Source organism: Paramormyrops kingsleyae, chromosome 7, assembly GCF_048594095.1.
Source record: "Paramormyrops kingsleyae isolate MSU_618 chromosome 7, PKINGS_0.4, whole genome shotgun sequence".
Taxonomy (NCBI): Eukaryota; Metazoa; Chordata; class Actinopteri; order Osteoglossiformes; family Mormyridae; genus Paramormyrops; species Paramormyrops kingsleyae.
In genome coordinates, this window is record NC_132803.1 from 26463381 (window position 1) to 26534821 (window position 71441).

The 71441-nt window shown below is 40.5% G+C and overlaps 5 protein-coding genes across 13 annotated transcripts in view; 2 read left to right on the forward strand and 3 right to left on the reverse strand.

Moving 5' to 3' along the window:
• The first annotated feature begins 3506 nt into the window (after positions 1-3506).
• Positions 3507-8253, forward strand: stbd1 (starch binding domain 1). The gene is made up of 2 exons (XM_023828734.2): positions 3507-3796; positions 5584-8253. Exons 1-2 carry the CDS (start codon positions 3535-3537, stop codon positions 7050-7052), a joined length of 1731 nt encoding a protein of 576 aa, XP_023684502.1. The 5' UTR covers positions 3507-3534; the 3' UTR covers positions 7053-8253.
• A 1509-nt stretch (positions 8254-9762) lies between these two features.
• Positions 9763-50613, forward strand: shroom3 (shroom family member 3). Of its 7 annotated transcripts, none has more exons than XM_023828681.2 (11): positions 9763-10574; positions 15105-15259; positions 32440-32568; positions 38884-39015; positions 40767-43809; positions 45785-45861; positions 46426-47151; positions 47275-47667; positions 48361-48481; positions 48919-49200; positions 49928-50613. In XM_023828681.2, the coding sequence occupies exons 1-11, from the start codon at positions 10413-10415 to the stop codon at positions 50264-50266; spliced, it is 5559 nt and encodes a 1852-aa protein (XP_023684449.1). In that variant the 5' UTR covers positions 9763-10412; the 3' UTR covers positions 50267-50613. The 7 variants fall into 7 exon arrangements, with proteins under 7 accessions (XP_023684449.1, XP_023684450.1, XP_023684452.1 ...); XM_023828682.2 differs by having other exon boundaries at positions 48391-48481; XM_023828684.2 differs by lacking the exon at positions 32440-32568.
• Positions 50614-52060: 1447 nt separating this feature from the next.
• LOC111852592 (ankyrin repeat domain-containing protein SOWAHB) lies at positions 52061-55864 on the reverse strand. Its single transcript, XM_023828690.2, has one exon. It carries the CDS (start codon positions 55284-55286, stop codon positions 53040-53042), a length of 2247 nt encoding a protein of 748 aa, XP_023684458.1. The 5' UTR covers positions 55287-55864; the 3' UTR covers positions 52061-53039.
• Positions 55865-55992: 128 nt separating this feature from the next.
• On the reverse strand, positions 55993-63879 carry ccni (cyclin I). Its single transcript, XM_023828692.2, has 7 exons — positions 63626-63879; positions 62583-62739; positions 61360-61494; positions 60926-61000; positions 58893-59033; positions 57690-57920; positions 55993-57185 (listed from the first exon to the last, which is right to left on the reverse strand). The coding sequence occupies exons 2-7, from the start codon at positions 62694-62696 to the stop codon at positions 56712-56714; spliced, it is 1170 nt and encodes a 389-aa protein (XP_023684460.1). The 5' UTR covers positions 62697-62739; positions 63626-63879; the 3' UTR covers positions 55993-56711.
• An 853-nt stretch (positions 63880-64732) lies between these two features.
• Positions 64733-71441, reverse strand: part of taf1c (TATA-box binding protein associated factor, RNA polymerase I subunit C) — an 11629-nt gene continuing 4920 nt past the window's right edge. The window contains exons 12-16 of one of the 3 annotated variants that reach the window (XR_002840268.2): positions 71192-71366; positions 70962-71099; positions 69324-70724; positions 65110-65174; positions 64733-64822 (exon numbers count right to left, since the gene is read on the reverse strand). Coding sequence is in view for 1 of the 3 variants with exons in the window: in XM_023828689.2 (XP_023684457.2) it covers positions 69403-70724; positions 70962-71099; positions 71192-71366 (1635 nt within the window). In the remaining 2 variants the exon portion in view is untranslated. Of the gene's footprint in view, positions 64823-65109; positions 65175-66932; positions 70725-70961; positions 71100-71191; positions 71367-71441 lie in introns of those variants that run through there. The other 2 variants (XR_002840269.2, XM_023828689.2) reach the window with 2 other exon arrangements.

A 71441-nucleotide genomic window follows, 5' to 3' on the forward strand; every position in this document is an offset into this window, starting at 1 on the left:
GTCTGGATGCTGTTCAGCCAAATGACTATTTCAATATTAGTCTGAATACTAGAACTCGTGGCCATAAGTGGAAATTAGCGGGAGAACATTTTAAAACAAATTTGAGGAAGCACTTCTTTACACAGCGTGTAGTTAGAGTATGGAATAGTCTTCCTGCTAGTGTAGTGGAAGCTAAAACCATGGGTTCCTTTAAATCAGAGCTAGATAAGATTTTAAGAACTCTGAGCTATTAGTTAAGTTCTCCCCAAACGAGCTTGATGGGCCGAATGGCCTCCTCTCGTTTGTAAATTTCTTATGTTCTTATGTTCTTGAGTTTATTTAGGAGCTGGATAGCTATGGGGACGTTCTGTCAGATGGGTGATGTTGGGCTTCTTGAGTTGCCATAGGAAGAGTAATCATTTCTGGGTTTTTTTGGTGATGGAAGTAAATTGCATGTCCCACTTTAATGTCCTGGTTATGGTGGTCCCCAGGAATTTGAAAGATTCAACCATAGAAATGGCCTGGCCATTAATTTCCAGGGGGAAGCAAGCAGAGGGTTGATGGCAAAAATCGACTCTCATTTCCGCTATCTTGACCACATTGAGTTTCAGGTTGTTGCTGGTGCCCAATGCGGCAAGACGGCCCATTTCTTTGCAATAGGAGGTCTCATCATTCTTAGAAATGAGTCCCACCACGGAGTCAGCCTGCCGTGGAAAAGTGTCATTTCCTACACCCTCCAATCCCCATTTTTAAAAATAGAAACAAACACTCCTGTTTGCTATTACAGAGGCACTGTACCCACTGTATTGCAGATTTTTATTCACCAGAAGTTTCCAGTACTTCCTCCTGGTGAAAGGGCATATCTATGAGCGTAAGGTCTTCGTCATTGTGTTTCTTGCACTGTATGAGAATATTCGATTTTGGTCAACATTTCCACTCTTGCTTAAGACTCCTAAGGCACTGAATGATTGAGTCTTCAGAACATATGACCTTTAAGAACAAGATTAAGTTTAGATGAGACAACTACAATGTCAATCATTGATATTTAGCCTTGGGTTCACTGATAACATGGATGCTAATGAGCATCACTGTGTTCAAACACAGTATTTGCTACAGACAATCCATGGCTAACACAGTAGTTTACCGCTCAAGTTTTTACCCTTCAAACTATTTCCAGTGTTCCCCATGTGTGTGTGGAAGTCACTGAAGAAGACCTCTGAGTCAATTGAACATAGCCATTTGAGCACCTCACCTGCTTTCTCTAAAACTTGGAATACACCAGACTGATTTTTGGCCATCAAAAACCATCAGGGAATCAGTGAGAGTCAGTGGACACTCTGAGCTCTGGACACTCTGAGCGGCACTGTTTGGACTCATTTATCTAATTGAATTGCCCTTGGAGCTAGTCGGTGACACCACTCTCTGATTAACTGTATGTCAACTGTCACCTATGGTCGTGATGGTGTGTTCCAGTGCAAATTTTCACAATCAATGAGAGCCAATGGGAGCCAACCATTCATCGGTCCTGGCTGCTGCTAGTCTTTTGCCATGTGCTGGGTGTTCCAGGTTTAAGAGACATAGCATTCCAAGGTCAGTGTCCATTACCAAGGTCATTCTATTCTTATTGGATGCCCTGGATGAAAGGCAGTAGCTGGTAAACAGCACTGCCAAACCTGGCTCAAGCAAGGGTCCCAGCAGACAACATCGCTCCATGGATATGGATATATGTCTGTGTGTGTGTCTGTGTCAGTCTGTGTCTGTGTGTGTGTGTGTGTGTGTGTGTGTGCCAGTCTGTGTGTATGTGTGTGTGTGTGTGTGTGTGTGTGCCAATCTGTGTGTATGTGTGTGTGTGTGTCTGTCTGTCTGTCTGTCTGCATGTGTATGTGTCTGTCTGTGTGCGTATGTGTGTGTGTGTGCGTATGTGCGTGTGTGTGTGTGTGTGTGTGCGTATGTGTACACATACACTAAGTCCACCTTTGCCACTACTGTTGACTCAGTAGTTTACTTGTCACACCAGACTTTTGCCTTCCTTGAACTGAACCAGTTCCATTTCCCAGCAGGCTAAGCCTCTGTGCCAGTTCAAGCCAGGCTTCGGCAGAACAGTCACAGTCAACATTCACCCTTAACTCTTAAGACCCTTAACCCCCAGCTCCATGGGCGCCTCTGCAGGCGGCTGCCCTTTGCTGACAAACTTGCTCTCACCTACATATCTTCTTTTGTGAGATGAAGAGCAAGATGGGCTAGAAGGAAGGAGAATTTTCCCATGGGGATCAATGAAGTCATTAAATTAAATAAACAGTTCTGTTGGTTACAAAAACTATGCATGTTTTTTCAAATAACCTAATGTCTTTGCCTCAGTGACTGAAAAAAAATACGCCACAAAATTCAAAATAGGGTTATGTGATGAATTCCATTTCAGCCTTGGGAAAGGGGCAGTCAGATTGTCTCAGGCAGGTCAGAGTTCTGTTTCATGAGTTGATACCATGAGCTGATTCCCCTGCAGTGTTTTAGACTCAAAATGCTATATTGCATTGTGACTTTTGTTAAAAGTGGCCCCACAATCACATATAAAAGCCTTTCATTTCACTGTGAATAGAACTGAGTGAAAGGACATGTTTACATTCATCCAGTGAGTCAATGACCAAGTTGGCCAAGGGTTCAGCAGTCAGCACCACTGTTGAATTAATCAGTATCCATTGTCAACACAGCATTTGATTAGATTAGCCTCATGCAGGATTGTTGTTATAGAAACAGGGAGCATTAAGGTTTGAGCTGCATAAAACAAAATTCAGAGAAGCCTAAATATTTTTACTTTAGAGGGCTTTCATTTGTATTTTAAAGACATTTATTAGAAGTAGTTAATTGATGTCATTAGTGGACTAAAGTAGTTACAAGAAAATCATGCAACTAAAATTAAGATAGAATAAGAATTATACATTTCATGTCCTGTAATATTTATCTGTCATTCATAATTCATAATTATTCATAGTTCTTAAAACCGAATGCTAAGGTCCAAAGCACTTTGATCACTGTATACCCTGTTCTAGGATGTAAGAAAATTTCAAATATTTTACCCAAGATTTTTGGTGGTTTCAGTACAATGATTCTTTAATTAATTAAGCATTACAAGGTTTGAACAGTTATGTCCATCTAGTTTTATATGGTATGCAATTAAATAATTCTGTCAATATGCAGAAAACTGAATAAGGTAATTATTAAAATGAAAACAAAGGTTGGTTCTACATATTAACATACATATCAAAATGCTTAAAATTAAATTACAGTTACAGGATTACAAAACAAAGATTTTTCAGTAATGATGTCTTTAGATTCGGTAGCAGTTGCTGATATAATTACTTCCCTTGTTTTGTACGACTCAGTAAAGAGTTACTGATCAACTATGTTGTGGTCAGCCAATGGTTAGTTTGTCTGTTTTGCCACATCAAAGGGCACTTCTACACCAGAGGAAAACCCTGCATGTAAACCCAGTATCTGCTATAAATACACCAAGAGCAGGAGCCATTAGACGAGTGAAATTCAGACAAAACAATAGCAATGAAGGATAGGCAAAATAAACAAGTCATATTTAATGGAAAAGAGCTTAATTCTCTGCTCTTGGTGGCTGAAAGTTATAAAATACCTATAGCTGTGGGATGTTTGGTCATCTTCACGGTGTTTGCTGCATTTTTCATATTAAGGATTCTGAGAATTCAAAGAGTTAAACAGAACACAAGTGCTGGGATAGAATCAAGCTTGACAGAGAAGACAAAGAAGGTGGTGCGTCAGAAGAAGAACAGACGCAACGCAAAGTCAAAAGGTACGCATTACAAAACAATATTCCTGCTGCGTCTTAATTTTCCAAATCTAAGTCACATTTGAAGGAGAGGAATTACCCCTTATAACAGTACTTAATTCATTATTTATTTATTTACGACACATTAAATATAGAGATATATTTCTTGGAAAATATATCCATAAGTGAATAAATGAATTTGTTTAATAGGCTGAGGCTCATTTAACATTTTGACATAATTTGATTGTCATATTAAAAGAAAAAAAAATGATTATGTATGCTGTGACAAATGCTAAGACCTGTAAGCTGGACACCAGTAGGGGTAGGAGAGACAGTCAATGACATGTGGCAGGATGGATGATGGATGGATGTAGTTTCATACATTGGCACTAAGGCTCAGACATAGGCGATTTTAACTGGGGTGCAATTGCACCCCCTACTGGTTAGACGAAAATTTCATTTGAATACAGTACATTACGGTAAATTGAATTAAATTAAATTATATTGGAAAGTTATATCTGAAAATACATTAGTCATATCAATGTGTAATAATAATGTATTGTAAATGTATTTACTTTTTTTAATAGAAATGTATATATTTGGATAAACTTTGGCATAGCCTCACCTTGCACCCTCCGGCAGAAAAGAACTGAATTGCCTATGAGTCCAGGGAGGCAAGGAAGCAGGCAAATACTCCCTGACAGGCAAAGTAAATGGGGAAATATATAACAGGGTCAGTCAGAAGGTAGCAGTTCTTTAAGGTCAGCCTCCCATATTCGCCTGTGCAGAAAGTACATGCATAGCAGGCCTGCCCTCCCCTTCTCTCTCGTTCTCCCAGCATGGGCCTTAAGTCTGTCTTGCCCCCTGGTTGGGACAATCGTCGACTGCCAGCTATGTTTGTTTTCGGATTTTAGTTTTTGGATTTTTGTTATAGAAACTGGCAGCCGTAAGTATTGTACATTAACATTGTAAGGTAGTTTTAAGCTGGGTTAAAAAAATAAAAAATAAAGCTTAAACAAGATTCAAAGCAGCCCAAAATAGTTTTACTACAGAGGACTTCAATCATCCCTACTAATCTCTAGCAGTCTTTAGAAATCCGCAGTGGTCAAAAATGAGGTAGCAATGGTTACTGTTGGCCTGTGTGGTGTTGGTCGCCCCCTGCTGGTGCACAGTGGATTCTCGGCGGGTTGTCAGACCCCAACACTCCTGTATATTATATTTTTTACTCAAAATATATTTTGAGTGAAACTGTAGTTAGTGGCTATTTCCTACCAGACATATATTTATTCATTTGATTAAAAAAACCATATTACAAAAAAAGGAAGAAAGACTTGTCGATGGATTATCTTATGTTCACGGAATCTTTGATATTGTTATAAAGCTTTGCATGACTGCACTTGCTCACTTGCACAAATAAAGTGGAGAACATCTTGAGGCGTTACATTAATGTTGAAGGTCATTCGCATTTCAATGCATGTAGCAGGTATGCCACTTTATTTTGATCCTAATTTAATTAAGGTTTCAGGGTATTTGGGGTATTTAATCTTTTTTTGAGAATGTTTGTATAGTACACCCCTAAGATAAAAATCATGAAGCAGACTACAATCGACTAGAACAGAGTACATTCCTAAAAGAAAAAAATTATCTTAATAAAAGTGTCATGTTGATAGATTAAATGGCTTGCAAGGAACCCAGAGAGAGTAATCTAGGCCTATTTGCATGTCATTTATGGGTCAACTTAACTGAATAAGTAGAAAATAGATGGATGTAATGATGGAAGTGTTTAAATTAGCTTACTTTTTTTTTTTTAGGGAAACGAAGGGAGCCAGTGTCAAAAATACCAAACTTTGAAGAAGGCAGTTCTCTAGATGTCAGTCCAGGATCACAGCATGAAGATGGTCGGCCCACTGCTGAATCTAAAGCAGACTCTCTGCTCGAGTTTAATAAAAATATTGATTGTGACGGCAGCCATGAGCAAGTTAGCGGCAACCAAAATGAAAATCTGAATGACGGTTCTCTTACTTTGGATGACCAGCTTGAGCTTAACAGCTATAGAGAATCAATGCATGCAAAAGTTTCTAAGGACAACGTCAATGAATTTGTAGAATCCCAAATGGACATTCAAGGATGCTGTGTCGACTGTTATGAACATAAGAGCCAGGAAGATGAGGATAATGTAGAATTTATTTATAAGAAAAGTTTGAAGGATGAGAATCCTCGAAACAATCAGGAACACATTGCTGACGGTTCTCAGTCTGACATGAAAAAAGAGCAAGAGATGGAACCCCTGAAAGCAGATATGACCTGTGCAGAGGTGACCTACAAGAAGATGAAGATATGTGCCATGGGATTAGCTATGAAAGACTGTCATGAAGGCCTGTCCAATGGTTGCCAAGGACCATCCATCAGTGAGCAGCAATGTAGTGATCTGCCCAATGGTATGCATGTCAAAAGACATTACGAAGAAGAGATGGTCATTCAGAGAGAGAGAAAGTGTGATAAGGAGAAGAATGGTCAGGCAATAATAGAAACAGAAATAAAGAATGATACAACCATTAACAGTCAGGAGAATGCTTCAGTTTGCCATCCAAGCAAGAATTCTCAAAATCTGAGTGATTTTCTTAATGATATGCATAGAGACAAAGGTGAAGATGACCACTATGAAACAGAAAATAATACACCAAATCTGAAATGTGCAAAAGTGATTTGTGAGAACTCAGCTGAAAAATATGTGGAAACACAGATGACAAACCATTCCACGACAGACATGAAGAGCACCGAGGAAACCACAAATAACCACAAGCGGACAGATCTCAGCAATGCGGAGAATAAGACTGATGTCCTCAGATCGAGTCTGAATGATTTGCCTGGTGGAGCATATCAAGAGTTTGAGAAGAAACCGTTAAACAATTCTCGATCTAGTCTGATCCAATTTGAAAGCCTTCTTAAAAGTAAAAGTGTCGGCACAGTGCAGCCGATGTCCCACACTGTCAAAGTGAGCTTTTGTGTTCACTATGTCACCCACTCACCTTCTGAGGGCCTCGCTGTCACTGGAAATAAGAATGAATTAGGAAGCTGGAAGAGTTTTATCCAACTACAGCAGGAAAAGGGGGGATATTGGTCCAACACCATTGTACTCCCAGTGGACAGTCACGTGGAATGGAAGTTTGTGCTTGTGGAGAATGGCAAGATTAGTCTGTGGGAAGAGTGTGGAAACCGATCATTCTTCACTGGTCAAGATGAAGAAATACATCTTCACAAATGTTGGGGTCACGTCTAAAATCATTACGGGTAAAATAAACTAAACTGATTTTTCATTGTATAAGGCAATGAAATCAAGTCAATGTCAGTCTGCAATGTATAAATACATTATTAAATGCATTATTCAGTGGTAGCTAATCATATAGTTAATGCAAAGTTGTTTTGATAGAGAAAATAATGCTAAACATATAAATAAATACAATAAGAAGTCTATTAAAAGCACTAACTGAAATTCGAACACGGAGGTGGGGGTGGGACAGTGGTACAGTGGTCAGCACTGTCGCCTCACACCTCTGGGAATAGGGTTCTGAGCTCCATGTGTGTGGAGTTTGCATGTTCTCCCTGTACCATTGTGGGGTTTCCACTGGGTGCTCTGCCCTCCCACAGCCCAAAAACATGCTGTGGTTAACTGGAGTTACCAAAATTGCCTGCAGGTGTGCATGTGTGAGTGACTGGTGTGTGAATGAATGGTGTGTGAGTGACTGGTGTGTGAGTGAATGGTGTGTGAGTGAATGGTGTGTGAGTGACTGGTGTGTGAGTGACTGGTGCGTGACTGTGCCCTGCAATGGGTTGGAGCCCCATCCTGGGTTGTTCCCATCCTTGGGCCCAGAGCCTCCAGGATAGGCTACAGACACCCCCCCCCCCCAACCAACCCTGAATAGTAGTGGTTACAGAAGATGGATGGATGGATAGATGGGTAACAGAAGATGGATGGATAGATGGGTAACAGATGATGGATGGATAGATGGGTTACAGAAGATGGATGGATAGATGGGTAACAGATGATGGATGGATAGATGGGTAACAGATGATGGATGGATAGATGGGTAACAGATGATGGATGGATAGATGGGTAACAGATGATGGATGGATAGATGGGTAACAGATGATGGATGGATAAACGAAGGTGAGAAGCAGAAGCTAAAAACAGCCCTGAGATACTTTTTGAGGCTTTTATACTTATTTTGATAGTTAGTTCTATTTTATACCTGATTTTTCCTAACTATCTCAGTTTGTCATAAAATTGTATTTTGGAACTTTGAAAATATTTTTTAAATTTACTTTATTTTTAAACTCAACAGTCAATGATTGAGTCATTGATCTGGTTGCTACATACAGTAATGTCAAACAATCTTTCTTTGTAACATTGTAAAAATTGTGCTTTTATTATTTTCTTGCAATCCAAACTGAAGAAATAATAAAAACATTTACATAAAAATTATTTCCCCATTGTGAAGAGCTTCCTTTCAAGCAGCTAGTAATAAACCTCTGCAGAGCCATACTGAAATGACCGGTTGTTTCCCTTGTATTCTTCTTTCTGTTTGTTCATCTTCTAGCACACATTTAAGAACAAACTTATGACTTCACAATTCAACAGGGCAATGAGCAAACAAATAAGCGATAAGTGACTCTCCAAAACACTAGGTCATGGGCTCTTTTTTTGACTAAGTAACTACAAAAATTATGCAACTGCTTGCCAAAATTGTGCCAATTAAAATGTACTCTCAATCACATCATTTCATGTCATCATAATCAATTCAGATTACTTTCATGGTTTTTTCAAATTTTAGTTCTGAATAAATATCTACCTGCAAGGAAATCATACTAGCAAAGTCTATGTGCGCAACCAGCTTTAAATAAAATAATTTACTATGTATTTTTTGAATGAATAACATTTAGAAAACAATGAATAGCATGAATAAATACATACACAAATTCAATGCACTGCATAATAAAATGAATACTGTATTTTAATTAGATTTTCATACATTACAAAATAACATTGTTGCAAGAACATTACCAGAATTCAGATTTTAAATCAGAAAATATTTCATTCTGAAGACCACTGTGAAGAAATTTAAATCTGAATAATAATAGAAATTAGATTATTATTGTTATTATTATAATATTATAGATTTTCTTGTGATACACCATAATAAGTTATAAACTGTTATAAACTGCATCATCATCACTAGCCTCACTGACTGATTGCATTTGTGACATCAAACATTGGATGACAGTTAACTTTTTACGACTTAACCCTGAGGAAACAGAAATCCTAATGGTTGGTACTAAACCTGTCCACTCTATCCTTCGTGGGATAAAAATTGATGTTGACGGGATCCTGGTGGAACCTTCAGCATCAGTCCATAATTTGGGCGTCGTCTTCGATCAGCTTCTTTCTTTCCAACCACACGTCACTAGTACACACAGCACTTTCTCATCCCTAACTTACTCACTGTAACTATGGGTGGCAGAACATTTAGTGTAATAGCCCCTAAAATCTGGAATGCTCTTCCTCTCAGTCTTTGTGAGGAAAATATATTATTCATTTCAAGCTTCTGGTATAAAAACACATATCTTAAATATTATTCGTCTTGTTGTATGTAACTATTACGGTCTTGTTAATGGTGTTTTTGTTGAATTGTATTTGAAAAAGTATTTGAAAGGCACTATATAAATAAAACGTATTATTAGTGTATAATATTTGAATAGCTTGTGGAACGTTCATACATCCTTCCCACTTCCCATGGGAAATCCTGAATGGAATGCCGGTTAATCACAGGGCACAAGTAAATTTGAGAATGCAATTATGTTGACGTGATTTTCTCTTTATCGTCAGGGAAGTGATTAACATACAATTAGATTTAAATTGAAAAGAGTCTGGAAAAGACACTGCCATTCGCTTCCTGCACGGTCCCTACTTAGTATGAAGCGGCAGATTAGTTCACGCATGCGTCGCCTGAGACCCTCAGAGGAGGCGGAGGCAGATCCCTGCATCCGTGAGTCTATTTGCTGAATTTGTGCATCAAGTCAGCGTAGAGCATCGAACTTTTCTTCGCAATATGTTCTTGAAGATATTGCTTGAAAACGTGACAAAACTGAAGTGAAAGGCGAAGTAAAAGTGAGTAAGCGCGTTGCTAACTGTGCGCAACTTTTTGTTGCAAGTTAACTGAACTAATCCCGAAGAAGGCAACTAGCTGGCTGGCAAGAGGGGTCGCTTTTCTTTCAATGCAATGAATTGTAGCAAATTCTATTGTGATGGTAAAATAGACTCGGAAGGGGAGAAAAGCCTGACAAACGATCAAAAGTCCTTGCACCGGATCCCAATCACTGAACTCCGAGAGGCTGTTTTTGCATCTGTCCCCAAATTCTCCTACCAGATTTGTCTTCTCAACATCAATTTTTGATGACTGAAGGTGGCAGGGAGTGCACAAAAGAAAACACAGTTTTATTTTTAATGAAGTGTGTGTTTTACCAAGTATGGTAATTGGGCACGTTCACTTGAGAGTGGGCAGACGTCATTTTGCCCATTTAGAAACCACAAGACTGTTGTGCTACTTTTTGAGGGCGGTGGTGTCGTAAAAATACGTAGTTTATGACCCCACTAGAGACTATGAAGAGCCACTCGTATAGCTCCAGATCAATATTGCACAGAGGAAAATTGCTGTATGTGGAGGCTGTTCTCCAAGGAGGAGCCCCCTGGGGCTTTACTCTCAAAGGTGGCATTGAACATGGGGAAAAATTAATCATCTCTAAGGTAAGGGTTATGGACATTCATACCACAGACTGTTTTGCAGTGATGTTGTCAAGGATGCAAGTAGTACTATGGCTGTAACTTTGATGGAGGAAACATGCATCATTCTAATGAATCAATAATGCATATCCCTTTTTAAAAAAAAAATAAATGAATGCAAAAAACTATGTATTGTGTAAGAGCATTTGGAAGATTGGTTGTTTCTGAAATCTACAGGCTGCAAATCTATTGTACGAAGTAATATGCTGTATGGCTTTAAGGGAACAATACCAAGTTGAAATACATATGTGTTTAGTTCCATCCATCTTCCACAATAACTTATGCAATGTAAGTGTGTGCTGAAAGCTTGGAAGAACCCAGCACAGAGCACACACTCACACACACCATAGTCTGTAAGCAGCTTACAGTTCACCTGGACCACACGCGTTTGGACTGTAAGAGGAAACATGGGCAGAGTGAGCAAACCCCCCCCCCGACACGCACAGAGGTGTCAGGGAGCCGCACTGCCCTCTGAGTCAACTCCATCCGTGCTTTATTTGGCACAAGGTCATGGGGGGAGCAGGACTGGAAACTGTCCCAGGCAGCATAAGTATGAGACGGGGGTACATCCAGGGGCCAAGCAACAGACAACAGACCCCCCCCCCCCCCCCGAAAAAGATGAGCATGAACAGATATCTATATAGGGTTGATCGATATTGGAAAAATTGCAGTATTTTTGGGTTTTGCAGTCGCCTTTTGCTATGAGTTAAGAGGGCGTTCTTTATCATTTATCATCATCATCTGCGTGTTACTGAGGCCAATCCGCTGCTCATGCAGAGTACAGGGGCGATACATGTACCTAACAAAGACTGTAGTCCTGTATCAGACAAACTCATTTTATCACACGAATGACTTTTTTAGTTATGTTTAGTTGTGAATCTGTACCCTAAACAGTGTTAGTCTTATTTCAAATGACAAAATCTTGATTATTTAATAATTATTTTAAAATCTTTCTTACATTGCATCCTTTCACCATGTGATTATTGCATGTGTGTCCATTGCAATGCCACGATAGAGATAACCCCCCCACCCCTGCCAGGGCAAATTCCATTCTCCCCAACTCCTTCCGACGCCACTGGGGACACCTAAACGGCATTCACCCAGAAAGTCTGGCATTCCGTCTGGGTCTTCATGCTGCCAATTGCCATGTTCATTGTTTTTGTGACTGAGCCTGTTCACCATAAGATTTTTTTCTTTTTTACCTTAGATTTTTCCAATCAGTTATGATCTTCTCCCCAAGATGGTAGTCTCTAATATCTTGCTTCTTCATCTTCCAGCTTTGACATTCACAAATAGTAACAGAAAAATACAATATTCTGAGCAATTCTGACCTTTATTTGCTGTTAGAGATATTCTGGTATTTTTTAGATCCTTCACAGCTCTGCCAACTGCAGTCTGTGACGTATTTCTTGACTGTTGGATTGTTTCAAGGAGGTGATGGTTATCTATGACCTCCATATCTATGAACATCAGCACTAAACTTAGCTTCTGTTTGACATGGTCAGCATCTTCAAAGGTTTGTTGCAGTCTGGAAGGGCACATGTTCACACCCTTCTGGTTTTTCCAGTTGATATTTTCTCTTTATTGTTTCAAAACTAAAACTTTTAATTCTTCTTGTAGAGATATGTTTGATATATCATGTTAATGACACACTGAGTGCAGGTATCATCAACCTAGGCCTTAGCACCTGAATCCAGATCCGCTGAAAAAAATAACATATGTATGTTCCTCTATTTGGAATCTTGAAACCTGAATAATTAGCATCCAACTTTTCTATGTCTAAATCGTGATGGAAACAAGACAAGCACATAAAGTAAACATGAAAAACACAGATCTTGTCATAAAGGACTGGGGGGGGGGGGTACGGGAAGCAAAGTAGTGTGGGTAGGGTGACCGGAAGCCATGTTGGGGGGACACTTTGAGCTACTTCAGGTTTTACAAACTTTCAAACTGAAAGGCTCCTTGCTCGGCTAAATAGATCAGCTCTTCTTAAGCTTTGACCATTTTGTTTCCTTGATTGAAAGACTCGTCCAGCTGTTTCACATTAACATTAGTGACACATGCATAACTGTACAAGACTGACCAATCAGCAAACAGCAGGTCCTTTTAATTGAAATGGTAGTTTACAAATCCTGTCCTAGTTGGTATTGAGACTGTGCTCCAGGTTACTGGAGGGCATAAGAAAATAGAGCAGTTATATTTTTTCAGGAATGAAAGCATGCAGACTTGATTGTCGACAGCCGTCTCCCACCTGAGATGGATAGTAACTATATTCTCAACTCCACACTCAGTCACACGTGGTACGATAAGGAGGAGGCTGTGTGTGGAAAGCTAAAGTGCATCTCGGAGTTTGGCACAATCATATCTGAAGGCATGAGTGGCAAGGCATGACATCCCCAAGAGGTCTGAAGGGTTCATTGTTTGTGGTGAAAATGTCATAGATCCTTTCTGCATGCTGTAAACTAATCTGCTCTCCTGTAAGGAAATCAGAGGCTAAGCCCAGAGGCAGAGCATATTGAAACCTGTTTCTGTGCTCTGTCTGTCACTGTCCTGACCTTTACAAACAGCACAGTCATTCGAAACATGAGAAAAACCGGTTAAAATGAGACTAAATGGCGTTGAGAGGGAGAAATTGTGAAGTTTATGATAAAGGAATCTGAGATGGTACTTTATCTGGTCAGTGGATCCTGACAGGACAGGGAGACGGGCAGTAATCCAAGATTGCGGCAGACTCCTGTTTTTCTCTGCCCCCTCTTAAAAAGCTAATAGCGCGGTGAGGAATGTGGCCCAGGGTTCTGGAATGATTCCAGGGGAGAGAGAGCAAGTAAGACAGTGAAAAAGAAGAATGTCAGTAACCAAATTGGCAAATGCCTGGCGAGTCTGAAAAGAAAACGGGAAAAGTAAATTAAAAAAAATATATATGAATGGCATAGCTTATGTTTTAGGTCCTTTCCGATCTTTAATTTTGTTTTAAAGCTGGTGTGTGTTTATTGGAGTTCTCATGGAAACTGATCAGCAGTTCTCTGCCCAGAAAGCTCTCAGTTAATGAAACTGACTGATTGGGATTATTATTCAGGGTCGGCTGGGTGAACCGGACGATCGTTTTGGAGCAGATCCCCTCCAAATGTTCATTGTGTCTGTAGTCTCGGTAGCATGGTGCTAAGTGTTTTTAAACTTTTAGTTTGTGTACTTAAAGGTGCCTTTTGAAAACCTGGTACCTCTGCCCCGTCTTGTGTCTGATCTTTGCTCCACAACTTGGCACAATAACAGTTCTTTGATAGAGTGTTGTTTTGATGTAATGTATAACTTGCAGGAACATGAGGAAAGGTTAAAATAGTTGGAGTCTGTGTTAATAGGGTCACTGCCTGGATTTTGGTGGTTCATCTGAAATTAAAGAGTCAATTTAAGGTCGTTGGGCAGCTAAGTAAAGTATGTGTTTTTGGAGAAGGTCTCCCACTATTTCTGGGAAAGAAACTGCTTATCACTAAAAATATGAAGAGATTTGCCAGCCTAAGTAATTTGAAATCATTAAAGTCCTGAACAAGATGTCTGAGTAATAGATGGTCTACCAGGAATGTCATCTGCTTTATGGGAAACCCTTATATTACTAGTTCTATACTTTGAAATGTGATGTTATTTTAAGAATGTAGTGACACTCCTGCAGCTTGTTAACAGGATGGGATGTAAGTGATCTTTTGCTCGTGTGGAGGAGGAGAGTCATAGGTTAGAGGAGAGGTGCTTTTAATTATCTAGACAATGTCATGTACAGATTTTTTTGCAGTTGGTGGAGGTGTATGAATACTTTATTGCATTGCATAAATAATGGTACTTCTATCTCAGCATAATGAACAAAATATGATTGTGTACTTCAGGGTTCCCCAGATCCGGTCCTGGAGGGGCAGTCTGTGACACAGTTTGCAGATTTCTCCGCTGAAACACACCTAAATCTGGTAAATAGCTGGTGAGCTGAATGAGGTATGACCGAGCAGGGAAATCTGCAAACTGTGTTGCAGACTGGCCCTGCAGGACCGGAGCTGGGGAACCCTGATCTGCTTTCTTTTGATGTGTAAATGGTTTAAACCAGTATTTCCCAGCACGGTCCTCAGGCACCCCCCCGTTTTAGCTCCCTCCCAACTCCTGGTACAGGAATGTGGACTGTCTGGCAGGGAGCTGGGGGGGGGGCAAAAGCATGCATCTTGGGGTCCCCAAGGACTGGGTTGAGAAATACTGGTTTAAATGATACTTCTGTGTTGTGACCTATTAAAAGGAGCCCCTCTGTTCCTTTCTATTTTCAGCAACAGGAGGAGGTGTAGATAATGTCAGAATTGTCATTGGGAATGAAATGATAAACCAGTCCCCCGAGCTTATTGCCAAATGGCATTAAAAAGTATATAGTTTTTTGTACCACTTATTTTTATTACGTTTCATTGCTTTAATTGCAGCATAGTATATTCTGAAGGTGCTACTGGATGTTGTTTTGAACTCTTTCTACAGGTCGAAGAAGGTGGGAAGGCAGGTCTCTTACAGCATCCTCTGGAACCAGGAGACCAGGTGGTCACTATCAACCATGTTGAACTCAGTGGATCCAGACAGGAGGCAATTTCACTTGTTAAGGGCTCCTACAAGACACTTCGCCTCATTGTTTCCAGGTAAACACGATAGTCTCCTTTTTTAACAGTTCTCTGATACCATAAAATTCTGTTTCATATGTTTAAGGAATGTGTATGTTTAAGTGGCTTAATTGGATAAGAAAGGAAAAAGTCACGGACGTGCTAATGACATTTTTCTGCAATTTGTCTTTGCCAGATTATCTGGACATATAATATTGATATTTATCGGTGGAATGGAACCCTGCAGTTATCGTATCTCCCATCTTACTCTCCTATGAGACCAATTCAAGTAGGAGTAAAGCTTGGGGTCCAAGCACAGGCTCAGCCCAGTATCTTGGGGGATTAAGGCCCTTTCGCAAAAGGTCCAGTGGTGTCGCTCTGTCAGATTTGGGATTTGAACCTGTGACATTATGATTTTGGGTGCAGAGTCCTAACTTACAGAGCTGGCTCTAGCTGTAAGCAGAATAGGTGGCTGCCTAGGGGCCCTGAATTACTTGTGCTGTGGAAGAAGTGAGATGATCATTAATTGGGGGGGGGGGGGGTTAAAGTTTTGCCCAGGGAGCCTGAAAAGGTGGAGCTGCCCCTTCTTACATCAGATTTTTAAAAAAATTCTAATTTTTGAGGATTCACCACAGACATAATCCCTATGAAAATATGTATGCATTTCAAGTAGTTTATTTCTTTTCAAGAGGGCAAACTGACCCAGGTCATTTACACTGAATGAAGACTCACAACTTCTCCAGACTCGAAGGGTGAAGGAGGCCTGCATACCTACAGTCAGTGTGGAGATCCTCCTCCAGCGGACCAAAGCAGAAAGTGTTCCTCGCTGATTGATGGGCATATCTGATTCTAGCAGATCAATTAGCAGTAGGCGCCTCAGATTCTAGCAAGAGAGCTTGCGGCTGTGTATCGTCACTATTTAGCTATGATTTGTAAGCCTTCATATGTAATCTTACAGATTTGGTCTTGTTATTCAGTTCTCAGCTTGGTCTCGCAGTTTTTTCCCTTATTCTGCAGAGTCCAGTTCAAAATGCAAAAATAAAATCTCAAGGCAAAACTGAGATTATGCCTGTTGCACCCTAGTATGTTAACATTAATAAATTATTCCATGCCCTGTTGCATCGTTACACCCTTCATGTTACACCCTTTACGATGCGTATTGTCATGTTTTTTAATTGTGACATACAGTGACATACGTGCCACATGCACGTGGAAAATTGTCGTCTGCTGTTGCTGAACAGGGACCCGTGCGTGGCGATCGCTAACAGCACTTGCTGATGTTCTCCAAAGCTGGGGCTCAGATACTGGAGCGTGTAACGATCTCATCAAGAACAGCATTCTTTGGCAGACTATGCAGTGGAGCTCCTGCCAGTAATTGCAGAGAATGGATATAATGAAGCCTTCCTCATAACTGCATCACTGCATACCGGCAGATTAGTAGTCTGTGCCCTCATATTGATTAGCTGGACTTAATGGCTGTTACAGTTACCCTCATTTCAGCCACCGTAGAGCCGGTTCATCCTGCTAAGATATTCATTAAATTTGGCCACTGCAGCATGGTGTCTGAATATAGGGCGGGATGAGTTGCACGCTACCGCTGGGCATTACAGATACCCAGTTATGCCTTTTGCACTGGTCAGTGCTCCAGCTGTGCTCCAGGAATTCACAGATGATGTCTAGACAACATCCTGATCCATTCCCCAGAAGAGGAAAACCCTGCCCAGTAGGTGCGTCACACTTGAGGATGGATTGTTTGTGAAACTAAGTGTGAACACCGTGTCATGAAAGTCTCAGTTCATTGAATACATCCTTTCCACTCAGGGGTGCAGATGGATACTAAGATGATCTAAGTCATTAAGGAATGGTCATCCCTTGCTTCGCTGAAAGAGCTATAACATTTTTTCACTGGACTTCACTGGACTTATTTGGCGTCACACTGTCTGCTCTCCGGCATCACGCAAATTTTGATTGACCTTTCGTCATGTAGGTTGAAGCCTTGAAGGCTCCAGTAACAGCTGTTCTGTCCAATTTGGCCAGGCTGAGAAGCTCTACCCCTTTAGCCCCTTCTTACACAGGTTGAGCCCCACAGCAACTAATTATGATCTGGTCAACTGTGGGCGGTAAAGTTGGCCAGTGAGGCAAAAGAACACTAGTTTAAGGGTGACAATCATCCTTTCCTGGTAACCATTTGAATTCTCGTCAGGCCTTTTGGGTCTCATTTTTCTACCGCGTGTCAAGGCCTAAGAATAATAACACAGCATATCTCATATACACTGTAAGGGCAAAAGTATTGGGACACCTGGCCATTACACCTACAGGAATGACAAAGCATTCTAATCAATAGGCATCAATATGAAGTTGCCCCCCTTTGCAGCTATAACAGCTGCCACTCTTCTGGGAAGGCTTTCCACAAGAGTTTGGAGTGTGTCTGTGGGAATTGTTGCCCATTCATTCAGAAGAAATGGTAGTTTACAAACCCTATCCTAGCTCATTGTGTCCCCCTGACATGGATTGAGTCATCACCTAAAATTCTGTAGGTTAATATTTCATAGCATGAGTTGAATGGCTTATAATTTGGGACAGAGAGGCTACCAGCTAGCAGGAATCTTCTTCAGCCCTGATTCCAGGGCAAGGCTGGTCTTTCTCCAGCCACTCTGAGCTGAACTACACCCTGTTTGTTGTAGCAGGCTGGTGTTGGTGGTCACTTTGGAGGGTGGAGGCCACCTCATTTGTCAAGACATGCAAAACACCTTGAGGTCAGGGACTGCCTCAGCCACTGTCCATAACACATCAACCCTGGTCGCACATAGAGGTGGACTCCCCCCCCCCCCCCCTCCTGGGCGAACATCATGATCTTCCATCCAGGAGGTGGCAGAGCCCCTCCTCCACCATGTCTTTTATTTGTTCCACATGTCGCTCCTGAAACCCACTGTCGCCACCTCCAGTCTCCCCAGCTATTCCAGTGGCTCCCCACATTGTCGACACTTTCCTTGATTCTCCTCTTAGCCTGTTAGGTTTTGTGTTAGGATGTCGCTTCTGCTGACTCGCAGCATCACCTTGGATTTTGATTATCACTGCTTGGTGGCAGATAAGTCCACACACTTACAAGTGAGCTTGGGGTGTTGTCTACAAGTGTGACCAAGATGAATACATTATCACTATTCATTTTTTTCCACTTGAAATAGATCTGATGTGTATGGACAGAATAAATCTGGGAGCAGTTTCCCTATATATTACTGTAAATGTGTATATTACTCAGTTGGTTTAGATTTATTTGGATAATGTGTTTTTTTATCTAATGGATGGGTATGGGGCCTTAGGTGGGCTAACGCAGTAACACATAAACACAAAACCCAGAACCTGTGGGAAAATATAACCTTTGGCCTGGTGCTTTAGGGATGAACAGAGAATCAAATAAGTTGTAATTATGGGTTGTGAGACTGGTGCCAGCACTAGAGGGTGCAAGCAAAGCAGAAAGCACTGATAATGAAAATGTGAGAAGGACGGACAAGTGGATGAAATCTCTGTATGTAATCCCTGTCATCTGACTCCTAAAATAGCTGTTGGCCATCTAATTTTTAGGTCCATAATGCATGTATGGAGGGGTAATAAATTACCGTGACAGATACATTGAGTGAGAGCAGGGGAAAAAATGTAATGTCTGAAATATGTGCATATTATGTGCCTGTTTCCGCCACATAAAATAGTTGAGATGCCGAGTCATAATTATGAGATATTAAGTCAAAATTAGGAGACACTAAGTCGAAATTATGAGATAACCTAGACCAGTCACATTATTTCATATTAACAGCTCGCACCTCAGATTCCATATCTTTTCTGGCTGTCATGTCTTTTTAACCAAAGCAAGCCAGGCGTTTTTAACCACGGACTTTTAATGTCCAATACACAGGTAAGAATGATCAGTCTGCATGGCTGCCTGTGTACTGTACGTCAAACATTCTGTGGTAAACACCCATCTGACTTGCTTCTGTTAAAAAGATACTACAGCCGGTAAACTGAATATCAGATGGAATTACAGTCTGAAAATCAAGGTGCATACTCCACTGCACACTTTAATAGATGCATCTGTCTCATTTAGTTTGAGTTATTACAGCCTTCATTTATGTACTCCATTGCACATTAATAATTACAGTATAATTATTAATACAGTAAATATGTATAGACATACGTGTATGGACAATTTATTCTACAAAATGTCCTATAAATGGAAACCCTGGGCACCAGTGACTGCAGGAGAACGTGAAACCCAAGGAGTGTGCAAGAGTCACCACCAACTAAAAATGCTGAACCAGCAGCCTATCTCAATACAGCTGAAATCGCCTGTTTTCATAGCTGTTAACAAGATTAAGCACAGATAGGGAAAGGGCTCGAACCGCAAAAATGATCGCGTGCATGGCTCTCTGCCTACTGGACATTAAAAGCAGCCACCCAGCTTGCTTTCGTTAAAAAGATATGACAGCCGGAAAACTGAATATCACATATGAGGTGCGAACTGTGAATTTGAAGCGATGTGATTGGTCTAAGTTATCTCATAATTATGACTTAGTATATTTTAATTATGACTTAGTATCTTTTTTATTTTATGTGGTGGAAATGGGCTTCCATACACATGTGTACACATTGTGAAACAGTTGAAGAAGTGGATGCTCATAATTTTTTTTTTCATATTTTATTATTTTATTTTACCTGAGAAAACTCATCCAGTTATGCATTTATTTTTTATTTATTTATTTGCATGTTTTATTTCTTTCACAAAATAGAATTTATTTTCTCAGATTTTATAGTTTTACCATTATGTAGAAACTGATTTGTTCATTCAGCATTCTTCCCTATATCCAGTAGAAAATATCCATGCAGTCGGTCTGTCCATCCATCCATCCATGTTTATCTTTACCAAGCTCCTAAAACAGAAATTAACCAGAAATGTGTGGAAGCTAATGTGCATAAAATGTTCTGTTGAAATCCTCCAAGCAATTTTTAAACAATCTAATGTTAACTTAGAACATATGTACAGCGAGCCAAATACCATTAAACAGTATTCATTTTATTGATTAATATTTTGAATTTTGTATTTTTTTTTTTGCACAATATACTTAACGCATCAACAAAATTATGAATTTATCATGATGTACAAATTGCGATCTACTCTTCTGTGCTTGTACATGAGAAAATCCATTATATTTGCATTTATTTATTTAGCAGTTACATACAGGTGAGGCTGAAGCATACAGCCGTCAATCAGCCAACTAGCTATAAGAGCAGCTAAGCTGAGCTTCCAAAGAATGACCAGCAAGCAAAGTGAGTTGGCATTTGTGCAATAACTGTAAATATATCTGCACAATACATGAGCTTTTCAAATGGGCTTTGAGGACTGAGGAGGTCAGTGGCCAGGTTAGCTAGTAGAGATGTCCCCGAGAAAGATGGGTCTCGAGACATTTCTCGAAGGTTGGAAGATACCCTGATGAAACAGATGAGTAACTTGTACCACCATTGAGGAACCACACACGAGATACACCTACAGTTTATTTTCATGTGGTAGAAGGATCTCCAGGCGGCCTCAATACATGTATTGTATAAATCACTTGAACTACAGTTGACTAGTTGTAATACTGTTTTTATGGCTTAATTGCTGTTATAATGCAGGACAAAGAAACTGTTGTGTTGAGGGCATAGTAACAGCCCATTATCTAACATAGTAATCATATTATTTTTGCAAATGTAAGTTTGTCTTATGTAGAAGATTTTGGTTAATATGTCAATGCAGCAATAAATGTCTCTAGAATAGCTAAGAATGTGACAAGCCATGTTAATTTTAAGCCATTAGTGAAGGGGATTATCCATGTCTTATTATAGATACAAATGGTATGGACAGGAATACTAAAGATATTATACCATCCAATCAATGTACTGTAATTATAAGTGGCTCATATACTGTACATTTTAATGAAACTTTTACAGTTTCAGCACAATTTCAGATGATGTATTGGTTTTGCAGACGAGCAGATAATTCTCCCATGACTAATGGACAGCTCATAGTATAAGGCAGGAAGGGGATTCATACAGTGGCGAATCATAGCTGTATTCACAAGGTTTGCAAAGGCCTTTGTGCAGTGTCACTGTAAGTCCCTGTACAGAGGAACAGCTCATAATGGGAAGCATTGTCAAACGCCTATCTTAGTTTTATGGCCTATTGAAGACTTAGGTTTGCCTATGTGGCTATACAACGAAGTTTATGACTTACTGTTTCTTGTAGAGAAAGCCACACAGGAAGGGCAGCGGCTGGTCTGGCTTACAGGTTCACTAGTTTAGATCCAGGTACAGAGTTCACACCAGTGTGGGAAATGTAGAAAGCAGGAAAATCTTGAGAAGTCTGAAGATGGAACAAATGAGGATGTTGACTCTGAGAAGTCCTGAGCAAACAGGCAGCCTGATGTGGTATATATTGCTTGCCTTGATAAACAGAGAGTTGACTGTCATTACTGTGGGAGACTTGCCAGTGTGTTCAGTGGGTGCTGCTTTCTCACTGAAGAATGTACTGTTGTTGGCGTACCTCTTGCTGGGAAAAAAAGAGTGGGAAATATAGAACCTTTGACACAAGGTGGAGTACGTTAGGATGAGGTTAACCATAGAGTTTCTGCGGGAAGCCTTTAGGCCTGTAAGAGATAGATAGCTGAGGTATATATGAGTATGACTTCAGAATACTCAAAATGGTTTTTGTTCAGTCTGCACATGGACAAATAAACCTTTATTTGGAGCTCAGCTGGGGGGTTACGTATGTTCAATAAGGCCAGTGACATTCATTGTAATGAGCAGCCATTCTGAAGCGCTTCCTGAAAGCAGCAAAAATTAAGCACAGACAAGGCAATGGATGCGAACTGCAACTCGGAACATCCATTGAACAGGTAAAGTAAACCGTTTTATAGTTAAATTTAATTATTTCTTCCTGACGTAGTAGGACATTCGATGTATACTTCATATACAGTATTTTAGTCATTTATATCCTTCAGCTGCTTGGTTAGGTGTGTGTTTGCCCTGATGATGTGGCTACACATCAGGAAGTGTGTGACCAATCCCAAGTGACCTCTTGGTGAGTGTACAGGGCGAGCTCTGCGGACTGGCCGCACTGGGCCAGGTGAACCCTTTCCCTGACTTAACAAGTTGCCAGCCTTTTTTTAATGTTCCAGAGTGTAAATTAACTAAAATGTGACAGATTGGAATGTGGTAAATATTTAACAGTGCCATGCCAGGCTGTGCCAAAGCACTGCGTACTTCTTTATAAGTAATATGAAACAGAGATAAAGTTTGTGTAAACTCAGCACTGGCCTCAGTGCTGGACTCCAGGCCGGAATGAAGCATTTTTAATTAGCTGTTATTAGTAAAAATATTACATGGAGTTATTGTTTAAGCCGGAGCCCCACTATATCATTTACTGATTATAATAGAAATAGTTCTGTTTGTAGCATTATTATAGAATATTGATATTAACATGACATTAAATCATTATAGCCACATGACTCTTCTAGTATGAAAACAAAATTCATGTTCAGGTTTATTATATATCATAGTTACAATTGTTTTGTTCCATGTTTGTGTGATAATGTCATTATTCATTTCTCATTAATTTTGTCACATCAAGATAATGCGTTAAGTTTGACTATTTCATAAAACAAGGTGTGACCTCAGTTAGCATGTGTCAAACTTTCTGACGCCGACTCTGAAGGGTCCCTCCACTGGAATGAGCCTACGTTGTATTTGTAAGCTTATATTGTATTTGTAAGCTTATATTGATATTATATTAAGCAGTAAAAGGCTATGACTTGTCAGTTTGTTTTGATTTAAAATAAATACGGGGTTTTTCTGCTTACTTTTTATTTTCAGAAATGTTAGGCTTGCGAAAGGGTTCAGTCTGGGTTGTTTATTCTGACTTTTGATTTGTATCGGAACTGCAGCTTCAGTTTAACGCACATGATCTCGACGATGTATCATTTTTGAGGCATTTAAAATATGCCGAGTTAAAAAGCGCTTGCAGTATATGTGTTGTGCTGTGATGTTTGAGATTACTTGCCGAAACCCTTAAATTTACATTCATTTTATTCAGTTGTTTTAATAGATGACGCCCTCCCAACCTAGTTACCCTGAAGCATTTAACAAAGATTTACATCGTTAAATGGGTATTATATGAAGCTGTAAATGTGTGTGGGGGGGCACACCTGCTATAGCAGCTATGCAGTTTTATAGGAGTCATCTGTACAGCCCCTCTTAGGTCAGCCAGTGCCGATGTCTGCTTGTGATGTTGAATTTCGCGTGTGAGGCAAATCTCACACTTGATGTGTGAACCAGGCACAGAGGCACACAGGCCTGGGCATAAATTAAGGAACATTTTACAGATTATTATTTAACTTTATCGAAGCTTTACCAAAACCTTGTACTAGCCTTTATAATGGATATGAGAATTAGCCAGTACAAGTGCTGCTTTTCCTTTAAAAGGAAATATAAAAAACACAGCCCTAAAATAAATAAATCAAACAATGGCCTTGATGGCCTCGGCCTTATGCTTCCTTCGGTCGCTTTGGCAATGAACAATACCGGCAGGCTAGAGGAAGGAGGAAAATAATGACCCATCTTTTTCCTCCATCTTCAAAAAGGGGATAGTAAGTTCCTTTAAAGTTTCACTCACACTGAAAAAAGTACTCAGAGACAGAAAGAAGTGACTAAAGTTAAAAATAGAAGGTTTGAGGAACCAGAGAGTGTGTAGTGGAACACCTGAGAGAGAGTTCTAAAGCTAGTGGGAGGCAAGAGCAACCTGTGACATCATGCCCGTTTTTTTCTCGGCCTGTTCCCATTGGTCAGGAGGGGGGTAATTTGAACTGCATTCATTTGCCAGCTTTGAGCGTGTGACTGTGTCAGGTAGAAAGGGAGTGAACTGTGTTTGCTCTCAAGATCAGCCCAGTAACTAATGTTATCTGTTGCTTTAGAAAACTGGAGTGTGTTTCTTGCTATCGGGATATTAAAAAAGGTTTTGGTTTTGCCTCTCATCGAGGCATACTCTTTGACAGTTACTTAGGAGACAGACTTTGGCAGTAACTTGATCTAACTGTGCTGCTCTCAGAGACAAGGTAAGAAAACCCTTCTTTGTTATGTTTGCAGACTGTCATGAAATGTGAAGTGACTCGTAGCTTTATTAAGGCTTTTTCAACTGTACAAATAATGTAGAGGAACTATATAAAGATGTATACCACTGCTTACAGCTTCTTGTACATATGTTTTGCAAATTTTTGTCTTACATGTTTTATTGGCATCGTATCATTATTGAACAACTATTATAAGATTAGAACATTTTTTCCTTTACATAATTTGGTAAATGTCACGAAATTTAATTTTTATTAGGAATAAAAATTGTTTAATTTCTTGCAGTATTGTCCCCGTTTTTCTTATAGTTTTAAAAAGTAATAGGGGAGACCGCGATTACAGTTGTGGTTGCACAGATGAACTACTTATCCATCTTTGACCACAAACGCAATCCACAAGGCGCCTGCAACTGCTAGCGTTTCAAAAGATTCCCAGTCGCACAGACCTTTTTAATGACAGATTTATTCATGGAAAAAATGTATGCCCATTTCACAAATATTTTGGAATGTCACTAAGGTGCAGAAGGCCAGGTAGTGAGTGCTTTCTTATAATTAAAATTTAGATTTTCAGAACATATCCTGTGTATGTCTGCAAACTGCTAGAGTGATTTTAGTCATATGTGGCTGAAGCTCGCTTCTATTAGGTTGTTGCGGGTCAATTATTTCTGTAGATCTCAGGATTCTGTGATGCGTAGCTTGTATATAGAATCAATTCAGTTAAAATATTATAATAGTGTATGTTAAATTGAGCAAATCTGGTTTTATAATGGATTGCTTGAGCTAGGGCTTGCAGAAGATTTATTTGTTGATTAATTGTGTTTTTCACTTAATTTTTAATTAATTTTCTGACAGTCCAGATGGGTGAGTCTGACTGACAGCAGCCTTATTAACCATATAGCCATTGACAAGATCATATATGGATAAAAAGAGCTTTCGCTATTTTGTGAGTTATACAGTTTTCTTCTCACCTTGATAATTGTACAGCTTTTAACATTGCAGATTATTGCTTTGTAAATTTTTCAAATCTTTATGTGCCATATAAAGTAGCAACCATCTGTCTTCCAGCTTGTACCGAACATGACATTTTTAATCTCTGTACTGTTGATGTCTTTCCTGGGGAATTTTTATTTTTTTTGCATTGTTGGTCGGGGGATTTATCCTGTTGGCATCTGAGAAAAGTAAATGACAGGCTTTCAGAAAGTGCATAACTGATTATCTTCAGGAAGCACAGGGCACAAGTCGGGGCCCACACTGGGTGGGGTAGCAGGCCATAGCAGGGCACACGGACTATGTACAATTTAGAGACGCCAGCTCAGGTAACTGCATGTTTTGAGGTCGCAAAAAATGGCTGCGATGTTTGTAGGAGATCTGTGCAAACACGCAAATTATACGGCATCACATTATTGATCTGGGAATATCTATGCTAATAATTACTGTAAAATACAGTGAATACGCTTCTCCCATTTTAATGAAAAAGAAGTGGCATTCATTATTGAGACCAGGGCAGACTTACCAAAAGACGATTGTAGGCAGCTGCCTGAAGGCCCTGAAAACTAGGGGCCCCACGAAGACAGACATTTATGGATATAAGATAATATGATTTGTTAAATTATAAAATGTCTGTTATTTGCATTTTTAGCGACAGTTTTCTGGATAGACAAAGTTGCCCCCTGTCCTGGCTGTAATGGACTATTCCTACTTTGCCAACTACGTTACCCAGCTTTCCTTTCGCACTTCAGTCTAGTGGTAGGCTACCGGCTGTTACCCTGCCAAGTGAACTGACACGAAGTAGCTTAACAGAAGAAGGAAAGGGTGCAAAGTTATAAGACAAACATTTCACCACCTGTGTCTTTAACCATCTGATTGAGACCATCCAATATCATCATTCTGTATTCTCCAATGAAATGCATGCATGCTGTTCATGGATACTGTTGGATACTTATTTGCATGTTTATAATACCTGGTAGGAGCTGCACTGTCTTCTTTATCTTACTCTGTAACACTGATGTGTGATGTGGGAAGGGAAATGTCTCTGTGGGATACGTCAGAGCATTTTCCTGGCCAGGTCATTAGATTTTCAGATAATAGGATTTAAAAAAACATCTTAGGCCTGTATCATCTAATTTACTTGTAATAAAGTGGGAGAAGTAAGATCTACGCTGCCAGATAGTCTAGAAAACCCCCTGGAATATTCCAGAGTGCTGGTGCCAGGGCAGCTGTGGATTCACTGTGAACAATGCAGGCCTGTGTCATTTTAAGTTTATTTTAATTATATGGAATGTTTGTGGTCCTTCTCCTGTTGGTTGTCTGCCTGCTCTTAAAGTGCATTTGAGTGTATTAAACACCGCAAAGGATGCTTCTCAGGAAAAGTAGAGAAGTAAACACTTGGGTTGTGGTTTGTAGTATATCTGTTAGAAAGACTGCAGAAATATTTGTTGTTGTTTTTTTTTGTTTATAAAAAACATAATTTGAGTCTTCACGTTATATTTTTATCAGTTTCAAGGGGCAAGCCCAAGTCAAGACTATATGGTTGTATCCTTTGGGGTGGATGAGGAAGAAAGTAGGAATGGGGATTAAGAATGTGATACAGCCAAGAAACTGATATTTGCATTTTGCATTTGCATTTGGTTTTCTTTAAAGGGAATTGCAATGGAATGGAATTTCTTTTGGTTGTGGTATTTTTTTAATTGACTATTCCTGGAATTCCTAACAAACTGTTAATCGATCTTTTATTTTAAAATGTGCTGTCCATGTGAAAGCGTTATGTTCGGAGAACGAAACTCCATGTGACGGATAGAGAACATTCAAATTCTACATGACAGATGGAGAACATGCAGACTCCACGTGACAGATGGAGAACATGCAGACTCCAAGTGACACATGGAGAACATGGAAACTCCACATGATGGATGGAGAACATGCAAACTCCACATGACAGATGGGGAACATGCAAGCTCCACATGACAAATGGAGAACATGCAAAATCTACATGACACATGGAGAACATGCAAACTCCAAATGACAGATGGGGAACATGCAGACTCCACATGACAGATGGGGAACATGCAAACTCCAAATGACAGATGGGGAACATGCAGACTCCACATGACAGATGGGGAACATGCAGACTCCACATGACAGATGGGGAACATGCAAGCTCCACATGACAAATGGGGAACATGCAAACTCCACATGACAGATGGGGAATATGCAAGCTCCACATGACAAATGGAGAACATGCAAACTCCACATGACAGATGGGGAACATGCAGACTCCACATGACAGATGGGGAACATGCAAACTCCACATGACAGATGGGGAACATGCAAGCTCCACATGACAGATGGGGAACATGCAAGCTCCACATGACAGATGGGGAACATGCAAACTCCACATGACAGATGGGGAACATGCAAGCTCCACATGACAGATGGGGAACATGCAAACTCCACATGACAGATGGGGAATATGCAAGCTCCACATGACAAATGGGGAACATGCAAACTCCACATGACAGATGGGGAATATGCAAGCTCCACATGACAAATGGGGAACATGCAAACTCCACATGATACATGGAGAACATGCTAACTCCACATGACACATGGAGAACATACAGACTCCATGTGACACAGTGAAGAGGTATGATGCAAACCACCAGTCCTAGAGGTGTGCAGCTACCGCCTATCTTTAATAATATAATATTTTTTTTAAATCACCCATTTTCTGTACCCACTTGTGATGCAGGGTCATGAGGCTCCAGAGCCTCTCTCGGAAGCTACGGGCACAATACAGGGAATAACTTAGGACGAGGCACCAACCCATAGCACTAAAAAATCTAATAACTAATTTGAGGTTCCTTTCCAAAATAAATCCCATGTCTTTATAATTTCCTAACATTATGCCAACAAAGACAGTAACATCTGTTCTTAAAGATTTTTATCCTGTAGAATTTATATGTATCAGTTTTATTTGGTTTACACAGGAAAGTATTCTCTACTTACGACACCTGGTGATATCAGTAGTCAGTATTAATAGATAACAAGCGAACACACAATTTGTAAATGTGTAACAATGAATAAGTTATAAGCTTTTCTGTAGTCACAGATAGCAGAATAATATTTACAGCATGCATATATTATGTGACGGTGACAAAATATTTCTTTGCAAATTGCACTTCTGTACTTCTGTACAAATTAAATAGACTTGTGCAGGGTTTAGTGCATCAAAGAGTGTAGATGGTTGCCTATCGCCCTGGATACCACCTGGGTTACCCTGAAGCCGGAGACTCTGGCATGCGAGGAATGCACGGAGCATGCTTGAGTGGAGAACTTCAGAGCTATACCTTGCCCTGCTGTAGACGAGTCCTGTTTTTATAGGCTAGATGTAATATGAACACTACTAATAGAAAGCATGTAAAATGTAGTGTATCAGGCTGGCGTATCAAACTGAGTGTTATTGTGCTATTTCTAGTATTTCAATGAAAGTGTAAAGTCTATAGTCCATTATATTTCAGTTAATACCTCATCTCACCTAAAGACACATCATACATTATCAGCTTTTGCAGTAGTAGTATCTAGGCTAAGGAAAGGAATTTCCTTTTTTTTCCCAGACCTTTGTTCATTTATTTAATTTCCTAACGTTCCATTTTTGTTGTGAAGGTTCCTAAAAAGATTGAAATCTGCCTCTCTAAGCATTTAACACATTCGCTTCTGTGCAGAGAAAGCCAACACACTTTGACATCTGTTGAGACCCTGAGACATGTACATTCAGGGGGTACATTTTTAGGTAGAGCTAGCTAGCACCGGCTTGGACTCTCTTTGGTTACAGCTCCTCTTTAAGGTTAAACAAGTTGTGCAGGTTCTACGTACCGCTACTGTACTAAGCTGTTATTTTTGCACTTGTGACCTTCCTGTTAGCCTTACCGAGTCTGGCCATTCTCTTCTAACCTCCATCATTAAGATATTATTTGGCCACAGAAATGCTGTTTACTGGATGGTTTTTGTTCATCGCCCCATGCCCTGTAGCCTATATCCACTGTAGTGCATGGAAAATCTCAGGAGGCTGAGATGTTTCTGAGATGATGCAGCCATCATGTATGACACCAACAACTGAAGCATGTTCATAATCAGTTAGATCATGCATCATAGCCGCTTAAATGCTTAGTCAAACGGGAAGTGGACCTCCTGACCCCATCTGGTCACACGGTGTATGTCTGTTTATGATTTGTGTTTTTTCACAGAGGGTACACACAGCAGAAGCCACGCCCAAAGCAGTCATTACTGCGAGAGAAGCCAGCTCATTTGCTGTTTTAGAGAAAGGAGAGGAAAGCTCGTGGGAGATCGAGTATCTGTCGACACCGGAATATGATCTTTCCACAGGTGCAGTTTTTTTGCGATTTAGATGAGCGGGTTTATGCCGACTCTCAAAACTTTGTTTGGAGCTAGTTTATTTTGAAATGTGGTGAGGATCATAGCTGCAGGTCATAATTATTGGAACCATGTATTGTCACTTTAAGTGTTTCACATTTGGAAAAGTAAAATATTAAACTGTATTTTTCAGTTTGCAGGAATGAAGGATTAAACAACTGGAAAATCATTTTGGGTGTAACAGGAGTCCTAAAAACGTATCTCTGTGGTTGGACCATTGTAATGGTATGCAAATGTGGAAGAGAGAGGGGGAAACATTTTGGCCAAGACTGCTACATACGATGCTGTAAAATTAGGGGTACTTGTTGCCGGTGTTCATTTACGTTATACCTAACATCTTTGAGATATTTAGTAAATTTTTGGAAGTAAAATAATTCATTATGACCACCATACTTATTCACGTTTCTTTATATGTACTTTATAAGACCTATGCATAGAACATTAGAAAGTTAAAGAAATATGAGCATAGATATTTTATGGGCTGAAAGATGGCCCAGTGGATAGCAGTAGGTGTGTATGTGTGTGTGTGTGTGTGTGTGTGTGTGTGAGAGAGAGAGAGAGAGAGAGATCCAGATATGCATTAAATTGTGGGGACTAAATGACTCCACTATGTAATAAAAACCTGTCATATTTTTCTCTTCCCCACAAAGGAAACTAAAATCTTTATAAAAATGTGTGATTGCAATCCAAAAAATGCCAAAAGACTGGCGTTTTGTTTGGTTATTTATGGTTGAGGTTAGGCCTAGGTTGGGGTTAGTGCTGTCATTGTTGGGATTAGGGTTTTTCCCATAGAAACGAATACAAACATGTAAGTGTGCAGTATGTGTCCTGTGACGGACTGATATATTCCCAAACGTGTCTGCTTCCCTGGAAGATGGAAGGATAAAAACTGAGGCGCCCTTTTGTTCAGATACTTCTGCAATTTGTCAGTATTTTTGTAGCCACTGAGGGGCCAGCAATAGGCCTTGTGGTTGTTTTATGTCATTGTCCTCATTATCACTGACACTGACATTCTTGATCACATCTTGCTTTGATCATTGTGTTTGATTGCAGTTGGTCAGAATTAAACTAGTTCTTCTATTGAATTTTTCAATACAAAATAATGGTCAGCAAAAATCTTAGTAATAATTGTAGTGTGCATATAATATATCTGATTTCATTGACTTATTCTTAACTCACACTTCAATAAGTTTGTGGCTAAACACAAACATATAGTATTTGTGATTCGTGATTTGCAGCCGTGGAGTGTACAATGGATTTTGATGATTATTTTTTAATCTAAAATATATATATATTTATATAATAATATAATATATACGGAAGCCCATTCCCGCCACATAAAATAAAAAATTGTTGAAATTATGAGATACTTATGAGATACTACGTTGGTTCATATTCACAGCTTACACCTCATATTCCATATTCAGTTTTCCGGCTGTCATCGTTTTACAAAAGCAAGCCACTTTTGACTTAGTATCGCTTTCTTTTGCTATACGGTACCACAGATGTGCTTTTGGCAGATTTCGTAGCAGACAGTCGTGTAAGTAACATTTCCTGGCAACAGACCTGACAGTAACCACAAGGACTGCCATGTCATGCAGTGACAGCTGAGCCCCGCAGTGCACACGCTCTCTTTTGATAACTTTTGTACAGTGCATTCCTGAGCCCATTCATGTGCACCTTTGACTATAAAACTAACACAGGCCCTGCCCATCTTACATGCCCAATCAGTATGCCCATGATGGGCACAGCACAGGGCACAGCAGCTTGCCAACGATTATTCTTTAGGGCGCACTTTAAAGATAAAATGACAATAAACTGCACGGCAACTGTGAGCTTAAAAGGCCACCATAATTTTTTTAAAAAATGTTTTTATGTTTGAATTTTAGCTTTGATTTCTTTTTTCCTCTAATTCCTTGAGTACAAAACAAAAACTGAACATAAAAATGGTTCCCAATTCAATGGTTCAGAAGCGTAAAATCCTTTTCATAATTACCAGTATTTTGTAATCAGTTACAAAAAAATTACAAATACCTCCAAATATATATCAATCAATCAGTCTTTATTTATACAGCCATGTTTAACCACAGAGTTTATAGAGTGCTTTACAGACATTTAAAAGAAAGCAATACAAAAAATAAGCATACACAGAAAAAAAATAATAAAACAGAATCAGTCCTGAAGGCGGGAGTGAATTCTTCCTTTCTAAGTGTTTGCTTAAGTGCCAGCAAATGCTCCTGAATGGTTCTAATTTTATCTTATATGCTTACTAGTTGTTTCTGGGGACTGATATCAGTGTGGTGTGTGGCAGGTAAGCCCTCTGTGCTTCTGATCAGAAGGTTGCCTGTTTGAATCCCAGGATCAGCCGCCTGGCTTCACCATTGAGCCTTTCAGTAAAGGCCATTGACCCTCGGTTGCTCCAGGGGCTCAAGTGTGAGTTTCTTTGGATAAAAGCATCTATTAAATAAATAGTAAATGCACTATTTCTGGATCAAGGTCACAATCTGATGCCGCGAAAGCCAGATCCCTTGTGATCCTTGCGCTAAAAGATCCACCAAATAGGTTTGTCTCGGTCAGTGAGGCTCTGAGGTTTCATGTGATCCTGGTGTGCTGAGCCACTCCTCTCTATGTCATACCCAGGAAATGCAGTGTGGACCCCCACTGCAGTGAAGCGGCCAAGCAGCGCTCTGCCAGCCTCCCCTTGAGCCAAGGACACCCACAGGGCAGCCAGGGCTGTGCTGGCGGAGTGAAACTGCGTATCAGGGACAGGTCTGTATCAGGAGCGCCTTAATCACGCCTGGCAAAGTCCTGAGGGCGTGGGTGAATAATGCCTTTCTAAGTATTTGCTTAAGTAGGCAGAGAATTGAATGTGTATTCAGCCTGATATTCTGGTAACTCTGACATTCTACTATCCGTAAAATAGAAAATACCACTGTTTTCCACATTTTGTAAAATACTGTGATTATCCTTAATTTCTCTTGGGGACTTAAAAAAGTCAGTCAATTATATCGATCTGTATGCCTGCCTGTCTGTTTCTGTCTACCTGTCTCTCTGTCTACCTGCCTACCTGTTTGTCTGTCTGACTGTCTATCTGTCTCTGCCTGCCTGCCTACCTGTCTTTCTTTCTTTCTTTCTGTCTGCTGGTCTGTCTGTCTCTCTGCCGGCCTGTAAGCCTATCTCTATGTGCCTGTCTCTCTGCCTGCCTGCCTGAATGTCTGCCTGCCTGTCTGTCTCTCTGCCTGCCTGCCTGTCTGTCTTTCTCTCTGTCCACTGGTTTGTTTGTCTGTCTCTCTGCCTGCCTGTCTGCCTATCTCTATGTGCCTGTCTCTCTGCCTGCCTGCCTGAATGTCTGCCTGCCTGCCTGTCTCTCTGTCTGCCTGCCTTTCTCTCTGTCCACTGGTTTGTTTGTCTGTCTCTCTGCCTGCCTGTCTGCCTATCTCTATGTGCCTGTCTCTCTGCCTGCCTGCCTGAATGTCTGCCTGCCTGCCTGTCTCTCTGTCTGCCTGCCTGTCTGTCTTTCTCTCTGTCCACTGGTTTGTTTGTCTGTCTCTCTGCCTGCCTGGTTGTCTCTCTGTCTGCTTGCCTGTCTGTCTTTCTCTCTGTCCACTGGTTTGTTTGTCTGTCTCTCTGCCTGCCTGTCTGCCTATCTCTATGTGCCTGTCTCTCTGCCTGGCTGCCTGAATGTCTGCCTGCCAGTCTGTCTGTCTGTCTGCCTTCCTGCATGTCTGCCTACCTGCCTGTCTGTCTGTCTGCCTGTTTGTCTGTCTGCTGGTCTGTCTTTCTGTCAGCCCTTCTCTCTGCCTGCCTGTCTGCCTGCCTGTCTGTCTGTCTCTGTCTGCCTGCCTGAATGTCTGCCTGCCTGTCTGTCTGCCCATCTAAATTAGACGTATTATTGGCCCTTTACAGCTCAACAGCTCATAGACAATTTGAGGGCAAGCTACTGTTAATGGATACATTTCCTGTATCAGCGAGTTACTATGCGGGATAGTCATTTTGTAGGCCTTATGATGGAGGAAGTCTTGGTGATCATAGAGTCTGGATAAACAATAACTGGATTTGCATTTTAGTCACTGCTAATATTGGCAAATTGACCTATTTACCATTAAGTCGGCTTCAAGGAAGCAGCAATATAACACAACTTCAGGAAGGAGAATAGGCACTAGGCAGGGACCCCAGTCACCTACACAACAGCCTGAACTCCTTAAGGCGAAGATCCAACAACGTGCTCTTTAGGTTTCTTAAGGAGTTTGATTGATTCATTAACAAGATTCATTAACACCTCTCTCATTGACAGGGTGTTTTTTTTTTTATTATTGCAACATTTTCTGTGAACTCTGTGAACTTGTACACAAAAATATCTGTTTCTGAAATGCTGGAAGCAGCATGTTTGGCATCGGCGGTTGTACCAGTTTGGGAATTGCTTAGATGCATATTTCCCATTCTTAAACTTTGCCAAACAGTAACCGGACCTCTTGACCCTTTCTGTGTGCTTTATGTATTGAGCAAATGTGCCTGCTTTTCTGCTTATGTGTTTATGTGAATAAAGCAGTTATCACTTCGAATTAAGGATTTGTACACTGATAGTATTATTGACTGAGCTAAAACCTTTGGAATACAAAGTTTTATAGATACAGTGATGTGTCTGTTGCCAGTATAGAAGCAGATTTATGTAGATGGTGTTGATATTTATTATTAACTTTGCACTGGGGTGATGCATTTGTAACCTACATAGTTTTCTAATGACCTGTCTGGCAGATGGCATATTTGTCTGGAATAAGAAAACTGTAGTTTACATTTAGAGATTTTTCACAAGGGAACAGATGGGTTGAGGTCATAGAGCCTTACACCCGCCCTAAACTGGAATGGGATTGGAAAGTTCACTACTTTTTTGTTTACATGCTAAAAGTGCATCTGTCTGTCATTCATATCCCTCTATGCTGCCCTCAGCAGGCTACAGAGCATAGAACAGAGTAAACCTGTTTTAAGTGTAAAAACACAATGTTGTAACTGTCACCATTCTGTTAGAATTTGTGTTTGGCAGCTGTTTAACCTTAATCTTTTTTGCTCTTGAATGGAAATGACAATTTAGATGATATATACAAACAAGATTTTTGGCTTTAATATGATAGATATTTTTTTTTATATATTTCATTGAAGAAAATACCAGACTTCTTGTTCTTTTGATTTGAGGGTGAATGTTATAATTTTACCAGCTGTACCATAATCTTAGTACATTTTTCTTTATAATCGTGCAAATTGCACACACTGAAAAAATTCCTGAAACTCCTGAAGCATTTGTCATTTTTCTAACTTGGAAAACTTTGAGTCAGGCAGGCCAGAATGTAATGCTAACCTCTTCCTCTATAATCTGTTGTCTAATTTCAGCTTCCTTGCAGATCAAAAGATTGTCACTGACTTTGTTCATAGCACAGATAATTTTTCCTTTCTGAAACACGCCCTGATCATCTTGCCTCATTGACTTGGCAAAGAATAGACCTTCAGTTAGTTACTGCCGGAGTCGGCGTAGAATCGGGATCTCTGATGACTCTCTTGTTCTCAGTGCTGTTGTGATGTTGAGTATCATGGGAAAATTGAAAAGACTTTCATCTGGGACTCCCAGAATGTGAATGTGTGGAAGTCTTTCGGTTTGATCAGGCTGAATTTGATTTCAGAGCTGTGGCTGGATCCTCTACTTCACTATCTATGCTTTGCCTATTTCGTTTACAATATAGAACCAATAAAATGGCTTTCAAATAGCTTTGGCACAGCACATTTGGGATGGCACAGATGCCTCTTTCTGCTTGTAATATCCCCTTATCATTGAAATAGGAGATTTAAGGAAAGCAGACATGTTTCAAATGTAGGATTTAGTTGCTCACTGTCTCAGGTTTATTTGAGTCACATGTTGATTGACAGGAATTGAATAAGGCAAAAAGATGCACAGTGCCACTATTGTTCCTCCACCACGTGCTATCATGAGTCTGGCCTCCCTTAGGGCCATTTTCAGGCTATAAACATTCATTTTTGATATTGGGATTTTCATTTGATTTCTCGTTTTTGGATTGTGTTCTGTTTGTTCCCTGTGAGCATCTGTTCAGCTTGGGGCAGGATGTTTACTTTATGTTTTTATCGTATTTGAGGTAATGACTGCTAATTGCCTGTCTTAATGAGCGCTGGTCGCATAGTCCTGCCCGCCAGCCTCTCGCTGGCTGCCACTTCAGTGTAGCGGGTCCAGCGAGACACTATGGAGCTTCTAGGAGCCTTTTATCGGAGAAAATTCCGAAGGAAACAAAAGAGTTTGGATCTGTCAGAGGGGGCACTATGCAAGTCTCCCTCCGAGAGCAGCGTCAACAGCCTGGCCACCGGGCTGATCTCAAAGGTCCTGCGGATGACGGCAAGGTAACTGGTGCTCGGGGTCGCCGCCCGTGTGGATTCCTGCCGGGCAGCCGTTTGCGTGCTCTCAGCATTCTCCACGGCCCTTCCACATTGTGTTATTTGTGTGTCATCTCTGCTGCTTCATTTAGAGTAACGTTTGTAGATTTTGTATTTCATAAATTGAGTGATTTTTTTTAAGCATTAGATAAAACTCTCTTAATTATGCTTGGCCGTCGATTCCCTTTTTATCTTTTTAAAATAATAATTTATTATCAGGTTACTATTTTAGTCAAGGGTCTGACACATTCTTAAATAATGGTGAAAAAATGAAAAGTTTCTGTATTTTCCTACTTCCGTGTTATGGGGTATTTAATAGGTATTTTAGTAAATAAATAATTGGGAAGTATTTTACATAGAAGATGTAAGATAGAAGGATACTTTTAAGGTGACAGAAAAAAGACAAACGAATCTGACAGTTGTGGTATTGGTCTTGCCACTGTAACATCCAAAGCTAACAGGTTTAAGTCTTGTTTTGGTACTTTTATCCTAGGCAGTTTTCTGCTGAAAAAGTGGATTTTCCCTGGCAGGAGATTAACTGTTATTAGCAGGAGTTCTGGCAAAAAAGAAACATCTGGAACTAGAGAGATTTCTTCACCTGGGCTGTACCTTTGGAGAATTTTCCAGTGAAAGCATAGAAGTTTATTCTCATAACAAGCATGCCGCACCAACTTGGTCATCATTCTATTGCATCACATGCTTTTCACTTATTTAATTTATTTTATTAATTTCCAGTGAATGTTCAGATCCTATTCTGTTTTTGAGTATAGCTTGTAAGTTAAGGTATTATTTAAAATATCTTTTCCTCATTTTATCTTGCCTTGCAGTTTGTTTTAGCTGATTATGTAGCTTAATATGATTGTGAAATCCAGTCATTGCTCACATACATGCTTTTATAAAACACTCCATGTATTCTTTCATAGTAATGTGCAGTGATTACATCGTTACAGGGAAGCCGTGTTGACTTTGCTTCATCATTTAACTTCAAGGGTGGGGTGGAGTGGGAGAATAATTTCTTGGTGGTCATACTGCTTCTTGCATGCCAAAACTAGTTTTACACAGCTACTCAAACAAATTTTCCATGAAATTCCTTTATTCTGATCCATTCTCTGATCTCTCCTGTTGATTTTTCCTGGACTGTTTTATAAAATCCTTTGACCAGTATGCTAAATGGTTGGTAATTGAACAAGATATACTGTATACAAGATAGAAACAACGCGTTTCCTAGTATATTAATTCATACTTTGAAACAGCCAAAGTATTTCCTACAGGAGTAGGAGACTGACTAGAATTTTGAATTGAATGCACAACATTTCCTGTTTAGAAATGGGTGCCCAAGATTCAGACCAAGATTGGTTGTTTCGACAAACCAGTCAAGGACTCTGGGGCTGGGACTCTTCGTGCTCGACTGGCTAGTTGAAACAAAATCTTGGTCTCGATTTTTTATTTTCTGGACCTGAACTATCCACCTCTGCAAATAAAGCATCGGTTATGTTTTTATGCCTTACTGCTGAAATTGCACAGAATGGTTTTGCATCGGCGTCCATTATAAAGGACCATTTCATGCAAAACTTTAAAATGTTTAAGTCCTCATTGTAAAAAGTCAACCAAGATTCAACATAGTTTTTTGCTGCCTACATTGGAGTAAGCAGCAAAGTTTGTGAGGGTAAAGCACTTCTGTTTTCATATTGATAGAAATTGCTTGGCATGATCAACATTGTGCAAAATGTCTTGTGCAATGTAGCATTTATATAAGTATTGCTTGAATTATGCTGAAGACATTAGGGCATTCTGTTAGTCTCCATTTTAAATGTATCTTTTTTGAGTATGTAAATATTAATAATACTTTAAAGAATACTGTTGTTTGAGTCCATCCAAGGACAGGGCACGCCCTGGATGGCACACCTATGCATCACAAGACGCTCACTCTCACGCCAACACACACACACATCCACACAGTAAGGGCAGTTCTGTTTTTTAGACTCTAGGAGGAAACTGAAATACTCAAGGGAATCACAGTTTACCAAAGCATGTAGAGTTGCACGTAGCGTTGGGAATCATACTGGAGACAAGACAGATATGTATTCTTAAATGATTATTTGTTATGTAATGAAATATCTATTTATTGTTAGCTTTTTAATATTCAGATTATATTTCTGACCAGATAATCCATGTCAGGGAGGAGACTGAGCTAGGACGGCATTTGTGAATTACCATTTCAATGAAAAGGACCTGAATTTCACTTAAGCACCGAGTTCTTGCTGTGTGCTGATTGGTCAGTCCCCTATAATCATGTGCGCTAATGTTAATGTGAAACAGCTGGATACGTTTTTCATTCGAGGAAACAAGCCAGTCAAAGCGCAAGAAGAGCTGAATTATTTAGCCGTGCACAGGAGCCTTTTGGTTTTTAAATAGTTTGCAAAACCTGAAGTAGCACAAAGTGTCCTCCCTGACATGGATTATCTGATCACCCTATTGTTTTGTGACTTTGTTTAACAGTGTGCAATCATGTCATATAGTTACATAAATACAGTATAGTGTCCCCATGTCTCTGTTGGATGTTAAGTGGCTGTGACTGTTAGCATTTCAGAGCTGGCACCGGGCTCTTCAGCAGAACCGTCTCTTGCAGACACCATCTCCTTGTGTCCACAGACAGAGTGGGTCGACTTCTAGACCCCATTCCTGGCATTCGACCAAACTTGGGGAGGGTCAGCAGGACCCCAGCATGATGCAGATATCACAGAGCAGCGTGGCTGCACCTTGGCACCATAGCTACCACTCCAGGTTAGTGGAACAGAGCCCTCTGTCAGCGATATGAGAGCCTTTTTTATTTAGAAGAATTTCTTCTTCAGCAGTGCTTCCCAGCCCGGTCCTTGGGGACCACCAGAAGGTCCATGTCTTTGCTCACTCCCAGGAGGGTCTCAGTGGAAGCACAGTTGCCGGGAAATAAAAAACCAGACCAAGAATTTGTTTCAACCAACCAGTTGTGTACTGAATACTCAACTGTTGAATTAGTTGAAACAAAGTCTTGGTCTGGATTTTTTTCATTTTTGATTTCTGGACCTGAAATGTCCATCTCTGCTGAAGTGGAAAATGTCCATTGTTAGAAAACCTGCTCTTCTCAGCACATTTCCAATTAATAAATTTCAATATTTAAATTGACATTTAATATGTCAATACAGGAAAAATTATAAAGCCCAGTGTGTCTCCAGTATAGGAAACACATTACTGTATATTTTTTTCTAATCATTTATACTGTTCTGCGTTGCAGAGAATAAAGAAGAATATTTAATCAATACCAAATAATTTTCTCTAGATTTTTTTTTGTTTTAATGTTTATGTGCTCAATGGCATATGAGATTAATAGAGAGGCAGCCATATTGTTTTGTTAAGATTTTTAATGATACCTGTTTAGCTTAAAATAATAGCGGAATAATTGGAGAAAGTATGTTAACACTATGATCCGGCTGATTAGTGTCGGAAGCCTACTCTCCCAATAGCAAATACCATAATGAAAGTTCTGTGTACTTTGGATGTCAAAGAATATAGAAAGAGTCATATGCTGTGAACTGTTGTTCCTTTTGTGGCATATGTGATGTTCAGCATGTGACCATTATTTTGATGATTTGCCATTTTGGGAAATAATGGGAACACAATAATGCTATAAGAGAAAAGAGTGAAGATAAGAAACTAATTTAATTTAAGCTTTAGTTGAACAAACTCATGTTTAATAATATTTAACATGATTAGTTATGGCTTTCTTGGTTTGGGAACAGGTGTTGATAATGTGTTTTATTTCGGGCTGTCAAGCGATTAAAAATTTTAATGTAATTGATTACATGTGATTACTCTAAATTAATCGCATATATCAATATTTGACGTGAGAAGCATTTTTAGATATTTCAATTCAAATGGATTTTGGTAGATAAGTGAAGCTATGATAGACATTATAAACTTATATAAAACATCTCTTTTATTACATACTGATTGCTCATGGTAGCATCAAGACCGACCTTCGAGTTCACGGCTAAGTGCTTTGCACGTAGGTGTATGCTACTCTGATGGTACAAAAATGCCTTACTGCTGAAATTGCACAGAATGGTTTTGCATCGGTGTCCATATTTACAGTTTTACCGTGAATGATTGTATTCAAATTGTCAAGGGTCACGATAGAGCACGATTAATCTGGGTACATTTTTTTAATGCATTATTTTTGTATAATTAATTGAAATTAACATGTTATTTTGACAACCCATATCCAGTGTGTGACAAAAATGCAAACTTGGTATATATGCCGCATAATTTTCTCATAAAGTTATACTTAAATGTTTTCCTTTGTACATGAGATAATATGGATACAGTGAAAGACCTTCTGGTGTAGTAGATTTGACAATGGAGTCCATGAAGTTCCTGTGTTGCAGCAGACAGTGGAATCCAGGGAGTTACTACCTACGATAGGTCCTTTGCTGCCTTAAGTATCAGTTACAGATATGCTGTCTTCTAATGGATATTCTTTCATTTTCTTTTCCATTCAGCCTCTCCACCACCGACCTCTCAAGCTATGATGCTGGCTTCCTCAGGAAAAGTCCAGACCAGTACAGCTCACGAGGCAGTATGGAGAGTTTGGATCATGGCCACCCAGCTTATAGCTCCTGTCATCAACTGTCCTCCTCCAAGTCCTCCAACAGCATTGACCACCTGCACAACAAGAGGGACTCTGCCTACAGTTCCTTCTCCAACAGCTCCAGCATTCCTGAGTACCCTCCGTCTGGTCCCTCCTTCAGCAAGGAGCGCTCCTATTCTATGGATAGTATGCTATCACAGCGTGGGCCTGAAGGTGTGCGACAGGCAGACATGCGCTACGTCCGCACGGTCTACGATCCCCAGCAGGGTATTTCAGAGGAGCATCAGGTCAGTTCTGCTAAGGTGCTACGCAACAATGAGGGCAGGACGCACGCTGACGTCCGGGGAGGAATGACGGGTGCGTCGGCAAACCATGCGTTATGGGGTCAGACACATGGCCGGAACTCCTGTGAGAGCCTGAAAGGGGGACCACCACCTCCACTTCGCAGTGATAGCTATGCTGCCATCAAAAACCACGAACGGCCGAACTCGTGGTCTAGCCTAGAGCAGACTCGATCTTTAAGGGCTTCACAGAAGGGCTTCTGGCATCAGAACAGTGCCTCGTTCCCCTTGGTGAAGACATTCGCGACAGACGGGCAGCTACACACAGTAGTAGAAAAGAGCCCCGAGAGCAGTCCCACAACGAAGCCCAGGCAGAACTTCCCTCAGACTTCACAGACCGGGCACCCAATGCTGCCTACGGGCATCTATCCTGTGCCGCAACCGGAGCCACATTATGCCCAGGTGCCCAGCTGCTGCCCGAACTCAGGCGGTATGTGCCCTGCATTAGCTAAGGAGAGCGTGTGTTCCTCCTACAGAGACCAGGAGAGGGAACTCAATACAGATCAGTCAAAAACGGAGAAAGAATGCCAAAGTCAAGCCTCTTCCACTGCCAGCCAACCCACCAATGCTGCTACTAAACCCAAACCACCCATGCACCATGACAGAAGAAGGCCTGACGATTCTGACACCAAATGCAGTCACTATAGACCTCATTTTAAGACCGGTGTAGATGGGTATGGCATATCCCAAAACCAAGAGGATGGTTACAGGCACGTATCACAGAACCTGAATCAGGAGAGGAGAGATCCATACACTAGAGTTAAACCAAGGGAAGAGAAGCAGAGACCCTCACAGGGCTCTGAGGTATGCGCACAGACAAGGGAGAAAGAGGAAATCCAGGCAAATACCTGGAACCATCCACTAGAGATCACTCACCTTCAAAACAAACCATTATCTACTGTGGCCCAAGATGAATTTAATTGCACTCAGGAAATGTATGGAAGACCCAGAGATATTAGTGTTCCAGCCTCCCATAGCAGCAGAGGTGACACTGCTCACAGCCAGAAAAACAACAGTATGAGGCGAGTTTTACCTAGACAGAGCAGCGATTCTTCATTGCAGAAGCAAAAGCAGCAGGACCATCCACTGACCAAGTTGGAGAATGCCCTGATCCAGGTCCAGAATTCAGCAGGTTCAGAAGCCTTTGTGGGCCAGTGTAGCACTCGGAGTGAGAAGGACGAGAGCGACGCCGTGCACCTCTCAGTCCTGGAGAAGGTGAGCCGGTTTGAGCGGGAGCAAAAGAGGTTATATAGCCACAGTGACGTCCTTCCTAACAAGAGGGCAGAGCCAAGGGGAAGCTCCAGCCACAGCAGAACACAGAGCTGGAGTGTGGAAAGGAAAGACATTGTGCAGCTGGAGGACAATAAAGAACCCCAACAATACCCAACACGACATCGGATGTGTGGAAATCAAGAGCCCCCAACTAGAAATCCACACAACAAACCCATGGTGATCCAACGAAGCAAGAGCACTTTTCAGTTGGGTGGAAATAATGAAAAGGAATTCCACTGGAAAGAAGACCTTGAGGAAATCCTAGGTACTATTCAGGACGTGTCCTACAACAGGACCTATCGAGATAGCATCAAAGATGCACAGTCAAAGGTTCTAAGATCAACTTCTTTCAGACGACGAGATCTTAGTGCCAAGCCTGTTCCCAATAAGCACTTATCCCTAGAGAGGAAGGTTCCAAAGACAAGTCCGAAGCCTTGCGTAGCTTCTCTGCACACGCCAAAAGAAAGGCATGTTGTTACACCTGAGGTACAGAAAAGCGCTCCACCCCCTCTTCCGAGTCGGCCGGCCGTTGGGTTCCCCATTACTCGAATTGGTGGCCGCAAACGCCTCACTGCAGAGCAAAAGAAGCGCTCTTACTCCGAGCCAGAGAACATGCATGAAGTAGGATTGTCACGAGGCGAGGACTCGCAGAAAAGGACTGCTCAGCAATTTTTCATACCTGAGACCAGTGTAGCAGACAGGTGCAAACTTTTTGAAATGGCAGCTACGAAAAGCACAGGCCCCAGCCTCAGTATAGCCCATTCTGAGCTTAAACAGATACAACAGGATGCCTTGGCTGAGTACATGGAACGCAAGACCGGTCGACGGTCATCTTTGCAAAATCGCCCCACCAGTGCGTACATGCAGGCCCCCTGCCCTGATTCCACGAGTGTATGTGCATCTGGTTTTCTGTTCAGTCAGGAGCAAGGTTTCCATTTTACTACAATTTCTGACAGTCAGAAAGGGACGAACCATATGATGTACGCCATTCCCTCCAATCTAAAGCGCACCGTGCACCCAAATGTAGACTCGTCTGAAATGGCATATCTGGAATCCTGCAGTAATAATCCAACGTCCTTCCACAAGGACAAAGATCCTCTAAAACAACCTTTTAGTGACGAGAGGGAGCTACATAAGCCTGGTCGCGTTGCTTCTTCTGTGCCTGTCCAGAATCAGTTACATTTGCAGAACCAGGAAGAAACCTTTGAGAGGGTTGCACCCCCAAGGAATTCTGGGAAGTCTGCCTCAGCGGAGGACTTGTTACGTTGCCCTGAGGAAGAGAGGGCGGTTCCTCAACACTACAGGTCTCGGTCTTCGCCCTCTATGGAGAAGCATTATAAGGTATGTTACAGAGTCACCTTTTTCCTTTTAGAAATCACCATCTGAACAATCACCTCTTCTAACCTTTTCAACCTTTGTTAAACCAGGGACCAGGGCTTGGGATCCCCAACCATAAATGCATGTTCACATAAACAACTAAGAACGAAAGACCTCTTCAGTATTTTGTGCTTTGAACAGAGTCCCCATTGAATATATTTCATGCTGTATAAAGCAGATGATAATATCGACAATGCAGTATGTCTGTGCTTCTCCCCTTCTCTCCTTCACAGCTGCTTTATGTACCTCAACTTGAAAATCACAACTTTTAACTTTTTAATAAGTTATTTATGTATTTAAGTGGCACCATTAAATAAACAGGTAAAGCAGCTAAAAAACAAATTCCGATTGTAAATGGGAGCTTCAGTGGAAATGAGAGAGAGATAATCAGCAAAGGAAAACATGGTTCGTGACTCATTAGGAGGTTCATACAGTAAATTCCGCAGCTGCAGCTCACCCTGCTTGGGTGGTGCCACTTCTGCTGACTTGAAATGGTTGTTTCTTCCTGTCATCATCACAGCCCCCAGCAAGCAGATATATCCATCCACATCCTAAATGCTTATTCAGTTCAGGATTGCTGGACAGATAGATTTATTGGTCACTAATAATCAGCTCTTGGGCATCTGATGTCAACACCTTTAAAGCTGGTTTGAGGATACCACTGCACATTCCGGCAACAATACTTCTTAACACTCATCCTTATGATTTTAAGTGTAACTTAAGTTAAAGTCATACATTTTTGTATTATTTTCCCGATGTAAATTAATTTTCATGTAGTAGCCCAATTCCAGTGTGTGTTTAGGAAAAACCCTCTAAAACCTAAAATGATTAAGGTTACTGTGTATAGTGTTTCTGAAATGGGTTCTAACATCTTACGTGATAAAAGGACAGAGCCCGTTGTCTGCCCTGTATGTCCTACAGGAAATAGCCAAAGCCTCATACTTCCTGTGTGGTGCCACGGAGCCCGGCCTGGAAGTCGAGTGTTGAGAGAGAACAGACTGATAACGGTTCTGTTGATTTCAGGATGGTGTAATAAGGAGATAATGTCTTTAAGAGGCTGATGGCAGTCTGGGCAGGAAATGCTTGGGAAGGATGAAAAAGCGATTTATCAGGGAGAGCAAATTAACTTTCCCTCATAAACAGTTTCTCAAAGCGTCATCGTGATGGTGTTCACGTCGCTATCCCAGAGAATAATTTGGCAAAAACTTAGTATTTACTTCAATGACACTCTTAAGTTCAATATAATACTTTAATTTCTGTACATTATGGACGTTTTTTTTTTATTTTATTTTATTTTCTGATGCCCCATGATGCATACTACTATCTATGACTCTAATACTAAGTAGTGTATCACTGGAAAAATTCTCAGAATATTTGCAACATAATAATAGCCAAATAAATCTGCGCTTACGGAGCAAACACTCTCAGGGCTTTGCTTTGATAAACTGCAAAAATGTAGCCCCGTAGATATGCAGGCTGACTCCCAAGCTTCCACTTCAGATGAAAGTGTCCATGTTCCAAAGCAAATGTTTCATTCGTGTACGTACTCTTTGTTAGTACATTCCATTTATCTTATTTCAAAATTATTTTAATACCCGATCAACTCCCAAGCAAGACAAACCTCATTGCATTATGCCCAGTTAATCATTAAAACTTTTGCTTGGTCGTTAAGGACTGTGAACTTTACCAGTTAATTTACATGCTGCACTGGTTTGCATTGTTTTTGCCCTTAATGAATAACTGATTAAACTCAGGCCTTGACGTTGCATTTTGCATTCTTCCTTAAAAACATACTACCGTATTACCTTTTTTTGTTTAGTGTTATCGGATTTGAAGGAGACTTGAAAATGGCAGACAAAAGCTGATCTCCAAAGTCATCCCACAAAATCAAATGCCGTGTGATGTGTCTCTTAGCTAGTGGTTGTCTTATATCTTTCAGGATTTAACTGGAGCGGATCACGCAGCGTTTGGGGTCACCTCAAGGCATCCTTTGTTTCTTAATCCAAGTGATAGCAGGTTTGTCTCTTGATGTCTGTATGTTTATGTCCATAAGTGCAGTGCAATGCAAACTAGTAAATGTTTTAACCTTTGAAATACAAATTTAAGACAGTGAGATTCTAAAACTAACAAGCAAGTCAAGCATTCTTGTAGGAGGAATATTTATCATGTATGTATAATTGATATTAAGGAAATTTTTATTCGAAATGTTTTTCACTGTCAGATAAAATCCCTGATTCCAGTGGTTCTCAGCTGGTTTTGACTCAGGACCTACATTTTCCCTTGGTCATTAACTGACAACCCAAATTTATCTCACAAGAATATAGTGCAGTAATAATGAACAGGACATGGTGCATTACCAGGAGCACAATGTCTTCATGCATTGTTAAAAAACCAAAATTAGTTTCATATTAGAAAAAAAAATTCAAAATCATTTTTTTTGACCACGCACTCCGTGAGCCAGTGAAAATGGCACTGCCACTGCCCGCCTGGTTGAGGAACTGCCTCACATTATCAGTTAATGAGGAATAACACAGCGGAATATACTTCACAGTCAGCAGGATGTGTTTTATTTTATTTTAGACCCGTGAAGGATGTAGACCAGAAGCAGACTGCGGTCCCCCTGGACGGAGATAAGAGGTCCTTGCTCAGAGTGGGTCTGTCCCCACCCAGCGCCCTGGCCGTACACGGCGAGAAGCCGAAGCCCACGGAGCGGCACAGGGTGCTGAGTGCCGCCGGCCTGGCAGCCTCCGTTGGCCTGCCCTGCTCCTTCGCTCCCCCACCCCGCACTGCTAAGCTGAACTGGCAAACTGATAAGAGCCCATGCCAGGCTACTCTGGATACCTTTGCACGCAATACATTCCCCTTCCTAGGGCAGGATGGTAAGCCCAGTGCTGAGAGCCAGGCTGCTTTGGCAGCTTTGACAAGCTCCTCAGACACCAGCGTTCCTCAGGAAGCATCAGAGGAGGAGCCCAGCTCAAAGATTCCTGCCGTGCCAAATACACCCAGTGCAATGGGTGCCGCCGCACTGCAGAACCTCCTTGCTGGTGTATCCTGCAGCACCTCGTCTGAGTTAGAGAGCCCCCCCGCAACACAGCCACAGCCCCTCCTCTCCCTGTGCATTTCTGAGTCGAACCTCCAAGCGTCCCCACCCTCCTTGTCCTTCAAGGATGTCGTCGTCGATGATGATGTGTTTCTCGAGGAACACATCTGGCCTTCTCGCCGTACACCCTCCATTCAGGACACGGACATCAAAGAGGGCGTTCCTCCACCAATCCCTGCGTATCCACCTGCAGGGGATGGGTTAGGGTATGCCACAACGTCCGCTTGAACACTGCTCACAATATTAAACCCAGTCGCCTATAGGTAAAGTTCTGCGATTTTTTTGTGCATATTTGACAATGCAGTGTGTCTCTTATTTATTTGTTTCAGTATTAACACCATCAACAGAAGATCGGTTGACAGGGACCTGGCTGAATACCATCCCTTCCTCCCTGCCCAAGCTGAGAACACAGATTCCCCATCCAAGGCCATCTTACGAAGTCCAAGCGTGGACGGGGAGACCCGTGTCGCTGCGGAGAGGCAGAACAGCATCGATGAGCAGGAGGCGCTGCAGGAGAACCCAGTGCTGTGCAGGAGGGAGCGCTCGGCCGAGGAGGTGCGGGTGGAGGCCCTGGCACAGATGTTACTGTCTAAAGACAAATCCCTGACTCCCGTCCTGGGCACATGGGCAGTGAAAAATACTATGGACTTGATGGAGGATATCTTCCCCACACTAACCCCACCATTACGGCCAGAGAAGACAAGTGCACAGATGGAGGATAGGTGAGCATGTGAATATCTGCCAGAGCGTGGAATCTGTATCATAAATACGGTTTTTAAAGTACAAGTTAATAAAAGGAATGCCATATAAATTAATATGCAAAATGATATAGGTTAACATTACAGTTAAACACCATTGGTCAATTTTGTCAGTTACGAAACCAGGATACTTATGTATATTTTTTATGTGGCTTAGTTTTCACACCAGAGTATGTCTATATTATTTTTTGTGATATTTGTGAATCCAGTTAAAGTTACAGATAATGCAACACTACCACCTGGTGGTGTGTTTCATTATTACAAGACATCTTGTAAAGGGCCTATGCAAAAGTAAGACACGTGGTCACTTCCCTTATTAATTTCACAGTAATGACTTGCCTGAAATCTAATATAAATCCAAACTCACTCTCTCCTTCATGTGATTCATTGTCCAGTATATTTTTATTTTTATTGTTATAGCCCTAGGGAACTATCAGCAGAGCAGTTAGCTTCTTTGCTATCCGTTTGATTTAAACATATGTTATTCTTACCATTATTTAAGGTATTAAGAAGTAATGCTTTGAAGTTCTTATTTGTGTTATAGCTGTAGCAAACCTACACCAACTGGTTTGTTAATCCAAGTATGAAACTGAACACAAAAGAAAACAAGTCACTTCTGCCAGTCAGGACTTGCCTTGTGTTTTCGTCTCATCACAGAGAAAAAATTTTGTGTTTGACCCTAAACAGAAAGCAAGAGCCTGACAAGGATCTACAGAATAAACCCAGAGGGATGGAGACAGATCTGGATAAGGAAGAAGAAAATCTAAAGCAAAAAAAGGTTTAAACATCTTATGTATGCTAGTTTAATCTAAAACAGTGTTTTTCAATCCAGTCCTCAGGTACCCCAAGCGGTCCGCATTTTTGCTTCCTCCGAGCTCCCTGCCAGACAGTAAACATTTTTGCTTCAGGTAGGGAGCAAAAACGTGGACCATCTGTGAGTCCCTGAGAACTGGGTTGAGAAACACTGACCTGAAACATAACAATTCTTTAAAAGTACCTTCATGGCTACCGTAGTTCAAAATGCCATATCTGACACCTCCCCTTAAAGCACTTGACAAAAGTCTTGTACTTCTTCCTGTGACTATAGTAATCTCAGATGATATTTGATCTAGTCATTTACGTTGATTATAATTTGTAGGATAGGAGCCACGATTGTTTTGGAATTATTTCATCGTAACTAAACTAATGAGTAGTGTGTGTGCTTCTGTCTGATAGACGGAGCTGGTGGAGGCCCTTACTGTCAACATAGCAGCTCTGCGGGAGGAGAAGGCAGGCCTGGCGGAGGAGCAGAGGAAATTCAGTGCACTGGAGGGTCACCTAGAAGCCCTGATACAGGAGTGCTGTAAGCCCAGTGAGCAGGACAAGTACCACATGTTTGTCGGCGACTTGGACAAGATCGTCAACCTGCTGCTGTCACTGTGCAGCCGGCTGGTGCGTGTGGAGAACTCGCTCAGGGGCCTGGAGGATGAGGATGCGGAAGATAACGTCAAGGAGAAGGTCAGGATCCCATCTGGCTGCTCACTCTTGTGCAGATACACCCACAACAACCAAGTAGCACATTCATATCTAATTTTAATTCATTTATTATATCTTGCTCTTTTTCTTCACATGAGAAATGATCAAAACATCATTCTCTACGCATCTTACCATCTACAGCTGCAGGTCCTGGCCGTATTGTAACAAGATGTAGTTAGATAATCAAATACCAGTATGTGTGTGCTTTCATTTAATTTCTTCTAGGAATGAAAAATATATAACTGCTAAACTTCATTGTATGCACATAAAACTGTGTACTTGATAGTTCCCAGGAGGTTCTGAGAACTTCCTTCAACCTTCAGTGTTTTCGTTGTTTAGATATAAAATAACACAGTTTAACATCCAGTAAGAAGGTAAACATACATTCTTCAATATTATGTCCATCTTTGTGCTTCATATTAGGGGTTTTTTCGAAAATGGACCCCGAGACTTCAGAGGGCTCTAGTAAAGTTAATTTTTCATCAGTTTGAAGGGCTGAGAGTGGCTCAGTGTAACTGTGCGTTTTCGTTAACATCAACTCTCATCAGCGATTCAGCATTGCAGCACAATAATTACTTTAACAAGGTGCAGCGTTCGGTTTAGATGTCGGACACCATACTTATTTACGCAGCGTCATGTTTTTTGCATTGTGCTGAGAGTGGGGACTTCTTTTATTCTGAGACGTGTCTCCCATGTGTCACTTTTCCAGGAGAGCCTTCAGCTGAAACAGCGCCAGCTGCGGGCTCAGCACCAGGACGCCCGTGAGCTCAAGGAGAACCTGGACCGGCGGGAGCGCGTGGTGTTCGAGATCCTGGCCGGTCACTTCGGCAGACAGCAGCTATGTGACTACCAGCGTTTCGTTCAGATGAAGCCGGCGCTGCTGATAAGGCAGAGGTGCCTGGATGACCTTATCAGAGAGGCGGAAGAGCAGCTGCAGAGCGTGACAGAGAGACTACTGTCTGAGGGTCACGTCCCCATCCAGGAAGGGGGGGTCACCTCTGCCGCTGTGTCTTCTTCTGCACGTACCCCTACAGTCACCTCACTCTGACCCCTACTGGCTGTGCCTCACCATTACACCCCCTGCCGTCACCACTGCTGAACTGCTTTTAACGTTAACCTGAAAAAACAGAACTTTTCCACCTGTCACCTAATTTTTCCATTGAAAACATATTTAGAAATTATTGAACAAGCCACTACATGTGTCAAAGCCTGTTTGTGTACCAGTTCTAGCTTTAGTTGTTTATCATCTTGAATATTTGTTTATGCTTGAATGCACTGCTCAGTTAAAGCTTATGCTCAATAAAAAAAGTTTATTTTTGCAGATGTAGGGGTTACTTGATTATCTACTGTAAAAAAGTTAATACCATTAAAAGCTATGCAGGAATTTATCTGGAATTACTTGTCAGGATTTATGATATACAACAAAATTATGAACTTATGGCAAAAGAACCCCTGTTAATCAGATTGATAAATTTGAAAAATCATGTTTGATATCTCATTTTACATTTTATCTTTGTTTCATTATGACACACATGTATGCTACATTCTCTACATATTTATGATAAACAGTTATGGAACATTGTTTACCGCTAAGATGTCTTTGACCACTTAAGCTTTAAAAGCAAAACAAGAAGTTCACGTTTGACAACTGCGATTATATCCATCATACACTTAAGGACTTGTAAATAATGTGTGACTAAACATTACAAATAGCGGTTAACTCCAGTAGCATTTTGTATGACCTAAAACTGTGCAGATGTCAATTTTGATATTTAAGGTTCGGTTATTCATTTTGCTCTAAGATGTGGAGAGGATATGGAGTTATTTCTCATTTGGTCTTCCTAACTTACCCTTTGAAGCATTTAAAATGAATTTAATTATATGTGAACAAAGGGGACCACATGCATTTTGCCAAGTATAGCCAATGATGATATAAAAAGCAAAACCCTCATTTTCTGTAAATACAAATATACTAAAGTTTGATATACATCATTTATATTAAATTTACCACTGAAAGGTAGGCTTTTCTTTCTACAAAATGTTTTAGTATTCTTTTTACTACAAATAAGTACATGTGCAGAACAATCCAACTTAAACACAGGAAATGATTTTCTCTTGAGACTGAGTATTCAGGTGAATGTCCTACTTTTGTTTTTTTACATCACTCTCTTACATCATTCTCCTCACAGTACGCATCAAAACCAAGACAATGTTTTTCCGTTAAACTGCCCAAGGGAGTTTGCATTCTGAACGCCTAATACAACGACACACATATCATAGCAAGTAAAAAAACTGAACAAACCGCCTTGCACTTTAACTAATTGTCAACTTGGCTCAGTGGTGTATGACACTTGGAAAAAATGACACGTTCATCCTGTTGGTGTCCTTGTGTTCCTGGGGTAAGCGTAGCGTTTGAATACAGGGGGATGCTTTTAAATACTATGGATAAGTCCAAACCTCTGAAACACACCAATGAAGAAAGAATATTTCCAGGAATTAAATACTTCACAATAATGAAGACATTTGGAATACAAGGGCTTGCTATTCAGGTGTAGGCACACTCAATAGCGCCAAATGCAACACATTTAATAAAATATGATATTCTCGTATTTCCTATTTCCCAGTTAAATTGTATGTCCACACAGAGAGAGAAAAAATGAGAGAGTATGAGTTTGGGAGGTATGATCAATATTATGACAACCATAAAATCTTTTGCAGAAATAACTTGCCTGTATAGAAATTTTAATTGCATTATTTTTGATTTTAAAAAAAGTATGGGAAAAGCGCATAATATGGATTGTAGTTAATGACGATAAAAAGCAGAATAAAATTTCAACATCGGTTGTACACATTTACATTATATGGATTTATTTATACGAAACCTTTAAAAATAAAATACATATATGAAATATGCAAGACACCACATATTAAGGTTCAAAAGTAAAAGTCAACAAAAATAGCTCTGGCACATGCAAAATGATCTGCATGGAAACACACGTTTATGTGGTAAGGCAACATAGCTAGTTTTTGATTATACGGAATTTTATCTTTGTGGCCATTGAAACTTCCTTAGTAGGGTGCATCCTGCAGCAGTAACAGAATACAGGTCACATTTTTCGAATATGAATCACTGAGTCCCTGTCAGTCACTGCAAGCCTGGAACACCAGCAAAGATAATTACTGTTTGTATGCTGAGCAATTAGCATCCAGCCACCAAGGGTTTTCCATATAAAATTCTAATGTTGCAAAACCCTTCACATTAGCTGCTAGGTTCATACATATTATAAAAAAAACTATGTGAAACATTGACTGGACTAAAAGAAAATTATGGGTTCCTCTTCAGAAAAAAAAATGACGTACCACTTATGTAGGGTGTTATGCAGTAAAGCACTACAACAATGTTTAGAGCAGCTCAGGCAAACATAAAATACAGTGGAAGCTTTATACTGAAGCAAAGATGGATAAAATTTCTACCACTAAATATTAAATGTCATATCCATTATAGTAGATGAGCCGATAAGCTGCATATTAATTGGTAAAGACTTAAGATTTGGGTATGAATAAAGTATATATATATTTTTTGGGAAAAACCTATAATTGTAAACAAAAGATGCAGCAGATGCATTATTACACAGCAAAGTCACAAAGGTGTTAAACATCACAGAATTAATAACTGGTATGCATTGTGTAATAATTGTATAATACTAGTACAATGTTAATTTTCAGCAATGACATCAGAACAGATGTCATCAGAACCCAACAGAAATATGCTAAAAAGAGGGGGGGGGGGGAAAAAAAAAAAAAAACATTAACGGCTGTGTTTATACAGAAGACTCTGAATGAGCGTGGATTTTCAGTAGCGATTTATGCTTGAGGATTGCAGCTATGGAGGTCTGCCTCTTCACAGAGGGACTCGTGCTGTTTGGCTGTATCAGCAGCTTCTCTGAAGAGTACCCAAATATCTTACCATGTGCAGTCTTCAACTTTGGAGCTCCGAGCAACTCAAGGAGATCCCTGGAGCCATTGAGGCCAAGGTATTGCCACGCTTTCTTGCCACTAGTATCCCTCAATGATACTTTGGCTTTGAACTTAAGTACTAGAACACGGATCAGCTTCCGGTGTCCATGGATGACTGCCAGATGTAACGGGGTGTATCCGCAGGTTGTTTTACTGTCAATATCAAAGTTCAGTCCAGCTTTACTAACTCCATACCACAGAGTATTAAGAACACGATGATCTCCATGTTTCGCAATCCAGTGTAGCACTGTGTATCCTGAAATGAAATCCCTCTTATTTAAGAGACTCGGATCCTCTCGAAAGAGAGTGTATATTTCAGTCCAGCACCCAGAAGCTGCCTTGACCAACCAGTCATGTTCTTTTGATTCTAACGGCACTAAGGTGTTCCTATGGAAGTAAGTACTCTCACTTGTGGAGACCTTGTGATCAGGACAAGCAACATCCCCAGATCTATTTAAATGGGAGGGTCGACTTAGATAGCTCATGCTTAAAGATGAGGAGAGCAAGTAGAGCCTGTTCTTCCTTGCGGACACTACGTCATCATGGAATGGCTGGTCCAGGTCAGCTCCCAAGCTACGACACATCCTGCTTTGGAATGCACTGGACTTCCGGTTCTTGGTATGCAGTGGAACGGGGAGCCCAGACTCTGATCCAGACTGATCTGCCCTGGGCACATCGTTAAGGTAACCAGCAGAATGATGATAGGGGGTCACTTTTCTCTCTGCGCGATGCAGCAAAGCCATCTTGGGCTCCAGGGCACGATGAAGCATCTCATATACTTTCTGTTTCCCACTTGAGAGTCCCTTGAAATTGAGGCTTTCATCACTGGCCCAATCCTGGTCTTTGTGGAACCTCTCAGGCCACTCAGAGTTCTCGTAAGACGGTAACAAAAGATCTCCGTGACTGGCAGAAAGTCCAGTCCGATACATTTCTGAATAGCTGTCCACTGAGGACCCAGGGCTCTCTGGTGGTAAGCTGTGGTAGGAAAGATGGGGGTTCATTGTAGCTGCTACACTGTCTTCCTGCTGATGGGATCTGGTACTTTCAAGGATCTCTACAGGTGCTGGTTGGCTTCCATGGCTGGGGGTCGCTCCTGTGTCATCCGAATCTTTGTGACAATTCAAAATACAAGAAGACGATTGCGAAATATTTCTGGTTTTTACAGTTAAAGGGCATAATGAGCTTGAAAATTCTAAGTTTTTACGTTTGATTTCTTTTTCGACTTCATCCACGACACTTGGTTTTGCAGGTTCGTCCAGAGAGACATTACTGCTGCTGTATGGATAATTCTGGGAAAATGTCGCTTTCTGGTTGTGCAAAGGTTCGGACGGTCTCGGTTTAGCGATGCTTGCATGTTTTTGTCCAGTATTTGTTGGGGCAACAAAAGATTTATCGCACTCTTTATCTTGTGGTTTCTCAACCCCATATAACACTTTAGCTTCAGGCAATTTCAAAGTACAGCTGCGGTTCTCGGTAACTCTATCGGTCTTGGTGATTGACGTATGTAAAGTAGAAAACGGAGGATTTGTGTCACGTTTGTCTTTGCGAGCATTGTCTACATTGGTAATAATCCCAGCAGACGGCAAAATATTATTAGTGCTTCGAAGCGCATTAAACCCTGTGTGTGACACTGGTTGAGTATTTAATTTAAACTTAGTTTGAGGTAAAGCCTGACCTTTCTCCAGGTTTCCGTTTTCCTCTTGCGGGGAAAATCCTGTTTGTTTAGATTTTTTATCCCTTTCCCAGTACGCTTTCGGAGTGGGGACGGCGTCTCCGACATGCACCGTGTACCTCTTCTTTAACACAACGAATGACACACCTTCCTCTTGTTTAACCACCGCCACAGAGTTGACAAATTTTTTAAAGAATTCTCTGTTCTGCGCCTTGTTGTCGTCCTCTCTAAGGAAAGTTCTGAAGTGCGTCAGAAGGTCGGCGTTTTTGACTCTTCCATTTTTGCTAAGAATAAATTGTAGCACGGCGTCTTGACTTAATTCAGAGGCCATGTCGACTGGCGGAACCAGGAACGAAGTTGCGCCCAAAGTTAGAAACATTGCAAGTTAGTTAGTGCATGTAACCCCTCCCCTGCCGTGCTGCCTGCTCCACCTGCATCCGCTTAGCGCACCTGAGTCACCCACCGTCATATGATATTTACTATAAACATTTTCAATTATTTGTAGGAATTTATGCGGCATCAATTTTAATTATTATATATAATGAATGATTTTGCTTTTAATTAGAGAGCAGGAAATCAATTTCTTCACTTCCAGGTAAAACAGGACTGCTAATCAATATTTATGCTTTTTATTTAGTTTTTGTCTTTTACTTTTTTTAGTTTTTAATTTTCCATTTAATTTTTCCTGTTACTTGCTTTTATTTTAAGCACTTTGAATGACCTGTTTGCCTTGCCTTGCTATGAATTATGGGTTACATAATTCAGCTTTTTTCCATAACTATAGCTACCCGTGATCTAGAGCTAAACTTGATTTTTTTTCTAACACTCTTTTATACTTTAGTTTAGACAGACTACTATTATTGATTAACCATTCATCTTTTTTTTCAAATTTTCACAGGAAACGCTGCTATACATCTAAGACGTAGACAAGAATAACATTAAATGACATCACGTAATCTACTAGATAGATAAAAAAAAATCTGCAAGTTCAAGACCGCGAAAATTAGAATCATTCCTCTAGATATAGCATTCTAGTTACAGTATTACCATTCCTTTAAAATTTAAAGCACAAGACCAGGATAATATTTGGGTTTGTTTCTTTATTGGTGCCCCAGAGATTTCCACAGTACAAAGGTAATTATCATGACCTGGCATAGAAAGATCATTTTATTAGACAGTGAGCTAGCATATAAATCGCAATGGAAAATGCTGTGGATTCCGGTCAGTGCAACATATCGCATTGCTTTTATTTCATCTATCATGGATCCTCTTCTTTAACAGTGATAAGAACATGCTGCATCCTTAGCTAGTAGCTACACTTAGCTACACTTTCAGCGAACTCCTAAAACATACTAAGGATCACTTGCTCAACGAGCGGTGGAAGACGAAACAAAGTCAGACTATTCATTTAAGTGGGGACCAGCAAACTGCTCACATTGACAACACAATGTACCACATTCTTTCAAGCATGTCGCATGAATAGCTTGAAACAACACAATACAATATGCACAATATGCAGTGGGAAAAGCCGTAACACAGGAGACATGAAATTTTAAAGGCATTTCAGGAATCGTGGAAATCAACGCTATCTTAAAAAGAAAGAAAGGTATATATGGGTTTTTTTCTTAGTTTTTTTTTTTTTTTTTTTTTTTAATTGGTGCTTAACAAATAAGTTAAATATCAATAAGAAGCATTTTTTTGTATTTTTGGCTCAGTCTAGCCTGGAGAGATAACGCCTATGACTGTGGACTTGTCTTCTGCTCTGCACGTTATTTATTAAGAGAAGGCCTGTTTTCTTTCTCTTTTAGATGACACTGATGGCGGGTTGCAGTGGGGGGCAGGGTGAGAGGCTGCCGTCCTGCCACCCCAGCGAGGAGCTGCAGGCAAGGCCCTGCCCCTCCCCCGCTGCCCCCTCCTGGTTGCCGTCTTCACTGTAGAGGCATCGGATTCCGTCGTAAAACTCGTCCACTTCCATCTCCTCCACCTTGCGCTTGGCAGAGTGCTTGCGGGACAAATGGAGAGGCCGGTTACGAAGACGGCCTGGGACGCAGGGCCGAGCAAGGCCGGGGCAAAGGTGGACCCATTTGCCCCTTCGAGATGACAAGGGGGGTGAGCCAGGAAGGTGGTGCTGGGACAGTGGGGGTCCCCAACTGCAAGACGCTTGGCTTTGCTGCAGGGGCTGGTATATGTATAGAATGTTGGGAGGCAAGGAGGCTTGGTGTGGAGGCAGCGAACGTGCAACCAGCTCTCGACACTGGATTATCTGGGAGCTGTCGATCTGAGAAGCACAGCAGACATTCAGTTAATTAGCACCCAGAATTTCTGCATAATACTACCAAGAATATATAGTTTTTCTCCAAATTTGCCCAGAAACTATACTCATACCTTCCAATTTATTTTTGATTTTTGACTATAAAAGCACTAATACCTCATAGCCAATATAATATAATCTGAATTTACTGGTTCAGTGTCACCACCCCACGTACTTAAATATGTATAAATGTTAAACAATTTAACAACAAAGCTAATACTAATTTTTACTAAAGAGTAATAGTCATATTAAGCGTGAAAAGCTGCCATATGCAAAACATGTAAACAGCACAACTACAAAAGTATAACATTTTAGTTAGCTGATAATTAGTACAATTTTCTGTAAGTACAATAATTGCCTGAGTGTCAGCAGTATCACACAACATGGCTTAAGCAGAAATCCATTGTCAGGCGAATGTGTTAGATGAATATGTTTTGTAAGGACAGAGATGCTACTGCTCTCAGGACATACCTGTGCCTTTTTGAGCAGGTCGATAGTGAGAGCCAGCCAATCAGGACAGCACTTCTCGACCTCCAGGCTGATGATGGCAACAGCTAACATGGAGCCTTTCATCTGCAGCACCCTGTGGTCTGCGAGGCAGTGGTGCAGCTGCTGAGTGAGCAGCGAGACGTGCTGGGGAGCATTCATGCCCAGCAGACCCAGAGGGAGACGGCACTCGCACGACAGCATCATCGCATAGAACTGTCATGGAAGGTACGATGAGAGTAAACAGTGACTTCCCTAAATCACAGCATTGTATGAAAATGCATGTAGCTTTTATTTCACGGTTACACAAAACGGAACTTAAATTCTGCTTCCGATGAAGCTTTATGAATGTTTGAAACATCGTGACTGTGTATATGTTTGTTTCTGCCGAATCTCTTAATGTATAATGTTTAAAATAGAAAAAAAAGCATGTGAAATCATTGCCATCTTGAACTGCCAGTGCCTGTCCATAGCATAAATATTTTAACTAGTGTCCAAAATGTTACCTACATTAACTATAATGAACATTCATGGAATCAGTCTCTCTGAGGTAAAATACTGAGCATATTAACAAAATTCTTAAATTCCACAAAATATATCACTTATCTAACATTGACCTTTTATACTATAAAGCTACTTCGGGTTTTCCTTCACCACTGAAGTCTGAAACCTATCCTAACACCACACAAGTAGCAGGGGGCCAGTCAGTCGCAAGGCACACTACCTAGGGACACCAGTTCATCTAAGCCATACTTTCAGACTGTATGGTGGAACTGCAGCACCATAAAGAACCCAAGCAAATACAGGAGGAACATACTCCCCACACGCAGGGGTAGGAAAAGGCCCACAACCCGGAGCGTGTCAGGGCACATTCGTCAAAACTACACATATGATTTAGTGTGCCCTGAAATCCTATTCAAAGTGTAACAAGAACAAAATACTGATTAAAAATATGTTTAATATAATGCACATTATATGCATATTCCTATGTTATCAATTTGCAATAAACAACAAATGTTGTTATATAAATGCATGCAAGGCACTAGATGAGTAGCTCACACCATCTAGCACATAGAATTTACAGTAGGAAACATTTAGAAAATGAAGATCTAAAACAAACAAAAAAAAAACTGAACTTCCACTGAAATGTAATCAAAACGTGTAAACGAAAGGGAGGCTATGGCTCACTATGTGCAGGAAATCCAGCGCTGTTGCTGTGTGCAGATCCCAGTTGAGTTTATCCAGTATGATCCTCTCCATTCTCAGGATTTCAGATGGAGAACAGCCACATCTGCTGGTCTTAGCCAAATCCTGCAGGGACGGGATGCACTGCAGAGAGGCAACATGGTTTAGGTCACCCAGCTTCGGTCTTTTTAGATTACATGTATCACAGCAATCACTGCAGGCCCCCAACAGCTGCTATATGTAACCCAGTTTGAAACTCCATCTATGATATTATTCATGTTGACAATTACATTTAATTGACTGGTCAACTGGTGAAATGGTGTGTTTTTATAAGATAGTATTATATTAGTACTATTAGGGAATTAGTGTAATATTTTTAGATTTTTACAATTTAAGACTTTGATCTGTGTAATCCGTGGATGTACAAAAAGTTAAATTTGAAAACCAATTTCACCGATTCACTGAAAAGAACAGGTTCAAAAGAACAATTCCTTGATGAATCGAACATCACTACCATTCACATGGATAATTTTGTGTGCAAGTAGTGTTTCTCACTAAGACTGTTTCACACTGTGGTTTGAATAATGCTTTTCCCTCTGACTGAAAATCGCACAAATGTAAATGTGATTCTGCATTGTATTGGGCTTAGGTACTAAAATATCAATCATAGTAGAACAGATTTGCAGAGTAGTAACATCTGCAAGTTTTTTGGGGGCAGTATGGTGTAGCCTCACACCTATTAAAAAACAAAACAGTAAGATCCTGATATGCAGATACTGCACCTGAGACTATAGACATACACACTACATGGACAAAAGTATTGGGACACGTATAACAGCTGCCACTCTTCTGGGAAGGCTTTACACAAAGCGTGTCTGTGGGAATTTTTGTCCATTCACCCAGAAGAGCATTTCTGAGGTCAGGCACTGATGTTGGACCTGAAGGCCTGACTCGCAATCTCCGTTCTAGTTCATCCAAAAGGTGTTCAATGGGGCTGAGGTCAGAGCTCTGTGCCAGTCAGGTTCTTCCACACCTGACTCACCCAACCGTGTCTTTATGGAACTTATTTTGTGCACTGGGGCACAGTCATGCTGGAACAGAAAAGGTCCTTCCCCCAAACTGTTCCCACAAAGTTGGAAGCACTGAATTGTCAAAAATGTCTTGGTTTACTGAAGCATTAAAAATTTCCTTCACTAAAACTAAGGGACCTAGCCCAACCCCTGAAAAACAATCCCATAACATTATCCCTCCTCCACCAAACTTTACAGTTGGCACAATGTAGCCAGGCAAGTGACATTCTCCTATCATCTACCAAAGCCAGACTTGTCTATCAAACTGCCAGACAAAGAAGCATGATTTGTCACTCCACAGAACACTTTTCCATTACTTCAGAGTCCAGAGGCAATGTGCTTTACACCAATCCATCCAACACTTGGCACTGCGCTTGGTGATATGAGGTTTGCATGCAGCTGCTCGGCCATGGAAGCCCATTCCATGAAGCTCCCGCGCACAGTTTTTGTGCTTGGGTTCATGCCAGAGGAAGTTTGGAACTCTGCAGTTAGTGAGTCAACAGAGCATTGGTGACTTTTACACACTATACGCCTCAGCACTCTGTGACCCCACTCTGTTACTTTCCATGGTCGGCCACTTCATGGCTGAGTTTCTGTTGTTCCTAAATGTTTCCACTTTGCAATAATACAACTTACAGTTGATCATGGAATATCTAGCAGGGAAGAAATTTCACAAACTGACTTATTGCCAAGATGGCATCCTACAAATTGAATTCACTGAGCTCTTCAGAATGACCCATTCCTTCACAAATATTTGCAAATCTGACTGCATGACTACGTGCTTGATTTCACACACCCGTGGAAATGGGTCTGAATGAAATATCTGAATTAAATGTTTAAGAAGTGTTCCAATACTTTTGTCCATATAGTGTATCAAAGAAATTAACAAATGGATGTAGACTTTTCTTAAACTCAGAGAACATAGACTGATTTGCAATGAAGTTTGCCTGTAACTGATCAGTTCACCTCATCCTCTTCAACCGTCTTGATGGCCAAAAAGAAGCAGGCGATGGCAATGCAGCGAAGGTACTTTGGACGGGCCTGAGAAAGGTGGGACACAGTCACATGCAAAATCTTTAGCATTCACTTAGTCTAAATGCACTAAGAACTTCCCTGTACTGTGTGCTAGAGCACAGACTGACCAATCAGGCATCAAAATATAAGCATTCCAATCAGTGAGTTCCATAAAAGGATCTTTAAAAATGTACTGCTGCTCCAAATTAACATCACTTTCCCATTCTATCACTATATATTTTTATATATATATATATATATAGTATATAAGTATGGCCACACAGATGAAACATCACCATTGTAAGTCAGAAATCACCTTTCATACAATGAAAATGTGCTAGTCGTACAAAAGTATGTGGACTTCCTCAGTACTAAATAAAACTTACTTTGACGGTGGTTAAAAACCTGTCCAAAATGCTGATGGCTAGGGAGAGTGTCTCTGGGTAAAGCTTGATGTTTTTCTGCAGGTCAGTGAGCCACCTGACAGCTTCATCCCTCTGGGGCAGCGAGACATGTGTATCCTGATAAGAAAGAAAATATGACGTTTATTAACAAAGAAATAAAACTCAACCATGATCAAACTTGAATTACCATCGAAAATAAAATCAGATATCAAAACATTAGAATTTTAGAACCATTATATGGGTACATAACAGCCCAGCAGACTACTTATCATGCTTATAAAGGACCCAATGGCACTTAGGGTTGTGCACAAAAGAATCCAGTTGAAAGAATGCTTAAGCTAACAGTCGCCGTTTTTAAGTAAAGCCTGTAGTAATCAGAAATATCTTAACAAACTTTAAATAATTCAATTTAAAATAATGCACCATAATAAAATAGTAGTAGTGACTTGCTCAGTCACAATCATTCAGTTATGCCTCAGAATTATTACTTTTATCTAATCTAACATAAATGTCCTAGACTAATATTTTTTGTTCAGAGCTACAACTAAGTTATGAAGAACACAAGTCAACATAAACATAAAAACATTATTAATACACCAAAAATCCTATTAACTACGTAGAATGCCATTAGGAATATAAAAATATTTACAAAAACAACAGAGAGACTAATGAATTTAAAGGTTTATCAAACTTTGTCTTGGTTATAGGTATAGTTCAAGGTCCGACCTTGCACCATAAAAGACTTCAATACCCATAAGCCCTGTTATGTTGTCCTGGTTCCATTTCCATACAGTTAAGCACACTGCATTTGTGTTTTATTATTTTTTATATGTCTATGCATAATTCATATTCTAAAGTATACTTTAGAGCTTACACAGTTAAAGGTTCTGACAATTTACATTTTATTGGTAATAACTGCTACTTGTTTAGTCCGTAGACAAAGGACAAACTACTTGGTAACACCACACTATCTGGCTGCAACTACGAGAAACCTCTGAGCTTTCTGAATCAAATAGGTGCTCGATGCACCCAGTACAATGAATAGAACAAGATGGTGAAATTAAGTGGGACTCTTACTAAATGTTGCTTATTAAGCTTTCTGAATCATGCTGTGCTGGAAATCACAGTTTGTGCCATAATGAGAAACTGAACTGAAGGAATACCTTAATCCAAACATTGGGTCACACCTTAGGCAGTAGACTCACCTGATTAGATGGGATTTTTGACACGTACGCCTTCCACATCTGAACCTCCCTAGAAGCTGCATTTCTCAAAAGAAATGACAGCCGCTGGCTTTCCAAGGGCTGGGCAAACTTCATCACAACCCTTGGAGAAGCCGGCCTCCCCACGGAATACAGCTCCCTGTAAAAGGACAACGACCGCTATTTATACATGTCACTTACGTTAATAATGCTATTAGTCTCGGCATCAAATGCTTTTAAGTAATTCAACATAAGTTAAGGTACATGATTCACCAAATAAACACCAAATAAAATGTGAGTGCATTAAACTAGATTATGAATACATTTCTAGTGTATAAACAGGAGAAACTACTAATACAGCTGATCGATGACACCCTAGATTCTGTAGTCTAGTGTCTTCTGATGCAAATTTTACACAAACACCAAACCAGACCAAAATTCAAAAGGCATTTTCTGTGCAGTGCATCAAAAAATAAATATTATAAATATTTATGTTCTCAGGCTGTTATTTTATGAAGACTGTGCATGTCTACTGTTGTGTTTTGGAAATGAATGCCCTTTAAATCCTGATAAGAGCCGGAACTTGCTGTGTGTCTGAGAAGCACAGAGGAGACGGCGAAATCACATGATGTTACACCGACAGCCATAACCTATGTCATCTAACAGAATATAAACTATACACCCAAGACATTTAAAAACTCATCGAAAACTGCTAACTTGGCAGACCGTCTGGTTAACATGCACACTGGCTCATATTTAAATAGGCCTAAATATAGTATGGCCACACATTACAAGAATGCTAATTAACAGTTATAGGCCGATTTACAATGACATATATTCAGCTGGCACAGTTCACTAATAATAGTATAATAATAACAATAATAATAATCGCTACTGTTATTACTATAACGTAGCTAACCTGTTGGTTGGCTATTCGTAGAATTTATAATCCTAGCGAACACAGAAACGGTAGTTATTTATTCATGTTGCAGATAATGTTCTAAACAGTCATATCGTTTTAGGCTAAAATAAATTATTTCGCTTACCTCCCCTACAAAGCTGTGAGAATCACAGTTGGAGGTGACAATCATCCGGTCCATTAAACTGAAGTAAAATAAAAAAGATAATAATATAATGGGAAGTTTAGTCGTCCATTTTGGCTTTGGCCTTAGGTTGCGTTTATCCTAAGGGGAGGGGAAAATAAATGTTCCTTATGAAGTGAAATTAAAAATATAAGGAACGGAATAGACAAGCACGTCTACTTCCGCTGAGGGGACAGAAAAGGAAGGAGGATACTTCGACCTTCTCTTACTGCGTCATCTGACATAATATGAATTATCACTGTAACAAAAGCAAATTACGGATATTTTTTCCGCAAATAAATAATATTTAATATTCTACCTTATATTCTGCACAATTTTGTATTGTTACATGTTTCCTACATGTTGGCGTTTTCATAAACTTTGCTGGAACTATTTTTTATGGCGAATGAACACATAACAATACTGCTTATGTAATAGAGTTACAATGTCCGTGTGAAAGCTGCGCGAAAAGGTACACCGTACAGTTGATCCCTTCCCCCGGGCAATTGGTTATGCAATTTCAAAAAATTATATTTTTGGCTTTTATCTTAACATGTGTATTGATAGTATTAAAATACATATATTCATAGAAATTTGTAGTTATAAATTTGTTTACTGTGAATCTTTACCTACTGTAAGTGGTGTTAGTAGAAAGGCCCAGTAACTATGTACACATACTGTATGTATTGATATACATATTTTACTTGAATTTTCTGGTTCTGAACTCACTTGCTACACTGAATGATGGTCTTTAAGTGCTCCAGATTTGCATGTCAGACTTAAGCCAGATATCAGCCCACAGTACAACAGTGAGCTTTCTTTGAGAAACACCAGACTGAAGAGAGGTCTAAAGATCATTCCATCCACTTACTGTGGTCAGGGTCATGGGGGATGGGGGGGCTGAACCAGTGCCAGGCAGTACAGGGCAAAAGGCCGGGGTATTCTCTAGTCACGATGCCAAAAGTTTTCAAAATAAACATTCATATCTTTACTTTGTAAATTTTGAATGCTCAGTATGTCTTCAACTTCCTTGCATATTCTGTTTGAGCAGCAAGGTGACTCAGTGGTTTGTGCCATAGTCTCACACCTCTAGGGTTGGGGGTCAGAGTCTTGAGTCCAACTGTGTGTGTGGTTCTTGCATCTTGTGGGCTTCTTTCCTGACTAAAAAAAAGGTGAATCTGTCTTTCTGAATAAGCAATTAGAGAAAATAGATAGAACAATTGAATTATAATCCTAAACATTTGAAATAAGAGAAAAAAGTATGATTGACCTTAAACTCCACCTAAACATCTATGATTCAATTTAATGTGTGAAGAAAAAACAAAATACATAATTTTAAGTTTCCAAAATAAAAACAGATGTATCTCCACATGCCTGCACAACCTTAACTAAGAGATGTAATATAGCAAGACTTACATCTTTTTGAAAGCAGAGCTTCTCACACTTACCTCTCAGCAGAAAGCCAGATACTGCACTGTAGGGTTTTTATGTAGCAGATGAATGGCAATTAAACCTAGAAAGAAATTTACCTATGTTAAAGTTCTCATTTTTTGGTGATATTCTATATTATGGCGGTTTTGTATGACTCGTACATTTTTTTTTAGACATTTAGCACTTGAAATCCCATTACATTCTATTGGCAAAACTGCAGGAACACTAATTTTTTTACGTTTGGTACAAACACATAATTGTAAGCACTGTAGACAGGCACGTGTATAAATATCATATTTCTGCAGATGGCCAAAAGGGTGCTACAGAAATCCTGTTACTTTATTTTTGTCTTTATCAGCCTGTTGACATTGCAGACTTCCGAGAAGGCTGTGTGATCACAATGGGCGTTTAAGAACTATGCAAACAAACGGACATCCCATCTTCCCCAGGAACAAACGAACCATTTAATTAAATGGAAATATTAGTTAGAGGTTCTTCCAAAATTATGTTGTAAACAGTTGCTCCATTTAAAATATTTGAAACTATTTTTTTTTCTTCTTAATCCAGGGTTATATACAAGGAATGGACTGACAAAAGCAACTCATCAAAAAAAGGACTTCAAACTGACTAAGCACAATGACCAACACAGCTACCAAGCCACCTCATCTTAAGCCAAATGCCAATTAGCAAGTGTCAAAGGTCTGACAATCTATAATCTGATATGTGGTTTTCAACACCACATAAGGCAGCTAACAAGTTCCAAAAGGCCAAAGAGTTAGTGGGTAATTTACTTAAGGGAGCACAAGTAGCTTAGCAACTCAGTTACTACTCATGCACAAATTATGAACAGATATAGTTACAGCATGAGATGCATGAACTGTTATGATTGATTAATTAGACAAAAGTATATTGGTTAATGACCAAATTTTCCGATGCAGAAATACGGAGCCGCAAGCGAAAAATGTATTAATTGACACATTAAATGTATTTGAGGTACAAAAATAATTCCATTCATGGTTCCGGAACTGCCTCTGAGGAACTACAACCAGGCCAAGTTCCTGCGGCGTGAATACGACACAAGTCCCTGATCCCTGAAAAAAACCTTCTGGTTCCAGCAAAAAAAAGTTCCAGCAATGTGAAAGTGTCTGATGTTAAATGTGGGGATGGATCTGTAATGGTATGGACAACTACCTCTGGGGAGTCATAAGGTCTGGTGACGGCTCTCCACTAGGGTTTCCCAATCCAGTCCTTGGGGACCCACAGATGGCCCATGTTTTTGCTCCCGCCCAGCTCCCTGCCAGACAGTACACATTTTTGCTCCCTCCCCGCTCCCAAGAGCAGGGAGGGAGCAAAAATGTGTACTGTCTGGCAGGGAGCTGGGCGGGAGCAAAAACATGGGCCATCTGTGGGTCCCCCAGAACCGGGTTGGGAAACATTGCTCTCCTCGCTCATATAGCCAAAGAATACAAGACCACACTGTAAGGTCAGGTGCACCCAGTGATGCAAAGACAATTCGCTTATAATGTTCTGATATATCAATGCCTCCAAATACAGATTCTAAATAAATTAAACACCTTTCATGGCCTCCCCAATGACCAAATCTAAAGCAGATTATCGCCATCTTACCCAGGACCCAGGTCTTAGCAAGTCTGAAGCATTTACCTCCATACTAAGGCACATGCTGACATGTATTGTAATAGGACAATATTGTGTTTTAGTGATATAATCTAATTTCATTGTATTTGTTCACTTTCTCAACTCAAACATCTTCCTACCACACTATTGCCACATTTCCAAGAAGTCTGCGTTAGCCTGCTCAGGATTAAGCCAGACACACAGCTTTAAGAATAAAAGCACATTTTATGTACATTGTTAGTTTAATGAAACTTAATCACAGTACACAAGAGTGGACAAGAACCTTAAAAAACCCATTTCAATAATGTACAGATAAATTACAGTTGTAATAATGGAAAACTAGCCTCATATTTCTAAAAAAAAATATTGTACATTTTCAGCCACTTATATGGCAATTGTAACAACCACAACCACATCCTGCTAGATTGTAAACAACAATTTAATCATCAAAAGCTAAAATATTTATCCATACAACAGTGGTTCCCAAACTTTTTCTGCCAGGTCACCCATCTGCAGATGTTTTTCGTGCCCCCCAATGCACGCGCGCGCGCGCGCGCGCACACACACACACACACACACACACACACACACACACACACACACACACACACACACACACACACTCTCTCTCTGCTGGACCTACAGATACCATAGGTAACCAAACAAAATTTTGGCATTTTTAGTTCTTTGATTGCTCCCACAGATTTTTATAAAACAGTTTCCATTTGAGGGGACTGAAAAAATGGTCCCAACATCATCAAAATAAGTTTTTGTCACAATTATAAAGTAATATATGCATAACACACATATACATACTTCTCTATGTCAACGCGGAGCAAGCAGTTCGACTGGAGAGCTTATCTTTATGCTTAAAGGAACTAGTGAACTCGACGAAAACCCACACAGACATGGAGTACATAATACATAAACATGCACACCCAGAGCGGAGTAAATCCACACACACACTTTGACTGTTGTAAAGGTTGCAATATGAAACACTGCACTAGTTCTCTAGTGGATTTATATATATTTATATTAAATACAATATATAAAACCAAAATTTAGTCTCAAACAAAATACTTGGATATGACTCATATACCAGTGCATAGAACTTGGATAAAGAAAACTAAGGGCTGCATCCGGGTCTAAACAAAGATGTTGGCTTCCCACGTTGACTTCCTGTGAATGAACTCCCTTACGATTTAATCAGTGATGTTTAAGAAGTCAGCTCTTATTCTCCAAGGGAAGAGCATAACTAAAATAGGAACTAAACACCACTCAAGACCAACATCAGGAGGTTTTGTGTTGTTGATGAACAAACTGAAGCATGACACAAAATTCACCACTTCCATCTGATGTTTATACATGAATTAATAAAAATTTAATTAGTAGCAGCTTGTATTTGTGAAAATTCTTTGCTATAGGGCAGTGTCCAGCTGATCTAGCCTCCCACACTGTGAATTAAGGGATACAGTGACATGCAAGCTAAGATTTTGTACACTTGCTGTAAGGACAGAAAACCAAGTGAACGAAGACCAATTTAAGTGCGCTTACTGCATTTCATTTGGAATCAAACTTTACTTGTTTTGACAGCCATCTATGAGACAGATATTTTGGGGATTCCCCCCCTCACTTCAATGGAAGACACATCCAGAAGCAAATGTTTATTTCTGGGACTGAACACAGCCCAAGGGGTTGTTCCATAAAGCAAGTTTTCTGAGTTAGCTGGGTTAACTTAAGATGGAGGTCATGATTGTCCAATAAGACTCAAGCAGCATTCCTATGGGACCATGGGACTTCAAATCCTGCTTTGTGGAACCTGCCCCCCCCCCAAGTGTCCTCTCTCAAAAATGTACAAGTATCAGATTAGTGAAAACCAACTACGTTGTGTTTATTTATACACCTAGTTCAGTCCATGGCAATTAATTTCAATGACAGTGAACCTTTCAAACACATTAAAAGAAAAAGCAGCTATTTGTTTCAGAAAAGCACTTGGCTGTTTGTGGTGTTTTTATCTGTTATTGCCGCTCCACGCAGTTCCTACTGAGGCTCGTCATCTTCTCCATCAAATCTGAAACTTAGTCATATGTTGGTACGTTTTTCTGTACCTAAAGTTGGCTGGAGGCACAAACATAAAGTAATTCCAAAACAGTTTACGGAGAATTTAGACAAAACCACATAGTTTCTACTTGTCAGATGGATGCACAGTTTACGCACTTAAAGCTGGTCTGATCAGCATTATCCAATCAACACTAAGTATAGACAACTTCTGATTGAACCAGTTTCAATTTTGTCACTTCCTGACATTTTCATCTCATTTTTATTTATTAATGAAAGTGTCAATACATTTTAATCACAGTTTTTGGGATTATATATCAGTTTATCATCGCAAGTAGGTCAATAAAAAGCCCCCCCCCCCCCCAATTTGGGGACCTCTGACATAAAACGACCACCTTCAGTCACCTTAGGTCATCTAATTGGAGAGGAACTTCTGCAATTCACATTCCACAATCTCCAATACTTGTACATGTCATCAGTACTCCAAGCTTGAAGTTTAGTCTGAGAACCAAATTAAACTGGCATTTAATAAACTTACCAGAGCATAATTAAGGATGCAGAAACAGAAGCATCAGCAGATATGAATTAAGACAGGCTATAGGTCTACTCTTCAGCATTTAAAAGCCCATGCGTGCTCTCTTCTTTCCTTGCTTGGATGACTGGGAGGACTGGGAGAAAGGGCCCAAGGAGGGCTTCCTCTGGGAGTTAGAGATGGAGGACACTTGAGAAGATAACGACATAGGAAAGAAGAAATCAGTTCCCTCTGTTCCTGCATCCACTACCTCTTCCTGGGAGCTAAAAAGAGCGCTCATGTAATCCTGTTTAAGTTGTTTTGGTGCCTTAGGGTTCCCCTCCTGAGATGGATCTTTTGGCATTTTAGCTTTATTCCTTGACAATGTTACGTTGCTCTTCTCTTCTGAGCTGAGTTTAGAGCCCTTAGGCTCGTGCTGAAGAACTCTTCCTGTTCTCTCAGGCTCTGCAGAATCCTCTTGAGTTGAGAGGTACCCAGAAAAAGTGCTGCTATCCAAATCAGGATCCTGACCACCAAAATCACTGACAGCAGAGGACCAACCATCCAGATCTGACTGGTAGCTAGCAGAAGTGGTGAAGCTTCCGGAAAGAGCAACACGAGGGCCTCGGGTCCGCTTTAGCCGCCGTCGTTTTCTACGCAACTCCTCGATCCTCTTCTCCCGATTCAGGCCCAGCTTTTCTTCCCACCAGTCTTTCCAACCTCCCTCCCAGGATACAGAGAGCCGCTGACTCAAGTCATCGCCCCAAGACTGAGTGTCCACAGGGTGGGGGGTGGGGAGTACCTCCGGCGGTGAAAGGCTGGTGGCACCACAAGTCAGCACCGATTTTTTTTCCATGACTTCCCTCATGTTATTCCTCAGACTGGTAATTTGGTCTTTCCCCAGAATATCTCTAGGTTTACCGTCAAAGGTAAAATGGTCTTTTGTTTTTAAGGTCCAATGTAACTGGCTGTACCTGGGGGTAGACCTTTGCCCGTTACGAAGCACATTCAGCCAAGATTTCCACTTCAGGAGGGTCGCCTTGCTGACTTTAGCTGGCCTTGGTATGTCCTTCGAAAGACTGACGTCCTCTTGCTCAGTCAGGGGGTTAAGGATCATATTTACACAAGGTTCATTAATACCATGTATTCGCGCGTCTGAAGTTTCAGGCGGACAGTCACTTTGACTGACAATTTTGCACTTTGACTGACTCACAATATTAGTCCTTGGGTTATTAACAGACTCTTGGCTTTCCTGTGGTGATGAACCAGACTGTTCTGTGACAGAATCCTCATTCAGCATCTCTTTGTGTGCTGCTTGCAGCGAGTCTTGGCTGGCTGGTCTTAGAGTCTGGTAGAAGATATCCCCAACTTCAGAGAGTTGGAGCACACAGAGGGACTCCTCTTTGTCATAGTAGATTGATGCAATACCTTGGATCAGAGAGAGTAAACTGCACGTCAGCTGATTCATTAACACAACATTAATACAACACAGACTATTTATTAATAATCAGTTTATAATAAGGTCCAGTAAATTGTACACGCCAGACGTTTTAATTCTACAGGACATAATAAACCGACTGCTGTGAGAATTTGAATCAAGACAACCAACAATACAAACCGTTTAACTACAGAATTTCACTAAAAGCAGAATAACAGCCATCTTACCAGCTGCAGGCACCGTTAGCCTTTCCTGGACATTCTTCTGCCTGTGAGGGATCTGGACGGGGAGGTCAGCCAAGCTCTTCATAGGACAAGACAGTTTCTGAGGAGCTCCTAAGACTTGGGCGGCAACTGCATTCCCACCTACCAATTAGGAAGGATTTAAAATTTACATCTAAAATATCATGTAAAATTATGCAAAATTACAATTAATAGAACTTCAGCTATAGGCATACCACTATACTGCAGAAGCGTTAGTTCCTGGGAAGACTGGGATCCTAAAATCACTGTGTTTTGATGCTGTGATGCCGTACCAACGGCCTGGGCAAACATGGGTGGGCTTGCCATCATGTGATCCCATTTGATCATGGGCAAACACGGAAAGCGCTCGTCCATGATGTATGCAGAATGCTGCAGGAGAAAGAAATACTTAAGCTTTGTATCCATTACCTGGGACAACTGAAACCCAACTGTGAGCAAGAAGAG

Coding starts and splice junctions, on each gene's coding strand:
- stbd1 (XM_023828734.2), top strand. CDS start 3,535: ATGAAGGATAGGCAAAATAAACAAGTCATATTTAATGGAAAAGAGCTT. Junction 3,797..5,583: donor ACGCAACGCAAAGTCAAAAG/GTACGCATTACA, acceptor TTTTTTTTTTAG/GGAAACGAAGGGAGCCAGTG.
- shroom3 (XM_023828681.2), top strand. CDS start 10,413: ATGACCCCACTAGAGACTATGAAGAGCCACTCGTATAGCTCCAGATCA. Junction 45,862..46,425: donor CTTAATCCAAGTGATAGCAG/GTTTGTCTCTTG, acceptor ATTTTATTTTAG/ACCCGTGAAGGATGTAGACC. Junction 47,668..48,360: donor AGTGCACAGATGGAGGATAG/GTGAGCATGTGA, acceptor GTCTCATCACAG/AGAAAAAATTTTGTGTTTGA.
- LOC111852592 (XM_023828690.2), bottom strand. CDS start 55,286: ATGTTTCTAACTTTGGGCGCAACTTCGTTCCTGGTTCCGCCAGTCGAC.
- ccni (XM_023828692.2), bottom strand. CDS start 62,696: ATGAAGTTTGCCCAGCCCTTGGAAAGCCAGCGGCTGTCATTTCTTTTG. Junction 57,921..58,892: donor CGCTGGATTTCCTGCACATA/GTGAGCCATAGC, acceptor CTTCCATGACAG/TTCTATGCGATGATGCTGTC. Junction 57,186..57,689: donor ACCTGCTCAAAAAGGCACAG/GTATGTCCTGAG, acceptor TGTGCTTCTCAG/ATCGACAGCTCCCAGATAAT.